Source organism: Antechinus flavipes, chromosome 4 (genome assembly GCF_016432865.1).
Source record: "Antechinus flavipes isolate AdamAnt ecotype Samford, QLD, Australia chromosome 4, AdamAnt_v2, whole genome shotgun sequence".
Taxonomy (NCBI): domain Eukaryota; kingdom Metazoa; phylum Chordata; class Mammalia; order Dasyuromorphia; family Dasyuridae; genus Antechinus; species Antechinus flavipes.
In genome coordinates this window covers 285,603,277-285,664,224 of record NC_067401.1, presented here as the reverse complement: position 1 = coordinate 285,664,224, position 60,948 = coordinate 285,603,277, and the positions used below count along the sequence as shown (strand labels likewise).

The following is a 60,948-nucleotide window of genomic DNA, read 5'->3' as shown; positions in this document are numbered from 1 at the left end:
CCCAGTGTTCTTTCTTTGGGTGTAGCTGCTTCTGTCCATCTTTGATCAATTGAAACCGAATTAGCTCTCTTTATCGAAGAGAACCACTTCCATCAGAATACATCCTCAAACAGTATTGTTGTTGAGGTATATAATGATCTCCTGGTTCTGCTCATTTCACTTAACATCAGTTCATGTAAGTCTCGCCAGTCCTCTCTGTATTCATCCTGCTGGTCATTCCTTACAGAACAATAATATTCCATAACGTTCATATACCACAATTTATTCAACCATTCTCCAATTGATGGGCATCCATTCATTTTCCAGCTTCTAGCCACTACAAACAGGGCTGCCACAAACATTTTGGCACATACAGGTCCCTTTCCCTTCTTTAGTATCTCTTTGGGGTATAAGCCCAGTAGAAACACTGCTGGATCAAAGGGTATGCACAGTTTGATAGCTTTTTGAGCATAGTTCCAAATTGCTCTCCAGAATGGCTGGATGTGTTCACAATTCCACCAACAATGTATTAGTGTCCCTATTTTCCCACATCCCCTCCAACATTCCACATTATCTTTCCCTGTCACTCTAGCCAATCTGACAGGTGTGTAGTGGTATCTCAGAGTTGCCTTAATTTGCATTTCTCTGATTAAATATCAACATTCTACAGGAAGATGGAACTATTGATAGGATTGAAAGGAGGAAGAAGAGGAAAAGAAAGAAATTGAAGGCTTTTTTAAATGCATAGAAAAGAAAAGAAAGAAGACCAGAAGGAAATACAGACAAACAAGACCATATTGAAAATTAAATGTTTTTATTATATCCTTAAAAGGAAAAGTAATCTATACATAATAGATATTTGTGGTTTTACTTGGGTTAAGTTCAAAATAGAAAAATTTTTTTTTATAAAGTATCTCTCTGGTGAACATAATAACAATTACAAGATACTGTTGCTTTTTAGGTTTTTGTAAATGTATACTTGTGAGTCTATGTGAAATCATTTTTCTAAAATATGGAGGAAAAAAATAGCTGTTCTATGCTTGATTTAAAGTGTACTTGGGAGACTTCTCTTCCTTTTGGTGAGACACTACACAGGATCCAAATCTCAGCTCAGGGTTTAGGTGTATAGCTAGTTCAAGAGTTCAAAAGATCCTGATTCCTTTTTTAAAGGGCCAGGCTTCTGTAGGACTGTACTTATTCTAAATAGGTGCATGGCCTTAGGGTATAATAGGACTAAGTTAAAATGATAATGTATTTACTATATATTTTGTCTATATATGGGTAGTCATTCTTTCTCCAATGGGAATATAAGTTTCTTGTCTTTGTATTCCTAGAACCAACACAATACTGGCTCATAGTAGGCACCTAATAATTCCTTAAAAATTGATTCATTGACAGGTTGATTTGATAGGTTCCCCCCTTCCCTCCTCCTTCCCCCCTCCCCCCCAATTAGCTCTTCTTTCAGCCTCCAACTTGAATTCAGCTATGGACTTCATCTAATGTGTTTTTTCCAGAGTCAAGTATTATGCGACTCACCATTCATGGAGTACACTATGGTTACTAAGTCTGTTCTTGCAATGATAATAAGATTAAGTGATTGTTAGAGATAAAGTCTGAGACCAGTGTCTTCCACATCATATAATCACTCCAAAGTTCTTGTGACTGTCCCTGTATTGCTTTTTCTGATCACCTTGTGAGTACTTGCCCTGTGTGAGTTCACCATAAAATAGTCTTTTTGGCATTGCTCCTTCTCAGTCTGCTTTAATATCCCAGATGGCTCTGCCATGGGCCGTCTTCTCTTCCTCCTATATATTACTTCATTTGGTGATCTCAGCTCCATGGATTCAATTATCTCTATGTAGATTCTCTAGACTACTCACCCATCTCTAACCTCTGATGACTTCCAGTTCAGTATCTCCAAATGCCAATAGATATTTCATACTAGATGTCCTATATACATTTTAAACTCATTAAGTCCAAAACTGAATTCAGTATCCTTTCCCCCAAATCTCCCAAATTTATTTTTATTACAATTGTGGGCACCACCACCCTTGCATTTCCTCCAGGCCCACAGCTTAGGTGTCATTTTTGACTCCTATCTTTCACTCCCCCATATTCAATATGTTGCTAAGGCTTGCTGATTTCACTTTAGAGCTTCTCTCCATATATACTTCCCATATATACTCTCTTTTCTCCTCACCACTCTGGTATGGGACCTTATCACTTTTTGCCTGCCTTATTGAAATAGTAGGATAATGCAGGTTGGTCTGTCTGCCACAAGCATTTCCCCACTTGACTCCGTTCTCTGTTCAACTGCCAAGTGATTTTCCTAAAGCATCATGTCCTGCCCCTCCTTCCCATAAACTCCAGTGGTTTCTTATCACTTCCAGGATCAAATATAAAATCCTGTTTGGCATTCAAATCCAGTTTCCCCTCCTACATGTCCATTCTTCTTACACTTTACACTATGCCATCAACTCTCAACCCAACCCAATAAATTCTCAAGATTCAAAGCATTTTCTCAGGCTGTCACCCTTAAGTGGAATATCTTTCCTCCTCATCTCTACCTCCCAGCTTCCCTGGCTTCTTTTAGGTCCCAGCTTAAGTTACACCTTCTAGTGGAAGTTTTTTTCTATCTCTCCTAATTCTAATGCCTTCTATTGATTATTTCCTATTTATTCTATACATAGTTTGTACATAGTTGTTTACACTTGTCCTTGGAGGGCAGGAGCTCTCTTTTGCTTTTTTTTTTTTTTTTTTGGTAACTCCAGTGCATGTTGTTTTGTTCAATTGTATCCAGTTCTTCTGGACCCCATTTGGGGTGGATTGTCATTTCCTTCTCAAGCTTATTTTACAGAAACTAAGGCAAACACAGTTAAATGATTTTTTGTTTGCAGTTGATTGTGCACTCAACACAGCCTTCAAAGCTGAGATGCAACAAAGTATGGATCAATTCTCTGGCACTTGTACTCATTTTGACCTAACAATTAACACCAAGAAAACACAGGTACTCCATCAGCCAGCACCACACCATCCATTTGTGGATCCATTGGTTGTCCTGTTCAGAAGATATGTGGAGCCTTATGTTCAAGCAAGTGTTTGAGGTTGTATTTGAACACAAATCATCCTGACTCCATGATTAACATTCTATCTACTCTGCCATCTCTAGCCCATAGTAGATGCTTAATAAATGTTTATTGGCTAACTAACTTAAGCAAAGATTGGTTGACCATTATTTGGGTACTGTACAGGGAATTATTGTCCAAATATAGTTTGGACTAGGTAGTCTCTGATGTCTTCTCTGAAGAAGTCTGAAATTCTCTGATCCTGTAATAGAGAAAATGTTGGACATGGTAGTATGGTAAAGATAGCTGAATCTTCAGGACATCTAAATTTGATTCCTGTTTGGCACTAGTTGTGTGACAAAATTACTTAATCTGTTTCTTCATTTGTAATGCTTCTAGACTGTTTATTTACATTGTTGTGAGAAAAAGTGCTTTGTGTGTGTATATATATATATATATATATATTGGAGGCTGAGCAGATATCCATTCTCAGACTTATCTAGATAGTTGAAGTGACCCATTAAATGACATGACACTATTATCTTTGTCTTGGTATAAAATAGTAAACTAGAAGCAAACAGGCGATTTCTTCAAGGTCATAGATAGGAAAAAAATATTGAACATGCTTATCTTTGAGATTGTGAAAGAACCACTTGACCGTTTCTTCTAAGGAGGTGGGGAAGAGTATAATGTTCCAGGTCCTTTTAGGAATATAGCCTCATTTGATCCTCGTTACAACCCGGGAAAGCAGGTACTGCTATTATCTCCATTTTATACTTAAGGAAACTGAGGCAAAAGTTAAGTCATTTGCCCAGTCACAAAGCCAGTAAGCGTCTAAAAATGAATTTGAACTCAGATCTTCCTGACTGAGCATTCTATCTACTGTAGAATTTAGCTGCTTTCTTGTGATGCTTGAAATATTAAAGAAACCAAAGGATGACCAGGATGACCTTTGTCAGTGTTTCATTAGAACAACGGGGCGGGGTGAAATCGTCAGCTTTGGCTGCACATTCCTTTGCTTTTGCTTTGAGTTTTGTCCTCAGACCATTGCAATTTTCAATAGAGTTAGTTCACTTAACCCTTCCCCCGCCACGTCTCCCTTTCTCGTGACTCTCATTTCCGGTATTCTAGCCACCTCAGCCCCAACATCGCTGACACAGGAGAAACAGGATGAGGAGCCCATCCCATTTTTTCCCCATTTTCTCTACGGGCGGGGCCTGGAACAATCTTGGCCCAAACTCCTCCATTGTGTGTACTCTTCTCCTTGTGCACTGTGGGAATTGTAGTCTTACCTGGCCCCCGCTATTCCTCCACAAGCACGTTGCTTCTAGCACTGGGCGAAGGAGCCGGCAAGACTACAAGTTCCATGGTGCCTTTCGCGTTTCCCTTTCCCCGCTTGGAAGACACTCCCGCCCCTTCGTGCAGCTCCTTCCTCCCTCCTTCCTTCCCTCCCTATTCTCCGGGGCCTCCCTACTGCTATTCTGCGGGTGCTTGCGTTTTCCCGCACTCGAATCAGCTATTTTCCCCTCGGGACACTGGAGGGCTTCGCACTGCAGGGTGACCGCGCGACCCAGCCTCCCCGAAGTTCCCGAGGGTAGGGAGAGCGAGCCAGTTAGGGTAGAACGCGCGCGCGCGCGTGCGTGAGTGCGTGCCGGTGTGCGGGAACGCGCGAGCTCCAGCTCGGTTTCCCCCGGGTGGGCGGCGGCGGCGGCGGCGGCGGAGGAGGAGGTGGAGGTTGAAGAAGAAGCAGCAGCGGCGGCGGCGGCTGGAGGAGGAGGAGGAGGAGGAGGGAGCAGCGGCGAAATGGCGGAGACCGTAGCAGACACCCGGCGGCTGATCACCAAACCGCAGAATCTGAATGACGCCTACGGGCCGCCCAGCAACTTCCTCGAGATAGACGTGAGCAACCCGCAGACTGTGGGGGTCGGCCGAGGCCGCTTCACCACCTATGAAATCAGGGTCAAGGTGAGGCCTTTTCCGTCCTCGGTCCTCCCTGCCCCACCCCTTGGCCTGAACGGACGCCCCCCTCTTGTTACGCTCCTCTACCCCCTACTGGGCCCTTAGCCCGCAATGGGGCGTGGCGGTGCGGGAGTGAAGGAGCCTGGAGCGGTTCCTCTGTCCTTTCCTCCTTCCACCCCTGACCTGGGTCGTTGACTTTAGGCTCCCGTGGATTGGGGGGTAGCGGTGTCCCCGAAGGGGCATGTTTGGTGTGGGATGGCGGGAGGAGAAAGGGGAATGTCATAGCGTCTACATCGGTGTGAGACCCCCGCGTTGGAGGGAGGAAGGGCTCTGGCTCACTCCACCCCTGGAGCGTCCTATCTAAGCGATGACTTTTAAGTTTTGAAGGTAGGGTGGGGGAAGGGGGAGAAACGTCTTTTAAATCCACAGCTTCTAAGGACTGGGGGGAGATGGGAAAAGAGCGGTGTTTAATTTGAAGCCACCTCCGCTTTCTTTTCCTGGAGACCTGTTTCCCAGTAGTTGTCAAACTGGCTGCTCCAGGCCCTTCTCTGGCAGTTGGTGTATTTGCTGTACACGCCTGTCAGGGCCTTGAGGTGTTCACACCATCTTAATCTAGCAAACCGAAGGAAGCAATTTCATATTTAAGAAAGAGAAAGAGGAAGGCTCACCAATTGGTGCTGCGATTTGGATTTGAGTTGAAGATCGAAGGAATGAAGTGACTGGGACCTTTTAATTCTTGGCCACCATGATGTCTAGGAGCTTAGATTAAGAGTTACATATCCCACAATCCAGGAACTGAAACTGTGTTAAGGAAAATCTCCTTATTTAGGTAATATATACAGACATTTTCATTTCAAGATATGTACTTCACTGAATGAAAGAATCAGCTGAAATAGAAAAACATAATTTACTGACTACTATTTCTTGGAGATAAGTAATTCAGATGATTTAAAAGATGTTAATTGAGAATATGCTTCACTCTCTAGTTCAGGGTTAAAGGATTTATCCATGTATTAAAATAAATATCTTTTAAAATTTATTGCATACGACTAATCCAGCTGTTAAAACAGAAATTAGTTGATTGATAGAACACAGTTTTGACTTGGATGAACTAAAATTTGCATAAACAAGTTAGTATTAGGTTATAATATTAAAAAGTTTTAAGAAGATGGCTTCTGCTACCTTTGAACTTCATACTCCCATTTTAATGTTTTTTATTAATGTGAAATTTTTACCCAGAAAAAACAATTTTCTTTTAAAATGAAACCCACAGTGCAGTTTTTTTTAGTTGCCTTGTTCTATTTGCAAAATAAGTAGAAGTAGTTTTATTGAACTTCTGGAATCTCACCATCACTGTACCTAAGTAACATTTTCCTCAAATAGAAGGTACCATACTGCGTGTTGACATAGGCTTAAAAAGTTTTATTGATGTTTTTTATTTACATCAGTCATTTCTAGGGAGGATACTTCCTTTTCCCTTTCCAAAATAAATCCTTTCTTATAACTAAAAAAAAAAAAAACCCAAAACAAAACAAAAAAAAAAAAACATTCAGAGTAATGTTGTAACATATTTAGCCCTGGTCATTGTGTTCCCTCCCCCACTTTTGTCCTGAAAGTATATTTCATTACTTGTTATCTAGCCCTTATTTTAGCAATCTTTTCATTTACTCATTATGTATGTTATTTTTGTTCTTATTTTGCTCTGCATCAGTTCATAAAAATCTTCCTGTTTTTCCAGATTTTTTTTTTTTACCATGTATAATCATTATGTTTGTATACCGAAGTTCTTTCAAACCAATGGTTTGAAATCGATGGGTTGCTACTTTGTTTCCAATTTACTATAACAAAAGTTCTTTTATAAGGATTGTCTTATATATTGAACCCTTGTTTTTGTCTTTGATTTCATACATGACAGTTAATTTAACATTATGTGGCAGTTTATTTAACAGTTATCCCAGCTATCTTTATTCATCAAGGAGTTTGTCCTTTTCTGATAAAGCAGATCTCAGCATTCTTATTTCTGAGCTTCTACAGCTAATATATTCTGCTTCCCCGATGAATCAGAATGAACTACTTCTACTTCCTCTTTTCTAACACGGATGCTTCTCTTCAAAGTATTTGCTGTCTTTTTGTACTAAGTGGAATCTTAATTTTTTTTTTTTAATTGTTGGGTTCTTTTTTCAATTCTGTAGGGAACCCAACTTTATATTGTCCTTTATAATTTCTTTTCCTATTTACCTTTTTATGTTTCTCTTGAGTCTTGTATTTCTATTCAAATCTGGTCTTTTCATCATGAATACTTGAAAGTCCTTTTTTGAACATCTTTTCTTCCTCTCTCCCCCTCCCCCCCAGGATGATACTCAGTTTTGCTGGGTAGGTGATTTTGGGTTGTTATTCTAGCTCCTTTGCCCTCTGCAACATCATATTCCAAGCCCTCCAATCCTTTAATGTAGAAGTTGCTAAATCTTGTATTCTAGTTTTGACTTAAATAGTTAAAATGAATTGTTTCTTTCTGGCTGCTTGCAGTATTTTCTCCTTGGCCTGAAAGTTCTGGAATTTGGCTATAATATATTGCTTGAAGTTTTCATTTTGGGATCTCTTTCAGGAGTCGATTGGTAGATTCTTTCAATTTCTCTTTTACTATCTGGTTCTAGAATATCATGGCATCTTTCTTTGACAATTTCTTAAAAGATGATGTTTAGACATTTTTTTTTTTTTTTGATTATGGCTTTCAGGTAATCCAGTAATCTTTAAATTATCTTTCATGAATCTAGTTTCCAGGTCACTTGTTTTTCTAGTATTTTTTCATTCATATATTTTTGTTTTGTTTGGTCTTAAAGTTAATAGCTTCCATTTACTCAATTCTGATTTTTAAGGAATTATTTTTTTAGTGTGCTTTTGTACCTCCTTTTCCATTTAGCCAATTCTGCTTTTTTTTTTTAGGCTCATTCTTCTCCTCAATGACTTTTTGTACCTCTTTTACCATTTTTCCTTGTCTGTTTTTTAAGGTGTTATTTTATTCAGTATTTTTTTTTGTTTCTTTTTTACTGAACTGTCAACTTTTTTCATGATTTTCTCCCACTTTTTCTTCTACCTCTTTTCATTGATTTTCAAAATCCTTTTTGAGCTCTCCATGGCCATGACCCAAGACTAATTCACATTTTTTTAATAGGAATTTTGATTTTGTTATTTTCCGAGGTGTGTTTTGATCTTCTTTGTCTCCATAATATATTTTATGGTCAAAATTTTTTTGCTGCTTATTGATCATTTTTTCCAGTCTTCTTTTTGACTTTGAACCCTTTGCTAAAGTGGGACTCTACTTTCAGGGTGGACAGTGCACTGTCCCAAGCTTCAGGGGTTTTGTACAGCTGTTTTCAGAGATACTTCTAGTAAGTTTTTATTTCTTCCAAAGTCGTGTGATGTAAGGGGCGGGGGGAGTGGGGGGAGGAAGTATGTTCATTATTCTCCTGGACTGTGCTCTGGTCTTCAAGTCATCACAAGCATTTTTTTCTGCCCTGGAACTGACCCAGGTCCAACTATAGTCAAGGCAATAGAGTCTTGCATCTATTGTCAGCAGAGAACCTTGTAATCTCCTTCTGGTAACTTGTTTGACCTCCTTACCATCTGTGGGTTCCAGCTCTGGAAAGAAGCACTGCTAACTGCCACTGCTACAGGTTCCCAAGACCTGCTCCTGGTTTTCTGGGGGCCTGATCTTCAGATAGTGCTGGATTGTGTTCCACTTTCACCTAAGTGGGACAGACCTTTCTAAGTCTTTGCCTCCTGGAAAGTTATTTCTCCCTGGATTTTTGTGGGGTTTGCTGCTCCGGGAATTCTTTTATGGCATGATCTAAAGGTGTTCAGAGAGGGAAAGCTCACAGCCTTTTCTTTACCATTTTGGCTCCACCATCTAAGCCAGCTTTTTAAAAAGCCTTTACTTTAAATGAGACTTGTTATTAAGTGTAACATGTGGACATTTTATAGTATTTCTAAAAAATACTTTTATCAAAGTGATTACAAATGGAATTGGTCACAAAAATTCTACTTCTGGTCATTGTCAACTAATATTTATGAAGTGCTTAGATTTGTTTTTAGACAGGAGTAGGAATTAGTGTTTTCATTTCCTCGAAGGAAATGAAGTTTCACAAGTTAGGGACCCATCTCCAAAATGGAAGTTTAGGAAGGAATTCTTTTTTTTTTTTTTTTTTTTAATAACTTTTTATTGACAGAACCCGTGCCAGGGTAATTTTTTACAGCATTATCCCTTGCACTCACTTCTGTTCTGATTTTTCCCCTCTCTCCACCCCCTCCCCCAGATGGCAAGCAGTCTTTTACATGTTAAATAGGTTACAATATATCCTTGATACAATATATGTGTGCAGAACTGAATAGTTCTCTTGTTGCACAGGGAGAATTGGATTCAGAAGGTATAAATAACCCCGGGAAGAAAAGCAAAAATGCAAGCAGTTTATATTCATTTCCCAGTGTTCTTTCTTTGGGTGTAGCTGCTTCTGTCCATCCTTGATCAATTGAAACTGAATTAGCTCTCTTTATCGAAAAGATCCACTTCCATCAGAATACATCCTCATACAGTATCGTTGTTGAGGTATATAATGATCTCCTGGTTCTGCTCATTTCACTTAGCATCAGTTCATGTAAGTCTCACCAGTCCTCTCTGTATTCATCCTGCTGATCATTTCTTACAGAACAATAATGTTCCATAACGTTCATATACCACAATTTTCTCAACCATTCTCCAATTGATGGGCATCCATTCAGTTTCCAGCAGGAAGGAATTCTCTAGTTGAAGAAGGGGGTCCATGGCTGATGGATGTTCAAACAGAGAAGATATCCTAAGTTCTGAAGAAGTTTCAGGTTGAGAGTAAAGCTAAGAAATGACAGAATCTAGAATGTCAGAAGCAGTACCGAGAGAGGAATGAATAGGATCACAAAATGTTAAATTTCATAAAACTTGACTAATTTTTGGAGTACTTTTTGTCTGGGTGATAGCAGATTAAGATGCATGTTACCCATTCTCCATTAATCTTTGAGCACAGAAATAGCATTTTAAGACCATAACTAATAAGCTTGGTATCTCTGGATTTTGAAAATATCATGGTGCTAACATTTTTTAAAGTCAAAGACTTGCCCAGAGTCACTGAGGAAAAAAAAATGAAAGAAGCAGAATTTGAATCCAGATTCTTTGACTCTAAGATCAGTAATGCAAAGATTAAAATAGATGATATATATATATATGTGTGTGTGTGTATATATATATATATAAAGTTTATATGCAAACTTTAAAGTGTTATAAAAGGTCAGTTATTGTATATAGTTATGTATATTATTAAACTTGCACCCGGGATGTAAAAAACAGCTATATATGTGCATACACATACAGGCTAAAGGAAGTGGGGATTATTCTAGCCCTGAATAATAACAATTATAATATTAATTATAATTATATACATATATAATAAATGTTGTTTTTTCTTTTTCTTTTTTTCCAAAAGAAAAAAAGACACCATGGTGCTAACATTATTTAAACCTATTGGTGAAGTCTGAAGGAGAGTGGTAGGACTGATTAAAGGTTTGGGGAAGCCAAAAGAACCTAGGATTAATTAGGCTTCTGAAGGACAAGGTTGAGAAGGAAATAGAATAGCCATTCTTGTTTTGGTTCATGTAATTTTAAAGCAAAGTAGCTAGACAAGTTGAGAATTTATGTGTTGAAATTTTACCATTTTAACATTTGTTATCAAGTTAGTATCTTGAACCTAAAAAAATTTATTTGTAATTAAAAGCATCACAATGCCCCAGTTAGCATTGTTAGACTTAGTTTTAGAATATATTTGTTTCCTGAATTTTTTTAAACAAGTAAAAGAGACATGTTATTCAGTTGGACCAATTAAATTTGCTTGATTTCATTTGTTGATAAGCCTGTACATTGGGGTTAAGTGACTTGTCCAAGGTCACACAGATAGTGAATCTCAGTGTCTTGAGACTGCATTTGAACTCAAGTCCTCCTGGTTCTAGGGCTGGTGCTCTGTCTACTATGCTACCTAGGTGCCCCTCATGTACATCTTTAAAAGTCCTAATGTAGGCAAACATGAAGATTAATTACTGGGTGAAATGATTTAACTCGATTGAAAAGAAGGAAATGACATTCAATGGTTCCTCTTTTTCTTGTTCTACATAATCTCAGTGGTCATTGCATCTACCCAGTACTTATTGGATTGAAATTAGAAATCCAAAGAACCCAAAGAAAAACTTAATATTTTAATAACTTTTGGTTTTTATGTACTATCTTATGATTATGAAATATGTATTGCATTTTTAAGGGTTTGTAAAAAACTTGTGGGATAGCTAGATGGTTCAGCAGTTGGCATACCTGAAGTCAGAAAGATTTGAGTTCATTTCAAATCTGACCTCAGACAATTATTAGTTGTGTGATTCTGGGCAAGTCACTTATATCAGTTTCCTCCTCTGTAAAATTAGCGGGAGAAGGAAATGACAAGTTACTCCAGTATCTTTGCCAAGAAAACGCTAAATGGGATCATGAAGATTTGGACTAAACTAAAAAATAACTGAACAAATAAATTTCCACTGATAATGGGTTGTATTATTTCACCTTATGTGGGATCATAGAATTTGTAACTGAAAGAAACACTAGTGATAATCTAGTTCAGTACACATTTTATTCAGTAAATATTTATTAAGCACCTACTGTGTGCCAAAGACTGTGCTAAATGCTGGGATTACAAAAAGAGACAGAAGATGCTCCCAACTCTCAAGTAGCTTAGAATCTAATGGGAAAATGTAATTACCATTTTGGAGGGACATGTTACCAGTTATATCTACTCTTTCTCATATTCTGCTCCTTAACTTCTTTAGCCACTGTAACTACTATGATTATACAGCTTTGCTTTTCACCAGAAGCGGAAAAGCTGTTGATTTAGATCATTTAATCCATCATAGATGAATGAACACTTAGCACAAGTTGTGTCCAGAGTTGCATAACTAATTAGTTTATAACTAATTAGTTTTATGGCAGAAACTACCAGGTCTCATTTGAAATTCACCAAAGTCAGTGATCTTTCTATTACTATAACATGCTGCAGATCTTCATTTCTTTTTGTGTCTGAGCCCTTTAAACCAAGATGAAGACTGAAATACATTTTTAGAAGGCAAAGAATAAGTCAGGACTATTCAGAAGTAATTTTAAAAAATAGTTACTACAAGCTTCTACTTACACTGGCATAACATAACCTCACTTATGTCAAAAGAAACTTGAAATAAGTGATAGGTAAATGATAATAAAAGAACATCAAAGATTAGAACTGTCAGCATCAGACCTTAGAAAGAGAGTCTGTGACAATAAAGAGGAACAATTGAACCATCCTGTTTTCTGGGGATGTTAAATAAGCTACTGGTATGTTGGAATCCTTACTAACTGCTAACTAATTAGAGTTGATCTAATCTTACAAGAAGATGTTTTGGGCAGAACCTGAAACAAGGTACTAAGTACAACTACCCATAATCCCTCTCTGGAAGGAGCATAAATAGGCCAATGGGCCAGTCGGAGACTTCTTCAGAGTAAGAAGCTACAAGTCGAGATTTCACCGGAATGACATGAAGAGTTGGAGCTGGCTGGAGGCTGAAGAAAGCAGAGGCAGAGGCTGAAGGACCAGACCTTTGGATTTAAAGCCATTCAGAGAGAGCTCTTGGAACCAAGCAGAGAGATAGGCCTCTAAGCTAACCAGGCTATATTGAAGATAATAAAAGATCTGAACTTTTATCACCTGGCTGCATTTTGAGAAGAAAAAGCTCACAACATTTTGGCGCCCTGAACGTGGGACGAACAGACCCCTCAGTGGATTTCAGTGGAAAAGCTCCGATCCTGATTCAAGTGGAAAAGCCTCTGATCCTGATCCAGTGGAAAAGACTTCAACCCAGAAATTAGGGTGAGTGCAACAAAGAAATTTTGTTAGAAGAATTAAAGTAGAATTTCAGCTAAGATGGGACAGATATTTAGAAAACAGCCTGTTTATATTCAAGGAAAATGTTTAGAGAGCATTGTCAAAGTTATGGAAAGCCAAGGTTTAATTATAAGTTTACAGCAAATCACTGAACTTTTACAAACTGTAAAGGATATATGTCCTTGTTTCTCTCTTGATAAGGAATTAGATCTAAATGAATGGAAATTGGTTGGAGAGGATCTTTGTCAATTCTATGATAAAAATGGGCCTAACTCAATAATTAATACATATAATGTAATACAATTGGCTATAAGAAGTTATTTAAGTGATAGAATGATGAAAAGGAAAGTACAGGAGGAAGAAAAGCCAACTTTACTAGGTGAAAAGGAGGATGAATCAGATGAGAATGGAGTTAATTACAATTCTGAGTGTGATACTTCACAGCAGGAGGAATTAGGTGATTCCACATCTCATGACCCTCCCCCCGCAATTAACCCTTCATGGGTGGAACAAGGGGGAGGGAGAGAGACAGAAACACAGTCAGCTTCTCCTGTAAAGCAGAATTTGACAAGATTAGAAAAAGCATTAATTAAAGCAAAAAATGAAGGAGAAGATATATCTGATTTTATAAATGCATATCCTGTGATTGAAGAGCTCAACTCCTCAGGTCAAAAAGAGAGAAAATACACTGCTTTTAATTTGGGAAAAATTAAAGATTTGAAAAAGGGGCTACATCATCTTATGTGAAGATGTTACTAGATAATTTGTCTTATGAAATCCTAACCCCGAATGACTGGAAATCCATAACGAAAACTTGTCTAGAACCGGGACAAAATTTATTGTGGCTTTCGGAGTTTCATGAATTATGTAGGATTCAAGCCCAACGCAATAGGCAAACAGGAGCTATTGTACAAGTTGCTTTTGACCAACTAGCTGGTGAAGGTCAGTATGCAGAGAGTTCACAACAGATTTATTATCCCATAACAGTGTATGAGCAAATTTCTAAGGCTGCAATAAAAGCTTGGAATTCTCTTCCTGGACAGAAAGATGGAAATAATGTTTTCACAAAAATAGAGCAAGGTCCCAATGAAACTTTTGCAGATTTTGTGGGACGTTTACAAACAGCTGTAATAAGAACCATTGGAGACAATGCAGCAACAGAAATAATGACTAAACATTTGGCTAAGGAAAATGCCAATGAGGTTTGCAAAAGAATTATATGGGGGCTAGACAAAGATGCTCCTTTAGAGGAAATCATAAGACGCTGTGCCACAGTGGGCACAAATGCTTATTATGCCCAGACTATGATGAACATGGAAAGACAAGGTCCTTCTTGGCAGAGGAATTCTAGAGAAACTCGTCGATGTTTTCAGTGCGGAAAAATTGGACATTTGAGAGCCCAATGTAGATATAGAGATACAATGAGAAGACAGGATGAGAGAAAACCCAAAACCCCATGTCCAAAATGTAACCGAGGCTTTCATTGGGCCTCTAAATGTATATTGACCCAGAGGAAGGAGAGGCAAGGCCCAGCTCTAAAGTATCAATCAAAGGACAGGTGGGGCATGATAGCAGCTGAGGTTACACCCAGAGAGACTTTAGAAATTCAGAACTCTGATGTCATCAACCAACAGAAAAGCAATCAGGATTACAGTTGGGAAGAATACAGGCCTTTTAAGACAACAAGACAATATGCAATGCAAACAGCTCCAATGTAATTACCAGATGATGAGGAGAAATCCCAAAAGTGGTAAATAGAAGAGAATTAGATAGGTTAACTGCTTGGGGAAGAGGATCTGCTTATATTTCCACAGGTGGAAAAGGAATCAGATGGCTAACAATGAGACTGTCAAAAGAACTTTAAAATCTTTAGCTTTCAGTTCCTGAAAAACCAGCAAGAATCACTGGATTCCCTGAGATGAAAAATTGTTGATGGACTATTTCTAGGACTTATGGACATTTGTAAATTTTCAGGTCGATTTATGTTGTTACATTACTACTAGCCTGTGTTATATTACTATGTGCTTATGTATTTTAAGCAATTGCAAGAATCATTGGATTTCTTGAGATGAAAGATTGTTGATGAGACTTTTGCAGTAGTTAAATTTTCATGTTGATTCATGTTATTTGTTACATTACCACTAGCCTGCGTTATATTGCTGTGTGCTTTTGTAAATTATGTATAATGCCTCCCATATTGATGGATTTATGTATACCATGTATATCTGTTACAAAGTTCTGGCCCATATTGATGGATTTATGTGTACCCCCTCAGAAACCCCCTATGTTTTAAAACAAAAGAAAGGGGGAGATGTTGGAATCCTTACTAACTGCTAACTAATTAGAGTTGATCTAATCTTACAAGAAGATGTTTTGGGCAGAACCTGAAACAAGGTACTAAGTACAACTACCCATAATCCCTCTCTGGAAGGAGCATAAATAGGCCAATGGGCCAGTCGGAGACTTCTTCAGAGTAAGAAGCTACAAGTCGAGATTTCACCAGAATGACATGAAGAGTTGGAGCTGGCTGGAGGCTGAAGAAAGCAGAGGCAGAGGCTGAAGGACCAGACCTTTGGATTTAAAGCCATTCAGAGAGAGCTCTTGGAACCAAGCAGAGAGATAGGCCTCTAAGCTAACCAGGCTATATTGAAGATAATAAAAGATCTGAACTTTTATCACCTGGCTGCATTTTGAGAAGAAAAAGCTCACAACACTGGTATATTGATAGATCTCCTAAGAGCATAAATTATCATTCTGAAGGGAAAGGAAGGAGAATTTATGTAGCATCTATTACAAATACTATGTCATTTGATCCTCTTAACAATCTTGCAAATTAGTGATGTTATTCTCATTTTATAGTTGGGGAAACTGAGGGAAACAGGTTAAATGACTTGCCAATATATCACAGGTATATCAATTTAAACAAGTCACAGGAAAGAACATTCATTCACTGTATACACTTGTACTTTGAGATTAATAAGTAATCCTCATTCATTCTTATGCCTAGTATAAAGAAGAACTTGGTAACAAATATTGGTGCAAAATTGTATTGCTCAATCCTGTAAGTTGACAAAATCCTGATTATTATAAATGTTCAAGCAAAGGATCGATTATGTCAGTATATTACATGAAATATTAACTGTGTATGCTGGGGAATTGAACTGAAGACATCTAACTTCCAACTGAGATTCTCTGATTATATGTTCCACATCATCTAAATCAGTAGACTATCATGATTAATGTTCAGAATTGTGACACAAAACGACTAATAAAAGATGTATATTCAGTATTCTCTTTTAAAAAGCTTTACAGATATTGTCTTTAAGTCCACATTTATATGAACGGTGCCAATCAATGTGATAGGTGAGTATTAGATAGTGGTGTAAAGTAGGGGATGATCTAGAATGACAGCAGTGGATTTCTTACTTAGACCCATACTGCCCCATGTTGTTGCTTTCCATGAACAGCAATAATGTCAGTTCTGTTGATGATAATTATTTGAGGTTGGATCTGACATGAGTACTCTTTGTTGCTGGTTTTTGACCTGTGTTTCAGTCTTAAGTGCAATACCTCATTTATCTAGGATTTCATACTTCTGGGGGAAAAAAAAATTACACACTTACTTGATTAAGATTGTGTGTTAACTGAGTTGCTTTAATTAAGACTAGAGTTTTCAACTGGTAATTCACTTAATTTGATGTTCAGTCTGTCAGCATCTCAATGTGGTAAGAGAATATGAATACCAAACTAACATTTACCATTACCTGAAGTTTATAGCAAACACAACTAACCACTGTTGAAGAAAACTCCAATGCCTCTTGAAATATACCTATAATTCTTAGAATAACATGGTGAAAGGGGCTTATAGAGATTATCTGGATCAATCCCCTCAGTCTATTTATTGTATCTATAATAATTAAAGTCATTCCTTTGTGTTTAAAATGTAATCCATTCAATTGATTAATCTTGTAAAGTAATGTAGTTTTCAAATTACAGAGTTCTTTGATTCCAAGTAAAGGCTTATCTTTTTTTTTTTTTTTAAACTTGATTTTTTTGTGGGGGAGGATATGAGGTATTGGGGTTAAGTGACTTGCTCAGGGTTACACAACAAACACAACAAAGTGTCTGAGTTCAGATTTGAACTTAAGTCCTCCTGATCTCAGGACTGGTGTTCTATCCATGCTACTATCTAGCTGCCTCTTATCTTTTTTTTTTTTTTTTTTTTAAATATCAGTATCTTTCCATTCTTAAGTGGCTAAGAGTTATGGGAACAGTATAGTCTATTAAAGTAATGTTTCATTCAACAATGAAGTAAACAATGATGTCCAGTAGAAAGAACATAGGATTTGGAATTAAGAGGACCTAGTTTTGAATCCCAGCCCTTCCATTTCCAGCCTGGGACAAATTACTTTATTCATTTGTAAAGTGAAAGTTTTGTTCAGTTCTGCCCTAGTCTTTGTTACCCCATTTGGGATTTATTTGACAGAGAGTATTTGTCCATTTCCTGCTCAAACTCATTTTATAGATGCGGAACTGAGGCAGAATTAAGGGACTTGGCCAACATCACACAAATGTGTCTGAGAACTGAGCCAGTGTCTGAGGCCAGATTTGAAGGAATATGAATAAGTCCCCGTGACTCCAGACCTGCCATTCTAGCCACTGTGCCACCTTGTTGCTACTTTTTATTTTTTGTAGCTATAAATGGAATCATTTCACACACACACACACACACACACAGTTGTTTTGTATGTGATCTACATATATAAAGTATTATGTGAATTATATGCAGTGCATAAATGGACTTGTATTTATAGCTAAGTCCATTTATGCACTGCATGTAATCCACATGTGAAATATGTAATAGTCATATCTTTCCAAACTGTGTACTTATTGAAGACATGGACCATATGTTTTTGAATCCTGAACCAGCTGATTTACAAGTAAGTGATGATGAAATACTGTTGACTGCCCTTTTTCTTCAATGTTTTTTTAATTGGTCATTTAAATATAGTTGGTAGCAGAATGCCTAGCTGTGAATGCACTAAAGTATTTTTAAATTTGCCATGTAAATCTTATTAGCATTTCTTGATTATATTTGTATTTGAGGTTATAATCAATGGCTAATCTGTGTGTGTGTGTGTGTGTGTGTGTGTGTGTGTGTGTGTGTGTTTTAAAGTACTGTCTTACTCATGCCTATTTTCTTACTTTTATAAAATCTTTGAAGAATATTTTACACATGTATCAAGGGCATCTTTGAATCTTTGAGAACATGAATTTTTTTTCAAATTGCATCCTACAACAAACCACATTTTTTGCAACCATACAAGTGATTGAAAGGTGCAAAGAATATGAAATATATGAAATTTTACTTGTTTGGTTTTTGGTAAAGAAAAACAAATTTAATATGTACTCCAGTGTGTGTGTGTGTGTGTATATATATATATATCTTATAAATTTTGTGATGTGCTAACATGTAGTATATAAAAGATATATAATTTAAAGAATGAGACAAAAATGAAATAAAAACTTAAATATTTTGAAATTAATAGTACCAAAATATCTTTTTACTTTCATTTTTAAAAAAAATTGGTAATATTTTTAATGAGTATAGTGTGATTAGATATTTTTATTTTTGGAAAATCTTGGTATGTGTCTTGAGGATGGGGCAAACATAAATAATGGTTGTTGGTTACTGTTTCCTTTGATCATCATATAGTCAAGCATTCAAATTGTGTTCACATTTTTCATTTTTATTTTTTTAATTGAAAAATCCAAATATAGTGATCAAGTAATAGGTCATAATACATAATGACATTTCAGTAAGAGTGATGCTTCTGTAAAATATTCACCATATGGCAAAAACAACAGGAAAAAGTGGAATTGTTTTCAATTTCAACTTAATAGAAAATTTTTTGCTATAAATGTATTCAAATCTTTTTCTGAACATTGTTCTTTTTTAATCAAGGATATTATACTATAATTTACTTTTTCATGTTTGGGTATTTTAGTTGTATTTTTGTATATGTGAAAAATATGAAGACAGAATCTGGAAAGGTAGGCAGGAGCTAGATTAGGAAGAACTTTTAATATCAGAGTAAGTTTGATTCTTTTTTTTTTTTTTGACAGAAATCAAATAGAAGTTTAATTTCTTAATTTCTTTCTTTTTTTTTTTTTTAATAACTTTTTATTGACAGAACCCATGTCAGGGCAATTTTTTTACAGCATTATCCTTTGCACTTACTTCTGTTCCGATTTTTCCCCTCCCTCCTTCCACCCCCTCCCTCAGATGGCAAGCAGTCCTTTACATGTTAAATAGGTTTTATATCCTAGATACAATATATGTGTGCAGAACTGAACAGTTTTCTTGTTGCACAGGGAGAATTGGATTCAGAAGGTATAAATAACCTGGGAAGAAAAACAAAAATGCAAGCAGTTTATATTCATCTCCCAGTGTTCTTTCTTTGGATGTAGCTGCTTCTGTTCATCCTTGATCAATTGAAACTGAATTAGCTCTTTTTATCGAAGAGAACCACTTCATCAGAATACATCCTCAAACAGTATGGTTGTTGAGGTATATAATGATCTTCTGGTTCTGCTCATTTCACTTAGCATCAGTTCATGTAAGTCTCGCCAGTCCTCTCTGTATTCATCCTGCTGGTCATTCCTTACAGAACAATAATATTCCATAATGTTCATAGACCACAATTTACTCAACCATTCTCCAGTTGATGGGCAGCCATTCATTTTCCAGCTTCTAGTCACTACAAACAGGGCTACCACAAACATTTTGGCACATACAGGTCCCTTTCCTTTCTTTAGTATCTCTTTGGGGTATAAGCCCAGTAATAGCACTGCTGGATCAAAGGGTATGCACAGTTTGATAACTTTTTGAGCATAATTCCAAATTGCTCTCCAGAATGGCTGGATGTGTTCACAATTCCACCAACAATGTATTAGTGTCCCTGTTTTCCCACATCCCCTCCAACATTCCACATTATCTTTCCCTGTCATTCTAGCCAATCTGACAGGTGTGTAGTGGTATCTCAGCGTTGTCTTAATTTGCATTTGTAAGTTTGATTCTTGAATTATTAGAAAACATCTGAGTCTATTGGGTAGTAGAGTGACATGTTAAAACTGTTTTGGGAAAATCATTTCTTTATGTGGAGGATGACTTGGAGAAGGGAGAGATTTGAGGCAAGGAGACCAATTAGATATTGGAGTATTCCAGTAAGAGGAGTTATGTGAGTGGAAAAGTGAGACCAATTAAAGATAGATCAAGAAGATAGAAATGACAAGATTTGGCAACTGTTTGGTTATGTGATATGAGTGAATTGAGGATAACACTGAGGGTTTGAACCTGGATATTTAAAAGGATGGTAGTATGCTTGACAGCAATAGGGGAACTTGGAAGAACAATGAGATCTATGATTCAATTCACATTCCTTCCACTCCTGCTCATTCTCTTTGCCTCAGTTAATATCACCCTAAATGAAAAGAAGCTGGATAGGGCTCTATGGCCAGAGCATAGAGTCCACCTTTTTCCATATACCTGCCACAGTTATGAGGCAATATGAAGGAGGGAAGAGGTATATTTGCCAGGGGAACAGGAAGAGATGTGTTACTAGTGGCATTTGCTTTTATGAGTATTTGGAAATAGATTTAGATTATATATTCCCTTAGGACCCAATATAGAAGGGGAAAGGTTGGGAGCTTGCACTGCGGCTTGAGGCATCTGAGTGGGAAGAGTATTGGATGATATATGAAATCATAGAATGTCACAAACTCTGAAGAATCAACATTATCCTGCCATTCCTTAATTGACGTGCATCCTTTTAAGAATTCCACTTTACAACAACAAAAGCTGCCTCTGTGATTGTTTGTGTATTTAATGAATTGTTTCCTTATTCCTTGTCTTCTAGAGCTGTTAATATAGTTGCAAATCATCAAATGCAATAAATTCTGAAGAATCAATTTTGGAGATCACCCAAAGGTCAATGGAAAGATTTATTTCTTCACTAAAACAATGATATCAAAAAGATCCATTCTTAGAAATGGGCTGATTGGTAGTGAAGGTGAGGGGTAATCTGTTGTTCTGTTTTCAATTTCCATTGATTCTAATTCTTTGCCCCCTTTTTTTTCTTTCAAATCACAAAATTTATTACCTTTCTCTCCCCAATATTATCTTTCCTTTTAACCCATAGCTAGAGAGTGTTTATCTAGCTCTTCACACTTTAGGAAGTCAAGTTCACTGTGGGATTGTCAGAAAGCATTGATTAGCTTAGCACCATGAAATGAAAAACAGCAGAGGGAAGCCAAAGGTCAATTTTCATTTTTGAAAAATTTGTGAATTTGTGAACCTCTACTCTGATGACCATTGTATGTGGGTAATAATAATAATTAGTATTTGTATAATGTTTTATAGTTTACAAAGACCTTTCATCACCCCACATGAGAAGTATGTAATAACTTAAGTATAACAGGATCTTTTTTCCATTATTTTTATAGATATTTATGAGAATTTATATTTTGTTTAAAGAACATTTTTTAGCTTTGTCTCAAGCATGTTACTGTGATAGTCTGGCTCCCATTTTAAAAGTGAAGAAAACTGAAAATGAGAAGTTGCAATTTGTCTCTGCTCATGTATCTAGTGAATGGCAGATTTGGGACTTAAGTCCAGGTCTCCTGACTCTTTAAGTCCTATCCCAAATTTTCTTAAATATTCTTAAATTACTGACTAGAAAACATAATGTCAAAATAATGATACACACATAGAATCATATTGACCAGTATTGTAAAATATAGCCACTTTAATGAAAAGTTTAAGGTCTATTGCTGCTGTGAGATATACTAGGTTTTTCTTTCTTTTTTCTTTTTAAAAAATTTTTTTATTAAAGCTTTTTATTTTTCAAAACATATGCATGGACAATTCTTTAACATTAGCCCTTGGAATATTAGCCCTTGGAAAACCTTATGTTCCAATTTTCTCTCCTTTCCCCCATGCCTTCCCCTAGATAGCAAATAACCCAATATATGTTAAACATGGTAGAAATATATGTTAAATGCAATATATACATATGTATTTATACAATTATTGTGCTTCACAAGAAAAATCAGACCAGTAAAAAACAAAAAGAAGAAGAAGAAAATGCAAGCAAGCAACAATGAAAAGAGTGAAAATGCTATGTTGTACAGTACACTCAGTTCCCACATTCGTCTCACTGAGTGTAGATGGCTCTCTTCATCACTGAGCAGTTGGGACTAGTTTGAATCATCTCATTGTTGAAGACAGCCACATCCATCAAAATTGATCTTCATATAATTTTGTTGTTGCCTTGTATAATGATCTCCTGGTTCTGCTCATTTCATTTAGCATCAGTTCATGTAAGTCTCTGTAGACCTCTCTGAAATCATCCTGCTGTTTGTTTCTTACAGAACAATAATATACTATAACATTAGACACTAGTTTTTTCTTGAGAAACGGAGGGGGGGGGGTAAATTAATGGTGAATTGATGATAAAAATTATTTTCCAGCATTGAATCAAGGTTAAATTTTAACAGAGAATGTTCAGTATTATTGGCAAACCTTTGAACCTTCCAGCTTTCACTCTGAGCAAGATCATGGGAATAGTTATCTGTTTCTCTGTACTTCATATATTTAGGGGGGAAAATGCATACTAGACTTAGCCAGTTTGTGATCTTAAGTATCAAAGTCTACAGTGATAATTTTGGACAGGGCCTGTGTTTGAAGAAATCAGGATATCTGATTCACATGATCTTTTTTCCTTTATAGACATGACTTTGCATTTTGTTTCAAGAAGATCTTTGAGTCACATCTTAATTTTTGGAATGTTGCTGTGATGATCTGGTTCTAAAAGAAACTCAAAGAAAAGAATGTAGCACCATACTCAAATCTGATTATAGGGTTTTATTGATAGCAACACATACATATCACTGGTGTTAATATTTGCATACAAAAAGGATAGAATGTTATATGAGCTAATTGGCTTTGCTGGCCACTCATTTTCTCAGCTATATTTTCTGGTCAGTGAGCGGCAAAAAGCATACATAGTGATTCTAGAGAAAAGAATCCCTCCAGAATTACAAGATTACAGGCTAGCTTTGTGTAGCCTTGGGTTGGTAGGAAGAAGTGTGCAGGAGAGCCTAGGGAGTCAAAGCTTTTTCAACTGCACAGATCTAAGATGCATAGATTGTATCTTTTAAGTATGAATTAATCTAAATAAGAGTGGACTGGAGTTGGTAGAATTCCTTTGGTGTGAGGCACTGGACTCAAAAATTCATCAGTCATTTTAGTTGTCCCACCTTCCTGTGGGGGAATATCTCCAATTGGATCAAATTTCAAGTCATATAAGCTAGTTTAAAATTAAGTATTACTCATTTGAATTTTTTTTTTTTTTGATCTACTTGAGTGGTATAGGAGTAGATACAGATGAATGATACCTTAAAAAGTGACAAGCAGAGAATCAGCATGTATTAGGCTAATTATTAAGTCACTTAAGAGACCATATTTTCTTATTTTTCTTCAATTATGTGTAAATAAAATTTTTAATTTTTTTTTGTAATTTTGAATTTCATTTTCTCCCATCTCCTTCTACTCTCCCTCCTTGAGAAGGCAATGAATTTAATATAGATTATACATGTGAAGTCATGCAAAACATTTTCTATATTAACCATGTTGCAAAAAAAAAAAAAACAAGAAAAATAAAGTAAAACAAGTGTGCTTTGATCTGCATTAGGACCCCATTAGTTCTTTCTCTAGAGGTGGAGAAGCATTTTTATCATAAGTCCTTTGAAATTGTCTTAATAGTGCTTAGAAAAGCTAAGTCATTCACAGTTGATCATTATACAATATTGCCATTTTTGTGCACAAAGTTCTCTTGGTTCTGCTCACTTTGAATTAGTTCATCTAAGTTTTTCCAGATTTTTTCTGGTCATCCTGCTTGTCATTTTTCATATTACAATAATACTCCATCATAATCATAGATACCACAACTTAGTTATTCCTTATCTGATTTAGTCCTGATTGAAGTCTCCCCAGTGTTACTGAACTTCTCTCGGTTTTTCTGTCTTACAAATTAACTAGATTTGGAATTGGAAAGACTTAAATTAAAATCTCATGTTAGGTATTTGTTAGCTATGTGAGGCTAGTTATTGAACTTTGTCCTTTATCTGTTTTTCAAAATGAGATATTTTCTTCTATTTTTTCATTTCACTTTTATTGTTTCTTGATGTCTCATGGAGTCAATGCCTTCCACTTGTCCAATTCTAGGTTTTAAAGGAATGCTTTTCTTCAGAAAATTTTCTTCTTTTCCCATTTGATTAGTTGCACTTTGTAAGGAATTTTTTTTTTTTTTAAATTGGATTTTTATGCCTCTTATCATTTGACCTACTGTGGGTTATTTTTAGTTGCTATTTTTTTTTTTTTTGTGCCTCTTTTACCAAGCTATTAACTTCCTTTTCCATAATTTTTTTTTTCATCAGTCTCATTTCTTTTCCCAGTTTTTCTTTTGCCTCTCTTATTCGAGTTTTTAAAATCTTTTTTGAGCTCTTCTAGGAATTCTTATTGGGTTTGTTTCCAGTTCACTTTTTCCCCCCTTTGAAGCTTTATTTAAGTTGTTTTTAACATCCTTGTCTTCTGTCTTAATCTTCCCTATCATTGTAGTAACGTGTTATGTTTAGAATCTTCTTTTTTCTAAATTTATTTGGTATTTAATTTTTCTCCAGTTACATGTAAAAATTTTTAACATTCATTTTTAAAATTTTGAAACTTTGCCTCCCAATCCCATTTTTTATCCTCCTTTCCTACTCTCCACCCCTATTGAGAATGTAAGCAGTTCAATATAGATTATATATATGTAGTCATCCAAAACTTTTATATAATAGTCATGTTGTGAAAGAAAACATAGACCAAAAAAACCACTCAAGAAAAATAAAGTTTAAAAAAAACCGTATGCTTCAGTCTGACCTCAGACACCATCAATTCTTTTTCTGGGTATGGATAGATTTTTTAGCATAAGTCCTTAAGCGTTTTCTTAGATCATTATATTGCTGAAAATAAGTGTGCCATTCACAGCTGGTCATCTTACGATAGTGCTATTATTTTATACTCTGCATATCACTTTGCATCATCTCATGAAAGTCTTTCCAGATTTTTCTGAGAGCACTGTTAGGGCTTTTGTTGTTGCTTGCTTATTTTTCCAGCCTGTTTGTTGACTTCTGACTTGTTGATGATAGGCTTTGCTTTTAGGGTGGAGGGGGCACTGTCCCAATTTCAGGTTTTTCTTGCTACTATTTTCAGAACTGGTTCTATAAGGGCTATAAGTTTTTGATGCTTCCAAGGTGGCATGGTCTAACGAGAGGTGTACTCATTGCTCTTCTGGCCTCTGCTCTAGGCAAGTGCCAGTATTCTCTTTTGCCCTGGAACTGTAATTCGAGACTGACATGGTCCTTACCCGCTGCTATCAAAATGACCTCTTTCTGATCTCTTTCTGACTTCTTGCCAACCCCCGTACTATTCTCTGTGAACTGAGACTTCCTAAAATTGCTGCTATCACTTTTGCCATGATCTCTAAGATCTACTGCTGACATTGTCATGCTTGACCTGAGCTGTGTCAGTGGGGGTAGAGAGAGGAGGAATAGATCTGACCATTGTCATGTTATATTTATTTGTTAAGTGTACGTCCACTGTCTCTCCCCCACTCCCACCCCCCCTTTTTTTTTATAAGGGGATCCTTGCACTATGTCTTAAGACAAAGAGCTTTATAGTTCACAAATGTCTCTGGTTATACTAGATGGCTACTGGTTTGTTAGCTGGTTATGGACACTAGTTTTTATTGGTTGTCCCCTTTCCCATTGTCTTTGGGGTCCTGGGGTTTTGTGCATTTCTGAGTTGGAAAAAATCATTTAGTAATGTCTTATTGGGATTCTTGAACATTTGATCTAGTGTGAATTTCAGCGTTTTACTGGAGTACATGTACATGTAGGAGGTACTCTGCCCTCTCATTCAGGCTTCCATAGATTTCTTTTCCTGTCAGCAAAACCAAGACCAGCTTAGAGTTTTTAAAGAACAGTTTTCTTGAAGAAATTAAAAGAAAATACTGTATGTGCTTGAAGTTGTATATGTGTGTAAAATAAAATAGACATACACTGATTTGTATAGTGTATAATGCAGCCAACCTGTAGCCACATTTGAGAATATAGTATATTTGAGAATATTAAACTCTTAGTTTTTTCCCTTGCCTTTGGTGTGAGGATCATATTGGATATATACTTGGATTCAAAGTGCAATTCATTTCTTCTCCAAACCTGTTTCAATTCTCTCTGAAAATGGCCCAAGGTTATTATCTCTGCCTTTAGACTGTACAGCTCTTATTTTTATTGATATCTTTTTAAATGTCTCTTGAGTTACCTAATATATCCAAATATATACTGAATATGTTTTTCTTTTGCTCCCTATGCACCATTATGTTCTTTGTAACAAAATAATTTTAAATTACTTTTAAGAACTAAAGAAAAAAAGAAAGTTTTTTATGGCTTATAATGGCTAACTGTTATACAAGATTAAAATGTGAAACGAAATTTAACTTTTAAACTCAGGTCATTATCAATCACATCACTGAACTCTGACAATTGATTTTCTGCCGTTCACTACTGGATAAAATTGGTGATATGGAGAGAGTAGAGAAATTTTATAACAAGATCAAAGAAAGAAAAGTAAACATTCATACTTGTTTCATATCCAGCAGGTTTAGGCTCAAGTCACACATAGCTTACCACCATATGATCTTTGTAGTATTTGAAGTGGGCTTATTAGCTGAGGGAAAGAATACTGGCTTTATTTGAATTTCTTTGAGAAGAAAAGAAATGAGGATTCTCAAAAACTTCATCTGTGTGTAATACACATCTAATAGTTTTTTCCATAGGACATTTCAGTAAACAGACATAAGGGAAGATAAATTTAGTGTGTCTGTTCTGAAATGTTAAGAACAATTAAAATAAGTTCTTAGATCTAATTTATTTTAAAAGTTATAAAGTTTGGACTAAGACTGAGAGACTTTTAAAAATGGCTTTGCTGCATGTTACTTTTCAAATTTCATTCTTTGTTTTTCTTTTATGAGATAGTTGGAGACTTGCCCTGGGTCATAGTCTCTCAGGCTGAATTTGAGCTCAAGTCCTTCTGATTCCAGAGCAGGTTACTGCTTAGCTGCCCCACATTCTATGTTTGATAAGAAAAAAAAAATAAATCCAATTCTGATTCCTTATGCCTTTCTAGAACACAGTGATTTTTACTTACTTAAAGCTATCATATTTTGGCACTTAGTTATATGTTTTAAACTATCTGCTCCTTATTTCTTGTGTGGGTTGCCTGAATTAGAATATAAGCTTTATAGCAGAGATCATGTTTTACATCACTTTTGCATGTCAAAATATTAACATATATATAGCAGTCATTCTATAAATACTTGTTAAATTAAGTCTCAATTTAAACTATTTATTGACTAGTGCAGTTTCTTAGTGAAGTTTACAAACAAGAAACAAAAATATACTTGGGAAAAAGGTTTGAATGAGAAATGAGAGGGAGGGGCTAGAATGGCTCCAGTTCTTTAACCTAGTTTGTTCCTTCATTTCTCATTTAATAGAGGTAAGTACTTAAGAGAAGCTGAAGGGGGGGGAAAATTGGAAGTAAAGAATTAGAAAATGCTGAAAATAGAGCAAGAACACATTATTTTCATCTTAAGTTCATATTAAAAGAAAGGTTGATTGCACCTTTTGATAAGCTTTTAAAAATTGTTTTGATTTATTGTCTATTAAAAATACAAATACATCTTTAATACTTAAAAGGTACTACTAGGTGCTTTTAAACTATGTTTTTAGTAGTTCTTGGGCAAAGTAAAAATAGCAGAATTTACTTTTTTCATATAATTATTTGGAATCTAGTATCATCAGGCTAACAGATCTAATCTTTTCTGTTGTGGCATTGCTGTTAATTTGTAGATCTAAAACATGCAGACTATCATATTTAATGTGATTTATCTGGTTATTCTTAATTCAAGTTCACTCTATTAGTAAACTGCATTGGATTTTCCTTTCTCATCACTTTGGGTATTAAGAATTTGAGGCTAGTATGTGTTTACAGTATTCTATTGGAATTGTCTTGGGCTGACTTGGTTTATTACAGATTTAGGTTGTCTCATTTCAACTGAACTCTCATGACTTCTTAGTTTTACTGTTCTCTAATAGATTGTTGCACAGTGGCTGTTCTAGATGTCTACTCTCAACCAGACTCTCACAGTATTTTTTCTCCTCACTGTTCATCAAAGGACCTCAAATTTTACATTGCCAGAAAAAAAGTCATTTGCCACGAGCTCCCTCATCCCTTTTTTCTTGTTATCTAATGTCCTCCACTACCCTTTTCTGTATTTCAGTCTCTGATGAAAAGATAACACTTGTTTATTAAAGCTTTTTATTTTCAAATCATATGCATGAATAATTTTTCAACAGTGACCCTTGCAAAACCTTGTGTTCCAGATTTTCTCTCTACTCTCTCCCTTAGATGGCAAGTAATCCAATATATGTTAAACATATGTTAAATCCAATATATGTACATATATTTATACAATTAAAAGATAGCTCTTCTAGTCAGTGTGCCAGCCACTGTGCTTTAACAGCAGATTTGGGACTTTGTGGGAAGAACAAAGATCCAACTGGGTTCTTCACAAAGTAGAATCTCCAGGGGGAACTTGCTAGGGGTAAAGAAGGTTGGGCTTTAGGGATGTTACATGTTGAGGGGGCAGAGAGTCCAGGATGAGGAGGCTCCAGGAGCGGAGAGAAATTCTAAATTGAGACTACTTCATTTGGAAGTCTAGGATCAAAAATCATCAGCTCCTTTGGATATAGTTACTGTCTCTATTTGGAAGGCCCCCAAATACAAGGAATGCATCCAGACCTTTTTTCTTGCTCTTGAACTTCAGTCCTGCTGTTGCATATTTTGAACTGATCATCCATAAACATCTCAAAGTCAATGTATTCAAAATAATATATTCAAAATAACTCAATGTATTCAAAATTCAAAACTCTTCCTCAAACCTCCCTTATCTCCAATCACCATTATTTCATTTGAGGAACTATCCTTTTACTCTTCTAACCTTAGGATCATTTTCAATTTTTCATTCCTCCTTACATCACATTATCTAATAATCTGCCAAATCCTGTTGATTCTGCTTTCATTCTTACTCAGAGCTACTTGAACTAATTCAATATCATCCCTACCTCATGTCACTTCACACTCTAATCAATTTTCCACATAATTGCCAATGAGATTTCTTAAAGTGCCAGTTTGACCACGTTTCCTTCTTCATCATCTGACACTAACATCTCCTTTCTATTATGTCTAGGATCAAAGATAAACTTCATTTGGCATTTAGTGCATCACAACTCACTGCCTTTCCAATCTTCTTAGATGGTATCTCCATCTACATACGCAAAATCCAGCCAGACTGGCCTGCTTGCTGTTGCTCATATGGTATTCTCTCTCTTCTCTCTTTGTTTTTATATAGCACTCTCATTTTTGGATTGTTCTGCTTCCTCAGCCTAGACTCTCTCTGGTTTTCTTTGAGATGTAGCCTAAATGCTACCTTCTAAAGCCCTTTTTGTTCTATGTCCCTCACCTTCTCTCTCCCCAAGGTCTTGTTCCCTCTTCTCCAAGATTATCTTTGTGTACCTACTTTGTGTAGTCTTGTTATATATGTAATGCGTCTGTGTTTCAGTTTTTGCAATGTTAGAATGGAAGCTCCCTTAGGTAGGGGCAGTTTTGCATTTGTCTTTGTATCAGTACTTAACATAATGATTGGCACATAATAGGCACTTCATAAATTCTCCTGGTTTGATTGGTTGGCCCTGCTGAGCTAGGTTTTGGGGTACAAATACAAGGAATGAAAAAGTTATTACAGTCAAGGAACTTGGATTCTAATATGACAAAAATAAAACAGTTCCTGATAAATAATAATGAAGACTATTCATTTAAGTTCTCCTAAGAAGTTCTTTGTTAATAGAAATGAACAGATTATTTTTGTTTAATTGAGTTTTACTATTTTGAACAAATAAGGGGATTGACCTTAATGGCCTTGGTGGTCTCTTCTAGTTATAATTCTGTGATCTTCTGATAGATGTGAACTTTTTAATTCACTGCTGGTTTACCAATTAGCAAATTAAATCATAATGTATATTAGTGGCTTAAGGTTCATAAAGCATTTTCTACACAGCCTGGATAAGTAACAGCAACGTATAGAAGAAGTCAACTAAAAATTGAATTAACTACAATTAATTGTCTACATGTAGCCTTAGACATTTTTGACTAGCCATTTAAATTCTTTCAAATTCCAAGTATGGATACTTTGAAAGCTTTTTATGTGAAGCTACCAACAGATTTCCCTTTAATCATAATTTATTTTTCTGTTTTCTTGAAGGAATTGCATTTGTCTGAGATTATTACTAAGTTCCATTTCATTAGAGAGCTGCTCATCAAAAACCCTAAGTGACCTTGTACATGGGAACATCACTGGCATCTTGTTGCTAGTTCCTAGAAAGATGTGATGTGGATAACTTAGTAACAGAACTAGTTGAGATAATTTCCTCTGCAGTAGTTGAAAATTATACTGTAAGAGACACTTTTAAAAAATAACGGAGAATTGTAACACTGGAAGGCTGGGTACTTGGAAAAAAGTGAACTGAATACCTTGGCTTAGTGACAATCTACATTTCAAAAGGGTCTCAGGACTAAAAGCTTTTTCTTTACTAAATGACTTATCCCCAGATATATTTTAAGTTCATCTAGGTTATAAACTATATCTACAATTATTCATGCCATTCCAGATTGGGTAAAACTAGTATCAAAAGTTCTGAAGGGAGAAGTAATGGCTGGAGCACTTCTCAGCTTATCCTTTATCTTAAGATGCAGATATGGGAAGAAATGCAACCATTTAATGAGAACTTTAGTGGGGCATCCATTTACATCTCTGAGGATTGACTGAATAGAGCATGGCCTGTTAGTATACTTTTGATGTAGTTGCCAGTCTCTTTTTAGATGTACACGTGACACTATCTGAAGAAATATTAGAAACAGCTAGTAAACATTTTTCTGATATCTTTTGTTAAGCTTTATTCAGATGATTACATAAAGAGGTTTGGTCTTTCTGCTCAAGTTGTTGGTGATAATCCAGCCACATATATTATATCTGTAAGCTATTGACTTTAATAAGTCACTTTCTCTAAACTGTATTTAGTGTCTCAGAGTCCAAGTGAAAGGCAGCTTTCTCCATTTGGACATGAAGGGAATATCTGTCTTACATCTATACTGTGATATCCAAATTCTACTCTGGGACTGGGTTGGGATTAATATTAATAATTAATAGTTAAAAAAACAAAACAAAATCTGGTTTCTCTTTTGGAGGGGGGGGTATTCGTAAACTTCTTGAGCTCAAGACCCCCCCCAAAAAAAAAAATATATGTTAACAGTTATTGAGGACATCTCTCCAAAGGCTTTTGTTTAGGTTGCTTAAATCTATCAATATTTACTGTTTTAGGAATTAAAATCTTAGTAATATTATAAAAAGTTTTGATCACATATTTTCTCAAAAAGTTTCAAGGACTCTCAGATTCCCTGACAGTACTTTTAGAACAGATATTTTAGATAATTACCTCAAGCATCTTGAATAATAGACGTCAATATGTTTACAAACATTTTATCATTAAGAGTATATTTCGAATTTTTTTAATGCCATTTCTCCAGTCTAGAAGATTTTCAGTATAAGGACTAAACATGGATAGCATGAACTTAAAAGTTTAGAAATTTTTTTTTCTATTTTAGTCCAAATATATAACCCTCTTGGATAGGAGGGAGAGTAAATATTTCTAAAGACTGGATATTTTGCATAATACAACCTGCATGATCTGCTTCATATTGACCCTAATGCAGAAGCTACCACCCTTACCCCCTTCTTAACTTTTTCCTATTGGCTGGGGAATCCAGGCTTACATTCTAATTTAAATATTTACAGAAACAAAGAATACTAATCAATAACACACTCTTTACTGATTAGGTACTTAAATGCTAATGAAAAGCGGGGAAGCCACAAGAGAGGGAAATTTAAGTTTATCTAAGATAATCAAACACCTGCAGCTTTTAGCTATAACTTAATTTAATATTGCAAGTTAGGGCATAAGTCAAGGCTACATTTCCATAAGAGATCTTCACTCAGTTAACTATAACACTCAGGTGTTAGAGAGACATACTTCATAGGTAATTCTTTGTCAAGAAATAAAAAAGCCCAGCTCATATAGGTAGGTTCCTGTAGAAGAAGGTCCATATAGAATTACATGGACAAGAGAATAGATGAATAAGAAGGGTGCATTTTCTTCATAGAGTTGAAAGAATATGCCCAATAGATGAGGTGTAACATCTAGTGAAGTATATAGTTAGTGCTTTCCATACATTCCTTTATTTGATCTTAATATCCATGTAGAGTAGATTTTATTCTGTTCATGTCCACATGAACAGTACAGTGTTATCCCCATATTATGGATGAAGGAATTGAGGCTAATAGAAATTTACTGACTTGTCCATAATCTTGTATTTCGTATGCATAATCTGGATTTGAAATCGTTTTCCTTACTCTTAAATCTACCACTCTATACTCTAAATTGTATTGCTAACATCAAAGATTTGAGAATTTAAAATTTTAATGATGAATAAAGTATTGATGAGGTACTGGGTAACTAACTAGATGGGATTGGCAGAGAAAGCCTGAAGTATTGATAAGATTACTCCCAGGGGCAAGCAGGAAAGGGCACTGATGAGATCAGTTCAACCTTCTAGTCCCACCTCCTATGAAGGTCTTGTGTAACCTTACCTTGCTGTTTCTAATCAGAAAGTCAAATTAAATTTCTCATGTAAATTTGCCCATGGCCTATACCATCTTTGCTGAATTTCTCTTGGATTAGCTTGCCATTGTGGTCTGCCTTGTTGTGTTGTCTTTCCTCCCATTTCTACTCTATGCCTCATGGTGTCTTTTTCCTTGTTATAGCTAACTAATTCTTTTAGGGTGCTAAACTCCTCTGTAGATTTAGGCTGCCCAGTCAATGGTGTTTTCCCATCTCATGGCATGTTCCTTTTCTCCTGATTAATTATGAGTTCCACTGAAGAACTTGTCTTTTCCATTGTTATTGTTAAAACCCCTTTCCTTGCTAACTATAAACTATATGCTCTCCCAAATTTATTTCATATTTACAATTCCTAGTACCTCTTCATTTTACCTCTTCATTTTGTCTATAACTTCTTCTCATAAATAATGTAATTTTGATAAGGAAAAAGCCCTTTTGAGTTCTTCACATGTGAATTGCTACCAAATCCCATCATTTGGTACCAAACCTCATCATTTGCTGTGCCTACACCAATCTCATCATTTGGTACAAATTGCTCTCCTCAATCTCATTAGTTATGTTTAACAATAAATGGTCTATAAGTTCAACAAGGCATTGATATTCTAATCAGTGATGACTTTTCTCAACTTGGACCTCACACATCACTTTATTTTCTACTTCTTTGACATACTATTAATTCCATGTATTGTAATCTGTATTTGTGTATTGTTTGTGTATCCCTATTTTAGACTGAGCTCCAAGAGGATTCTTGATTATTTTAGGAAGAATGTAAAATGTACAGTATAAAACTGAAAAGCAGTTTTATGAACTAGCATCATATCCTTAATTTAAATTGTGATTCCATAAAATAATAACTAGCATTTATATAATGCTTTAGTGTTTGTAAGCATATGTTGCCTCATTTAATCCTGTAACTACTCTGAGGTAGACAAATTAGGAAATTGAGACAGGTTTAAATAACTTGTTCAGGCTCATAGCTAAAGAAGTATTAGGCAGGATTTGAGCTCTGATCTTACTAATACCAAGTCCAGTACTATCCATTGCATAAAACAATTTTTATTTCTTGACTTGTATTCCTAGAGTTGCTTTGGGTATTAAATTTAGAGTTATATGACTTGTTCAAGGTCACACTGAGACTTGTGTTATCCACAAGTCCTGGTATCCATATATATTTCCTTTGACAATGGTAATGTTCTGTCAATTTTTGTTTTTATATCATTTCCTATTTTTTCCATCAATAGCTTGTTTAATCTTTGTTCTTAACAGATTAATGGTCTGCCTTTATAAATCTTGCTATTGTCTGTTAACATTTTTTTTAAAAGGAAATTATATTTCCCATATTTGGAGTTTGCTATATTTTCTGCTGACTTTTTCCCCCTGAAAAAAATGTTAGTGATTTATAGATGTGAGGCAAATGATATAGTCTACAATTCTGTAATTTCTTTTACTACTAAATCATGTATTCCAGTATACTTTTTTGGATTCTTCCCCTTTGCCTATCTTTATGCTGAAGTTAATTTAATTTGGATGATCATACAAAGTTCTTCATAAGAATTTCTTTTATTTCTTCATTTTCTGAAACACATATTAGCAGATAAGCAAAATAACTATCTTGAAGAATGGAAACAAGATGGTCAGATATTCCACAGAATGATATCCCTCCAAGGTGAATCTGTGAATCACTCTTCCATTTAATTGCAGTAGCCTTTTTCTTCCAGTTTTATTTACTGCAAGAATATATGTCCATTTAAAGTACTGTGGTAGCTAATATTTATAGATATTTTTAAAATGACGGAATTAGTGGCACCTTTCACATCTCCTTTTTTCCCCTCCTCTCTGCCATCATTGCAGAAGTGGAAAGGGAGTGGCCCAAGACTGAGAGCCTTGTATGTTTTGCCATGACCAGATCACTGAAAAGCTTCTTTGGATTTGACAAATCTGGTTCTTGGAAAGCTAACCTAGGCAGTTGCTGGTATCATATTTGAACCCTAATCCAACATGGTAAAAACTTGCCTAAGTTTATCTTCTTGCAGTCTCAACCAGGATAACTTCCATTCCACATTAAGGCAAAAGTAAGACTCTCTAGAGGAGTCTCCATTAACTTAGGAAAATTAGGGAACTCTTAAAATGGAAAAAAGAACTCGTTAAGTGTGAAAACTTAATTTTTGGACCTCGTGTTAATGTTTAACAATATTAGTGATGATAGCTGTACAATCTTATTGTATTTTAGCAGATAATTTGGAGCTTTTTCCTCTTTCCTAATACTTTATAAATAATTGAGTGACCACAAAAGTTTGTAATTAGATGTGGTCGTTTAATAGTAAGGTTTCAGTGATTCCTTTTGTGTTAATCTTGTTCAGTAAGACTTTTAAAATTACCTAATATCCTAACAAAATTTTACTTCTCTAAATCTTGTGTGTTTATAGAAATGTAGTGGATAAAGTAACTCATTCTTGTTAAAATTTGAAGTGTTATATCCAAACACTGTTAGGGTAACAAAAAAGAAAAAGCTAAGGCAGGAAGAAATGTATTTTAAAATACTTGAGAACTAGCCTTTATTATAGACTCTTTGATTTTATTTTTTTGGAAAAAAGAAAATCTTAGGGGAAGTTTTCTTACCTACTTTCAAAATGGTGAAAATTCCATATCAGAATGAGTCAGATATAATCATGATTGTGTGTCAAAAGTTCAAAAGGGAAAATGGAAGGTAAAATGAGCTGAATTGGCATCCTTACCCCAACATTGTACCTGTAAGCTTGATATGTTGTTTCAGAGATTAACTTTATAGACTTCCGTGCCCAGAAGTATGAAAATTCTTAGGGAACTCTTTTCACAGGCTTGATCTTAAGGTATTGAATAAAAGAGAGCAGTTAATCCCTTTTGTAAGGTAATTTGAGAGGAGGGAATTCAAAATGTAAAATCTCACCTGCAGAAAACACTCAGTATTGTAAAGGCCTTTCTGTCTTTAGACACTTACAAAGACTTAATATTTTAATGCGGAAGGTTGAACTCAGTTAAAAAGCCAATAGGTGAAATTAGAGAGAAATAATCCAGTGCTTTATTTCTGGGAATCATCATCCTGCTCTCTGGGGGACCTAATTTTATTCCCTGTTGGGGATAAGAATACTCCTCTGGACAAAAAGCCAGCATCTTTGAATATAAGCTTGACTTTTAGCATAATAAGAGTCTTGTTAGGTGCAATTTTGCTCTTAGTCATTAATACAATGAACAAATGTTGTGGTTACCTGGGAAAGAAAACTCAAGTGCTTTTAAACCTCATGTGAGATTTGGTTTCATGCATGAAGCATATACAACAGCATCTGTGTAGGACTCCAAGTGGTAAGGTATACAGGGTAGAAGCTAATACACTTTGGAAAAAGTTGAGAACACTACAAAATGAGTTTAAGATCTTGAGGACAAAGGTCTTTTTACCAAGCACTGGCTTGGTTGGTAAACACATACTGGCTTCCAGCAGCATTTTTATTAAGCATATAACTAGAATTTTAGTAGGCTTTTAGGAACAAGTTCTATTTTAATGATTCTTGGTTTTGGTTTGACCTTTTGATTCATATTTAATCTCTAAAATCCTTCAAGTGACACTTGATTTGTACCTTCTATCTTTAATACAACTGGTGATTCTAAAAATATTAAACTTATTTAATCTTAATACTATATTTGTCCTAAGAAAGAAAATAGTCCTTTTTAGGTTGCATTGGGCATAATGTAGAGGATTTTCCTCATCTTTGAATACTTAAATTTTTTTGTTATAAAATAAAACAGTATATAAATAGTAAATAACTGATATTCCACATAAAAAACGACCACCAATCCATTGGTTTCTAATTTATATCTTCCCTAGAAGAAAGGAACCAATAGATTGTCTCTAACCTTAAAAGGTAACAGATCTTGAAGGGCATTCATTTGAACTGTCAGAAATTGTGAAAGGCTTCTGTGTGAGATTGCAAATACTACAAGTCCCTAAATGTTTTCTTGCATTCCTATGTAACCTCAGAGCATTAGGGATCATGTTTTCAGTTTTACTTAGACACTTAACTTGCTTACAGCCTGTAAGAACCTGGGTCTGTGAACTTGATCTAATTTGGATGACTGCTTTAATTTCCTGCTAGTGGGAAGACTAAGATAAATGTTCTTGTTTTCAAATTTTTATTCAAATTCTTATTTTCACATTTTTTCACAGCATTTTAGTGATACTGGAAAGACAGTAATGCTTCTCTTCCCCCCCCCCCCCCAACTCTTCCTTTATTATATCAGACATATGGTCTCATATTTGTAATTTAACAAGATAATTGTTTTTAAAAGATTTTTTAAATTGCACATAAACCTTAGCTGAGGGTAGTAAGTAGAATTAGATTGTAATCAATTATTGCCTCCTATACCAGTTATTTTTGTGATAGTTTACTACTTCCTGAAATGTAGGAAAGTACTTAAAATGCACATAGAAGATCTTGTACAGCATGACTAGCCACAGTCAAGAACAGAGACAACTGTCTGTACAATTGTTTAAACTTTGTGTTCTTTAAGTAATATTCTCCTTAACAATTACTATAAAATCTATTACTTTTGTCTTTTCAAAGACAACATACTATCTCTTTAGGCTATCTAACAATTTCCTTCCTAAATCAAGTTGACTTGGCATTTTATACAACTATGTTAATTTGACAGCTAGACATATTTTTCTTCCTTTAAAAAAAAAAGTTAGTTTTTTTTCCAAACATATCACACGAACCTTTAACTTTTTTGTCTTTCAGACAAATCTTCCTATTTTCAAGTTGAAGGAGTCTTCTGTGAGAAGAAGATACAGTGATTTTGAATGGCTTCGAAGCGAATTAGAAAGAGAAAGCAAGGTGAGAATTGGGGTAGAACAGCATTCTTATACCTCTAAACAAAATATTAAAAGTACCAGGCAAATAGTTTTGATTTGTGTTTTCGAGGATGTATCAACATCTTAATAGAAAATGAGGAGCTAAAAAGAATGATTTTTTAAAATGTTTTTGGTTTCATTTTTATTCAGCAATATCTACAAAAATATATGAGATTCCCAGCATGCATGCTGGGCCTACTTAGGGAGAGACATATCTTTGGATCATCTTATACATGTTGATTCCTTTCCCAAAGAGGTATTTCTAGGCCTATTATCATCATAATACCCTATGTAAAATGTAAGCTGCTGCTGCTATTACCTCTATCACAGTTTCTGATTTTCTTCACTAGAGAAATATGGGATAAATCTAAATCTAATAACTTTTAAGATCAACTTTTCAAATTCTTGCATTGAAAAAAATCTTTCTCCAAACAGAAGTAATGTTTTATTCAGATTCTTTTATATCAGTGTTTCACCCAGAATCCTTAGTTTAAAATGTTGTTTAAATATGTATTATTAAAAGTCTAGAGTCTTCTAATGGCTCTATAATCTTGAATTTTAATATTCCCACCATTGATAGCAATCTCAACCCAATCATATCCCTCTCACTCCATTACATTATTATCTTGATTATAACATAGTTTTTGCCAAGTTGAGAATAACGATAACAACAGTATATGACTGTCTTAAATCTTGAACTAAATTTTACATTGAATTGTGTCTTGACTGTATTAAAAATATTCTGTACCCTAAAATTACAAGTGATGGTATGTTGAACCTGTTATTTGAACAAAATTAGTAATGCAGGCTTTCCTATATTACTTTCAGATTTATATCTTGACTTTTCACTGAAGCTATGGGTCTTTATTTGCAATTGCCTAATAGATATCTACATTCAGTTGTCCTAGCATTTCAAATTCAGCATGTTCAAAACTGAATTAGTTTTCTTCCATGCCTTCCTCCTACTTTCTCAAAGAAAAACCTAATTAGCTTCTCTGTTTCTGTTAATGTCACCACCATCCACCATCCTTGAAGTCATCCAGGTGAAAAACCTCAAAGTCACCTTTGATTATTCTCTTCCTTACCATCTTCTTCTCAAGCTAATTGCCAGGTCCTTTTGATTCTGTCTTCATCATATCTTTTGCTTTCATCTTCCCCTTTTCTTTGTCATTTCCTAATGGGTCCTGGTTTAGTCTCTAAAATTTTCAATTCACCTATTAGAATAGCATTCTAACATATTAATTAGTATAGTAGGAAGATCGTTAAGTTTAAAATTGAGAGGATCTGGGTTCAAGTCCTATCCCTGCTACTTATTAAGTTTTGTGATTTTGAAGAAATATTTCATATCTTTTCAATTTTAGTTTTGTTACTTATATAACAATTGTTAGTAAAACTCATCAATTTTAAATTTATGTAATTGGGTCTAGTCTCCCTTCTTCTAACTTCTACATTGTTTGAATGTGCAGACATAAAGAGGAGCACTTTTCCTTCATAAGATAAACCCCTCTATGTGCACAAATAATCCTGTTCAATTTTTTCTTCTCCAGCAGATTGCCCTCTCTATTTGTTCTATTTCTCACTAATCTTCAATTGCTCTTTGTCTACTGGCTGCTTCCTTACTGCTTACAAACATGCTTTTGTTGCTCCCATCTTCAAAAAACTCACTTGACTCAAAAAAGCTGTTACTTGATCCATCTTTTCCAGTTAGCTATAGTCCTATATCTCTTTTACTTTTGTGTCTAACCTTCTTGAGAAGACTATCTACAATAGAAGCCTTCACTTCCTTTCCTTTCTTATTAACTCTTTGCAGTCTGGCTTCCTTATCATTTAATAGAAATTGTTCTCTTCAAAGTTCCTAATGATGCTAAATCTAATGAATGGCTTTTTCTCAATCCTCATCTTTAATTTCTTTCTTGCAACTTTGGATACCACTAATCATCCTTTTTTCCTTCATAACTCTCTTCTCTGTAGGTTTTTGATGCTGCTCCATCCTTCTTGTCTGATTGCTCCTTCTCTGCCTCCTTTACTAGATTTTCATTCATGTCAGGCTTTTTTCTTCTCCCTCTATACTTGTTCATTTAGTGATTTCATTAGCTCTGATGGTTTCAGTTATCATCTCTATGTAAATGCTCTTCAGGTCTACTTTAACCTCTCTCCTAATCTCCAGATTTCACCTCCAACTGCCTATTAAACATCTCAAAATGGGATGTTCCCTAGACATTTTAAATTCAGCATTTTCACAACTGAATTTATCTTTCTAATGAAACTCTTCCCCTCTTCTCTTGTCAAGGATACATTCAGGCTGGAAACCTAGTTGTCTCTCAGTTCCTCATTCTCTCTCATCCTCTTTCCCCCATCCAATCAGCTGTTAAATCCTGCTATTTCTACCAACATAATATTTCTTGTATTGTGCCCTTCTCTTTCCTGAAACTACTAGAATAGGCCCTTATAAGCACATACCTGGACTGTTGCAATAATCTTCTGGTTGCTGTCCCTCCCCAAGTTTCTTCCCCACTCCAGTCTGCCCTCCTCTCGGCTGTCAAAGTGATTTTCCTTTAAAATACAGATCTGACCAGGTCAGTAGTATCCCATAACCTCCTTCCACATATAATAAATTCCAATTGCTCCCTGACCTCTTGCTACTACCTTCTTACAACTTCATCTCATCTAGGTAGTCTTGAGTAGCTTGCTGCTTCTGGTACTACTCCATTTCCCAACTCTTGAGTATTTTCACAGGCAGACCCTCATGTCTAAAATACCCTTCCTCATATCTGCTTCTTGGCTTCCCTGGTCTCCTTTAAATCTCAGCTAAAGTTTTACCTTCATATATAAATGTATATATGTTAACATTTTCTCAATTTAATTCAAAGAATGTGCTTTGATTCTTTGAAATTCTTTTGTTTACCTTCTACTTACCTAAAGGATCATTCTTTTTTACGTTGGTATGTTTTTCATAGAAAAATCCAGATCCTGGAAACTTTAAGCTAAGAGAAACACCCCATCATATTGCAGATGAGAAAACTGAGGTGACCTGTTCATCCTACAAATAAGTAATACTGTTAAAGAGGAGACTTTAGCCTCTTACTACTGTGTGTTTTTGTTTATTTTTTAATTTCAAATTCCAAGTAAGGAAAATATTTTCAGCAAGGCATAGTCCAAATTTAATTTCTTTACCTTATAATATCTTCATCTTACGTTATCTTTTATAGCATTTCCTCTTTGGCCAGGCTTTGTTCTCTCCCCCTCTTTTTCTCTTTAATTGGTGATAAAGCATTTTTATTTTGCATTTTTCCCCCAATTCTTCCAGGCATTTACGCTTTTCCTTTTCTAGTCACCAAAAATTTTTAAGCTTTAAAAAAAAAAATTAACCCTGACATGAGTCAAGCATTTGGTAGTAGGTAGTTTGGTTAGGAGATCTTCACATTTGGAATTTCTTTAAACAGTTCTATAATTGTTCACCTCCAGAATGGAGTGAGAATAATCTTTTCCCCAATTGTTTTCCTTAGTGCAGTGAATGATCTCTGTAAACTAAGAAGATGTGACATTGCAATGAAGGCTCACCCTAGCCTGGGATGAAGTACTCTATAAATCACCACTTCTCAGCTTCAGATCAACATAAACTAAACTTTCTTTTCTTTTACCTCTTCAGGTTGTAGTCCCACCTCTTCCTGGGAAAGCATTTCTGCGTCAGCTTCCTTTTCGAGGAGATGATGGAATATTTGATGATTCTTTTATAGAGGAAAGGAAGCAAGGACTTGAACAATTTATAAACAAGTAAGTATTCACTCTTCTTTAAGTTTAAGGCAAAGTGCAGGTAACTGATACAGTATTAAGCATATACTATTTTCTTTACAGCCTCCAAATATTAGTTTTGCTTATTATATGGAATTTTGCCTTTCCTGTTGGACCTGACAGCCATTTTCTAAGCTTGTGTAACTTTTGCATAATTTAAACTTCAGAAATGTAGAATATCTAACAAGTTGAATGATGGGGATGATGTTAAATATTAACACACTTGAGTGATTGAAATGAGTATCTTTGTGTTGACCTAAGTTTTGTATTTGTTTTGCTTGGTTAATTTATGCAAATTACTACTGAAATTACAGCATTTAAAAAAAAATGCAGTTTTACTTGTGTGGATCTTTCTGATTTAAGGTATGTTCTATCATGAACAATAAAACTTACAATGCACTTGCAATCATTTTGTTTGATTGCAGATGGAGGTATTATCAAGCATGTCTTGTGTGAAGGTGCACGTTTTTCTTTAATTTTCATGGTAAAATGTATTCTTTTGAAACTGTAAGAATAGTTAGGATTGTTTGTCTCAATTTGGCCGTTTACTTTAGAAACCCTTAATATACTGCATACCAAAATTTCTAGCCATGTATTTCATTCCCATTTGAATTGTAGCTCTTTTAAGAGCAAGAGTAGTAGGAAGATTTATAAAAGAGAAAGGACTGACTATAATTGTACATTAACCTTAATAAATAGCTCTCTAGACTTATCATTAACAATGAACATTTTTTCTTTTAAATAGAAGTCTTGGGAAATGTGTTTGGGTTATGTGTATATTCAGTGATTAAAAGAATTTGAAGAGTTTTGATGAATTATCAAAAAGCCAAAAATCGAAAACAAAACAAAGCTAGAAGACTTGCACAGAGCCCAAGAACTGTCTCTGTAGTTAGTTATTGTTACTGTCTTTTGTGAACTTGCTGCCCTTCTGGGAAGGATAATGCAATTCCGTGAGTTTTTCAGTTCCATATATGAGAATGGGTCCTGTTTGAGCTCATCTCACTTTAAATCTCATATACTTTAATTAGTAGTAGTAGTAGCAACCGCAGCAGCAGAAAAGCAGTAGCAGTAACTTTAGTAGATCTCAACTTTAAATGAAGAAAGGGAAAGGGAAATGTGTCTTGATTGAATCTTTTATTTGCACTGGAGACTTTCTTTGGATTTGAGGGAAGGTATTGAATGATGCTGCTTTTTTCATGTTAAGAACTAAGGGTTTGTATAAGCCCAGACTTAGTCTGTTTTCCCCATTTTTGTGAAATTCTATAAATTGAGTCTTTTTTTTTTTTTATTCTTATTTCTAGGGTTGCTGGCCATCCATTGGCACAGAATGAACGTTGTCTTCACATGTTTTTACAAGATGAAATAATAGATAAAAGTTATACTCCATCCAAAATCAGACATGCCTGAATGCTGTAAAAAAAAAATCTATGTAAAAATAAACAAAACTATTACCATGAATATTAGTGATTCATACGCACCGGTAAAGAGGTTCTCGCTAATTTTAGCATGCTGCACAAAAACAGGCCAACAAGCCTCCAGTATACTAACACTCATTATGATGCTCAGTTTTGCTTTGTTTTGGCAGTTAAAACAAATTAATTTGCTTTAGCAAAAATCCCTCTTTCTACCTAAAAAAAAAAAAAAAAAAAGCTCTTGAGTGCCGTTTTAATTCGGTGCACACTACTTGTCCCCTTCTATTATCCGCTGTGTTCCGACTAAAGTTACTGACTTGGCCTTACTGGAATTTGCAGTTTTCTGTGTCACATCTGCTTATTGTGTCTGGTTGACTAAAATGTTTCTCACGCTCTTTTTGATATGCAGTGTCACCTGTTCTAATTTATGTGTAGAAGCATTAGGCAGTTGTTTTCCAGTACCCCATGTGTGAAAGAAACACTTGTGTGCAGAAGTATCTTCCTTCAGGCTTGTAAAACACTTTCTATGGAAGACTAATGAGGGAAATCTTTATATTCTGTATTAAAAAAAACAACAATCAAATTTATATACTAAAATCATTTGTCTAAAAATTTAAGTTGTTTTGAAATAAAAATGAAAATACATTTCTAATGTGTATTGATTGTTACTTTGCTTAAAGTCTTTCTTCCTTTATGATTTTATTACTTCATTTGTTGGGAGGTATTATTTACTAATTACATATTCTCCTTTTTGGGAAAAAAAAGTGGTGATATTAAATATGCTGCTGTTTGGCCTAATTTTTAAAAACATTGTAGTGCATTAAAAAAGCACTCCTTTCAAGATTTATTGAGTAATTTATGAAGTTCTTACTTGCAAAATACTATTGTAACCTGAAGTCTTTGTTTTAAAAACAAAAACAAAAACAACCTTTGAGTTAGGCCTGGTAGTCTTTTTTTTCACCATCTTATTCCAGCTAACTTGAATAATGTATTTGAACCACATACCATAGTTGCAGTTTTTTTCCTAAATCTGTTAAGCCATGTTCTCTCTGTAGTATGATATTTGAGCAGCAAAACTTATTAGCTGTTTTGCATAAGCTTGGGATGTGGACAAAAATGATACCTTTCTGTTGAAGACTGTTCCCTGGCCAGTTCACAGTAGGCATGAGATACCCCTGACTCATCACCAGAATTTTGGAGGAGGGCAACCTCCATCCCATTGGTCATTAGGAAGTATTTACCTGAACTGGATGATAAAGTGGATATTCTGTAAGAATGAGAGAGAGGCTAGTATATGAAATCTATAAGAAGCCACATTGACCTTAAAAGTGAAAAGGCTTATCTCCCTCAAAAAAAAAAAGGTGAGTTAAATACAGATGAATATCACTAAAGGATGCTAATTTCCTTGTAAAAGACCTTTGGGAAATCCATGAAACTGGGATGTATCCCTTGCCATATTAGAAGATTCAGCAAATAAATAAAGGAATTTCTTTGTCATTGCTACCAGACAATTTTTATTGTCTGAAGTTTGAAGCCTCAAATCTTCAACTGATGGCAACATACATTCTTGTACCACATCTATTTGCAATCAGAATGCTTTTTGGCACAAATTGTTGAATCTTATTTTAACTTATGTTTTTCACTGTTTAGATCAAAAAAACTTACTAAGGAATATCAATTGTGAATTTCTGTATAAAATATATAATAAAGTATAAAATACTATTCCTGAATAAGTTGCTTTATTAAAGCACTTATAAGGAAGAACTTCGTAAAGTGTTGATATAATTGAACTTGACTCTATAGAGATGGATCATTGTCATCTTGATTATGACTTTGGAACACTCTTACCCCTGAAAACAAATCACAAAGTCCTTCTAAATTAAATTTTTGATTTTCATGATATAATAAAAACAGAGCTGAATTTGGCATCAAAGGAACTAGGTTTACATTCTAGTTCTGTTACTTGTGACTGTAGGTAAGTTACTTTAAAAACCTCAGCTATAAAAGGATTAGATTATTAGATTAGATTATTCCCCTATTCTTTTCCATGTAAGTATGTAATACTATTAACTATCTTCCCTGGTTTCTTCTTTTGTTCATCTGAGAACCCAAGCAAAAGTACCTACAGGGGAAATGATGAAAGATTGCTTAACTCTATGCTTTTGCTAGTACTATTACCATACTTGAAATTAATGGTTCATGAATGGAGCCATTATGTGGGGGAAGAGGGAGAGTCAATAGTGATGTTATTTTTGTCATAATCTTTCTTGTGTCATGATTTCTCATATTGAAGGGTGGGTTTTTATCCACTGCATTATACCAACTCCTGTAGACCTCAGTTGTGATGGTGATGGAGAACCATGGATTAGGGTGAAGAGTAGACTGATCTCTTTAATTCTTGTCCTTCTCGCTTTCCTAATCAGATTTAAAGTGTGTAAAGAAATTGCTTAAAGGTGGACAGATGCCAACCTCCAACTCAAGTTCAAATGCTTGTGGGACTGTCTGGTGTGACATATTGGAGGATTGTGGGGTTAATGTAAATGTTTGATATTGTGAGAATTTGTGATCCCATGAGATTCGTAAAAAACCTCAAATCTTCAACTGATGGCAACATACATTCTTGTACCACATGTAGTACATTCCATGGTCTTGAATGATAGGGTTAATATGAAGAGAAGCATTATTTAAAGTGTACCTGTAATAGCTCATAAATACAAGTGACACTTGTCAAACAGAAGAAATCAACTGATAGAATAAAAAGTTCCTTCCTGGAAAGACCTTTAAATCATTCAAAGAAATATTTGAAGTTTACCCCTTCCAGAGCATGACCCATGTGGAAAGAAGTTAGAGGAAGAGGCACAAGGTAGTGAAATACAGCATATTTGTCTACAATGGAAGTCTACAGTATATGGCAACCCTTGTGCTACTTGAAATTTTTTTTAAGTGTTCATTTAAATATTAAAAAAAAATTTTTTTAAATACAATTAAACTTTCTCATTTTTTCTGTGAACAAAGTAGATTTTCTCTCCCCAACTTTCCCAATTGTGAAGAAAAAAAAAAAAAGCCTTTTTAAAACAAGTATGCAAAGAAAAGTGCAAAGTATTCAAAACCATTTGAAAAAAATGATTCCTCACTAATGAGAGAAATGTAAATCAAAACCCTGAGGTTTACCTTGGAAATGGGCCAAAATGGCACTAGTCAAGTTCAAGGGAATTGTGGGAAAATAGGTGGTATCCTGATTCCCTGTTAATGGAACTGTGAAATGGTACAATCATTTTTGGAAAGCACTTTGGAATTATGCAAATAAAGTGACCAAAATGCTCATATCTTTTGAACTAGAGATTTCATTACCCAACTTATATCACAGCAAAGTAATTTCTAAGAAAGTGTCCCCATATATTCCCAAAATATTTATAGCATCACTTTTTGTGATAGTTAAAAGTTGAAAGTAAAATAGATGAGCATCAGTTGGAGAATGATCAAAATATGGTACATAAATGTTAATGGAATACTACTGTGTAACAGGAAATGATGTGTATGATGAATTGAGAAGCATGAGAAAATCTTGAAATGATGCAGAGTGAAGCAAGCAGAGCCAAGAAAATAATATATACAGTAACTACAATACTGTAAGTGGAAGGAAAAACATCTAATAATCATAAGTAAATGTAATAGAATAATAAAGATCAAACAGTATACAGCACAGAAGGAAGTATAGAAAAGCAGTGTTGCTTGGAAAATGATGAGTTGTATTTATTTTCAAAAAAAGCAAACTGAAATGGAGATTCATGGTTTTATATTGAATCTTCTCTTTGTATTTAAATTCAAAATGAATATTTTCAAAAAGGTCAAATGGGACTAAAATATATATGAGAAGACACCCTCAATTTATCCCTATTGGAGATGGGATATATATGTGTTAGACACCACACATTTCCAAATTTTATTTTTCCTAGGGCTGAAGTTTTTTCCCTCAAAATTGTTATATAAGTTAGCTCTTTGGGGGCGGGGGGGGGGGGGGAGGGGAGCAGGAGAGAGATACATGGATAATTAAAAAAAATTTTTTTAAACCATGCATGGTTAAGCAAAGCAAATTCTTATATTGGCCAAAGCATGTCAACGTGTGTCCATTTCTCAGGACATAGGCAACATGTTTTGTCACAGGCCTGGAATTATGATTGGATATCATATGGCCCAGAGTTCTTAAGGTTTTTCAAAGTTATTAGTTTTCACAATGTTGTTACTTTATAAATTGTTCTGCCCGTTTCACATTGCTTTAATTCAGCTCTTCTCAGGTTTTACCAAAACTGGCTTTCATCATTTCTTATGACACAATATTATTGCAATATATTTATATAACATAGTCACTTTCCCCAATTAATGGGTACCATCTTGGTTTCTAGTTTTTGACTTATAAAAAGAACTGCTATAAATATTTTTGTATTTATAGATCCTTTTCCTGTTTTAAAAATGTTTATAAAGTTTTATTTATAAAGAATTTTTTCCCTATCTCCCACTTCCTACCACTTTGGAAGAAAAAGGAAAACATTCCCATGTAACAAATATGCACTGTCAAGGAAAACAAATTCCCTCATTGGCTGTGCTAAAAATAAATGAGCAAATACATTAGTGAATAAATAAATGTATGTCTCATTTTGTACCCTGAATCTATCACCTTTCTGTTAGAAGGTAGATAGATGACTTGTTTAGTCATTGACCCTCTAGATAATGGATGGTTATCCTGTTGATTGTCACTCTTATAGTTTTCAAAATTGTTTAACATGACAGTGTTGTTATTGTATAAATTGGAATATAGGCTTAGCAGTTGACCTGGCTTTGCTATCTGCATATCCAGGCAGCAGTAAGGGGTTTGGTTCACATGCTATATCATATTGGTGCAAGCTGTATTTAAAGATTACCAATGTTAATGTTTTAAAAAGAAAACTAGTATCAAGATTAACATGTCAAAAGCCATTTTAAAGTAAAACCAGGCTGCCAGTATAGTTGATAGTGGAGGATATTAGAACTTCTTTGATTTCACAGAATCATAGCATTGGAAAGGACAGGATAGATCAAGCCATAGCTGAAAAGGAATTTCCTTATTTGTGCTCATCCACTCTTGGCTTGAAGATACTTAGAAGGAAATCACTAGCTCCTGGTCTGTTTCAATGGAAGAACTCTAGTTTTATCTCTATTGATTTTTTTTTTTTATCATAAGCTTAGATTTGCCTTTTCTGAACTTCCCCTCTATAACTTCTTGTTCTGTTCTCTGATACAAATCAGAAAAAGCAAGTCACACCTCCCCTATCAAAGTTGATTTTTGGACCCAAATGTTAGAATTCATATCCCTATTCAAGTCCATTTTATTAGATTTGGCTCCGTGTTACACTCTTCTTCTTCTTCTTCTTCCTCTTCCTCTTCCTCTTCCTCTTCCTCTTCCTCTTCCTCTTCCTCTTCCTCTTCCTCTTCCTCTTCTTTCAGATATATGCATGGGTAATAATGTTACAGTCTTCTGAGAGCTTTTTGAATCCTGTTAGCTATTCTTCCCAGTTTGTGTTATCACAATAGTTAATAAACATACCATCTATGCCTTTAATTAACCAAGTTACTGATAAAATGTTAAATAGCAAAGTAACAAGAATTAACCCCCAGGACGCTTCCCTGGAACTTTTCCAAGCTGACATTGAGCCATTATTGATAATTCTTTGGATCTGACCATTCAACTAGATTCAAAATTCATCCAACTGTATAATTGTCCAGTTTATACTTTAAACTTTTCTACAAGGAAGACTTGGAAAACTACCAAATGTTTTGCTAAAATCTAGTTAACTATTTGTACATATCCCTTTGTACCAGTCTATTAACCTGTCATAAAAGTATATGATTTGTTTTTTTGATCTCTGATTTTTCTCAGTGCTCACTATCTTGTTAATGATATATTCTAGAAAATTGTGGAGAATTAAAGTTAAGTTCCCTGGCTTATAGCTTTCAAATTCCTTCCCTTACTCCCTCTCCAACTTTTTTGGTGCTTGATACATGTAAGCACATAATAAATGATTGGTTGCCTATTTTGCTACCAGTTTTCTTTTCTGCTCACCACAGATGCAAAGGAATCTTTGTATCTTTTAACCATCTGCAGTAAAAATATGATGTCTTTCTGGCTTCCACTCAAAATTTCCTCTAAACAACTTTTTTCCAAAAAGGGCAAATAAACCATAATCCAGAGAAAAGTATGTTTTTTTTTTTGTTTGTTTGTTTGTTTTTTTGAAGCTGGAAAGCTGGAAACTCACGGAATCTTAAGTTGGAAGAGACTTAAGAGGCTATTTAGTCCAACACATATCTATACCTGAGTCTCTGCTCATATAAGCAGTGAGGTAGTTGTGGGCTCACTAAGATTTTTAGGTCCAAAACTAGTTCCAAAAGTATAGCTTTAGTCCTTTAAGCAATAGAGACAAGTTTCCATACTTTAACTATAAAAAAGATATACCAGAAACACTAAATCATAGCTCTCCACTAAAAGAGGTGTTAGTTTGGTCTAGTAGCAGTTAAGACAATAGGAATCTGTCCATTGCTACTGATTAATTTGGAATCCCTGCTCGTATCACTATTTGAAAGCAAGAATTAACAGGGCATTGGCAAAAGGTCCATTTCAGTATTGTCTTTAAAAGCATCTGATGGCATTATAGAACACTTGGAAATGCCCTCTTACCTCTTTTGGTGAGTTTACCTTATATTGTGGGTTTATCTGGTACCTGGAAGTCCTGCTATAAAATGACCCAGGCCTCTGTCCTGGGCTAAGAGGAGGACATTTTGATTTGCAGATTTGGATAAGCTAGGTGAGGGAGAATGAGGATGATAACCCAGGTTTCAAAAATGGTGGTGCCCTTGAGTGCATAAGGACTTTTGGAAGAGTGATAGCTTTAGAGAGAAAGATAATGTAATGAAAACTTATACGATTGTAGCTCACTGATGCCTGCTCATCCTATTTAATTTGCTTAATTCCAACAAATGAAGGGGAGAGTATGTCTTACCAGCCCTTTTCACTTCTAGGAAAGAAGAAGAGCAGGATGTTGGAAAGTTTGACTAGGAAGGAAGTTTTACCTGTGCAGCTGCTGTGGATGTCTGAGTTAGGTTATGTGAAGTGTTGACTCTTGCATGTAGCCATGGAAAGTCAGTGAAAAGAGTGGATGAAGTGGGAGTATTGTGTAATTATGGTTGAAAAGGATGATGTGTTTCTGCAAGGTTATCACAGAAATGTGGGATACAACTTATCTTCCTACCCTATAATAATTCATCATACACTCTTTGAGTTCATGCCATGATAGCCCTGGAAGGGCACAGCCCTCACTTTGGAGATCACTGCTCTAATTCTGCTGTTCCTGAAAGGTTTTTCTGTATTTCACATACTGGTTTGTCAGGTTTTGTTTATTTTTACCAAAAGTAGAAGAGGAACGGTTAGTCTGTCCATCTATCCATCTGTCTGCCTATATACACACAGTTGTGTGTGTACACATATATGCATGTATGTATACTTGTGTAGATGAAATGTGTTTCATGAGAGTGTTGATGAATAAATAGCTGTAGGCTGGATAGCTAACAGTGGAAAGAGGATTGAGAAATATTTCTTTTAGAGTCTGGAGAATTCTCTTTTGTACAACCTTCCTAAATCCTCTCCTCAGCAATTTGCTGCCTTCCTGAATGTAGATTATAACATCAGAAAGCAACCTTCATCCCACAGTTCTGGAAAACAATTTGGAATCAGGCTAACAAAGTAACTAAAAAGTCCATATCTTTGACCCAGAGTTCCCTCTCCTAGGAATATGTTTCAAGAAAATCAAAGACAAAAAGAAAAGTCCCATATAGAACAAAATGTCTGGAGCACCACCTTTGTGATATCAAGGAGCTGGAGAGAAAGTGTGTATCTGTTGATTGATGAATAGCTAATGAATATTGTGGAATATTACTACCCTATAAGAAATGGCAAATAACAAGAATTCAGAAAAGCATGGAAAGATTTATATGAACTACAAGAGATCAAAGTAAACACATCTATGAAAACAACATGTAAATAGAATAATAACCAAACAAAATCCTAATGTGAAGTTATAATGACCAGGAAGCTACTAGAGAATTGTGAAAATCCATCTTCCTCCCTTCTGTATGGAGAAGAAAGGACTATGGATATACAATAATGCATATACATGTAAATTTATTTGATGTTTTAATAGGTTTACTGAACTCCTTTCCCTTTTACCGCCCACCCTCTTTCCTCTTGTTCAGGGAGAGAGGGATATTTGGAAAAGAAAATGATGTAAAAATGTAAAAAATAAATAATTTTTTAAAATGTGACCTAGATGGGTAATTTTTTTTTTCACTTGTAAAGCCTTTATAATATAAAAATAGAGATTTTTCTCTTTTGAAAGTTTTCTCTTTTTCTGGAGAGAAGGGAAGGCATCCCCTGAAATTTGATTGTCATCTATTTGGACCAACAAAGGAAAAAGGGATTTGTTGAATTTATGGATGTTATAATTAGGTCTTGAAACCTATTAATGAAGATAATTTTGTTTTAAGGATATAATCTTCCTCCCCCCAAGTCAATGGTTGTAGTCATAGAATTTAGTCACAGATGATGAGGTTTTAATGTGATAACCATGTGTTAAACTAGCTATAAAATTGCTTTTCCTGGTGAACTCTTTATGAGTCCCTTTAATGAATCAGAAAAAGAGACTGGATATTGGCTGAACAAATTCGATTTGTCCCTGCAGACTTAAATAGTTAAGCCCTGGAGTCAGGGAGGCTATTGAAACAGTTGAAGAAGGAATTATCAAACTGTGAAAAACCCAGCTCTTCACTTCTTGGAAAGAATAGGAAAGGAAACCTACTATCATAGGTCATAGTATTTAACATCAATTTTATTCACTCAGAAGATACTCCATCCAACAATTGGAGATTCAGTATGAGAAAATTTGAGGAAAGTGAGAGAAAAGGGACATTAAAAAGTGAGGGAAAAGGGACATTATCTCCAGCCAAAGCAAGGTTCATTGGAAGAAAGAAGTGGCTTTCAAGATTGAGATCTGGCAGCAAAAAAGAGATCTGGCTATTAATTCAAGAAAATGAGCATCAGAAATTAATAGGCCCTTTTGTGAGGATTCCTGTGTCAAATGTCTTCCCCATATCCTTGCTTCTCTCACTAACATTGTACACTAAACTTGAATCCACTCTTCGGTGAGACAAGAGAGTGGACCCCATGGTAATGGAATATTTTGTAATATCTGTTTTTATTACATATAAATGCCTTTGCTAATAGTTCATTGAGTCTCTTGTCTGGCTGTGTTAACAGCACATCAGTGGAGGTTTGTGAGTTTAGTCGTAATTCTGTCAACTGTCTCCAAACCTTGTGAGGGTATCCTCTGGAAAGTACCCTAGAAGGTAAACATTTTAAATTAATGATATAGTAGCTCCCATGTATATAGTTTTATAAAGGTTTACAAAAAGCACGTTAGATATGTTATCTAATTTGATCTTCAAAACAACCTTCTGAGGTAGATGCTATTATTATATCCATTTTACATGAAGGGAAACTGAGGCTTCAAAATGTTAAGTAACTAGCCTGGCCCACACAGTAAGTGCTTAAAGCTAAATATCTCAGGCAGAATTTGAGTTCATGTCCTTCTGGTTAGCTGCCTCCTTCTTGATAGGTAAAATTAAAAGTCAGTTCTATAGCATTTGTTTAACATATATTGGATTACTCGTCTAATCCAATATAGGGATTAGTCTCCCAACCATTAAAGAAGAACCCTCCCTCCTAAAGTACTAAATATTTGGTACCAGGTAAGGTCACTCAGAGTGGAGATACTCACTTCTAGGAAAGAAGAAGAGCAGGATGTTGGAAAGTTTGACTAGGAAGGAAGTTTTACCTGTGCAGCTGCTGTGGATGTCTGAGTTAGGTTATGTGAAGTGTTGACTCTTGCATGTAGCCATGGAAAGTCAGTGAAAAGAGGTTTGGGAAGGGGTTGGGAAAAGGGAGGGAAAAAATTTTGGAAAATGGGGTTTTGCAAGGGTGAATGTTAAATCATCTATACATATGTTTTGAAAATAAGAAGCTTTAATAAAAAAATAAAAATGCAAAAAAAAAGTCAATTATAAGTCCTATTAGAAGCTAATTTCCACTTTCTGCTTTCACTAAAAAGTTCTATTTTTTTAGAGAATTATATGAAATTGAATATTTGGTTTATTCATGTCTTGTTTATGTTTTTAAACAAGGTCACTGCCAGAGCTAACTGAGTCTCAAAAAGTAAATAATTCATTTGTTAAAAGTTTTTTTTTTCAGGTTTTTTTTTTCAAGTTTATGTTAGGGAGAAATTTTGTTCATATTGTTCATATAGAAGATGCCCCTGTTCTTCCTTTTTTTCATTACTTTTTTTTTTCCTGAGGCAATTGAGGTTAAGTGACTTGCCCAGGGTCACATAGTCAGGAAATGTTGTGTATGAGGGCCTTCTATATTACCTTTAAAACTGACTTAATCTAGGGCAGCTGGGTGACGCAGTGGATAGAGCACCAGCCCTGAAGTCAGGAGGACCTGAGTTCAAATTTGCCCTCAGACACTTAACACTTTACATAATAAAAATGAATACAAGATAGTTTGGGGATGGAGTGCACTTGGACAGCTGAGAGATAATGTAGACTGTACATATACACATATGTAACCATACGATACTTACTTTTATTTATCAGTTCTTTGTCTGGAGGTGGAAGTGGTTGAAATAGGAATAAGGACATACTAGTTATTTGTCCAACACCCTTTTATGCATGAGGCTCTTAGAGATCAGAAATAGTCTCTTTGATAGCTCCCCACAATTAAGCACCTTGTGAACCTTAAACTGAGGGATTATATTTCCAAATTAGTGTGATTTCATAACAGCTCACATATAGAGCTTTACAATTTACGTTTTGCTGTACTTGAAGTATCCTGTGAGGCAGGTAGTCACTGAAGTTAGTAGCATTCTCATCTGAAGCTAGAAAATCCTGGTTACATAGCTGAGAAGTATGAGAGCTAGATCTTAAAACCAGGTTTTCTGGATTTAAATCCAGTACTTATTCAATTACTTCTAGATGTTTCTGTGCCATAGTGGGAATCATAGATCCGTGTCATGGTAGTAGCTGGGCATAGGTATCTCCACTCTGAGTGACCTTACCTGGTACCAAATATTTAGTACTTTAGGAGGGAGGGTTCTTCTTTAATGGTTGGGAGACTAATCTCACTTGCCTTTATTGCCTGCATGTGTGTGGTTGCCATGATAACCAATTCCCTTATCAGAATGGCAACCATGAACATGATTATTATTTTAATCTAATAGAAGGCTAAAACATTTAAGAGAAATTAATTTTAATGCTGGAAAGGCTATCCCTGTTTGGCAGATGTAAACACTGCATCATTGTAATTGCTTTCTTCATGCTTTCATTTCCTTTCTAGCTAGATTATACCTTAATCCAGTTGTTTTCACATTCAGTAAATCCAAACCATGTTTAACCGGTTTATTCATGAGTGACTAAAATGAAGAAAGTTTTGTCCTTTCAACTCAAGTGGGGATTTACTCTTTGCTAGAAGGGAGGGTAGGGAGGAAGGGGGTCCTAAATCTGTAACCCAACCAGTTTCTCCTGTGTTTTTTTCTTTTTCTTTTCTTTCTTTTTTTTCTTTTTTTCTAATTTGCCCAATCTTGTAAGACAAGTCCTTTGTGGTCTTAATGCAGAGACAGACAGCAATCCATTTGCTCTCTGCTTTTATGAGCAACACCTCCTCTTTACATTCTAGTTATAGAACCATAGGATCATAAATTTAGGTCAAGAAGGGACCTTAAAGAACCATTTAATCTAATTCTCTCATTTTACAGTTGAAGAAACTGAGGTGCAGAGAAGTTAAGTAACTTCTTCTAAGATCACATGGATATTAAGTGGTTGATAGAGTTGGGATTTGAACCCAGGTCTTCTGACTTTCAAGTCAGTGCTTTTGGTTTAATGGAAGGAGAGTGGGCTTTACTGTCAGAAAGATTCAAGTCCCACTTCTAACATATATCAGTTATGTGACCATGGGCAAGTCATTTAACTTTTTAATGCCCCAGACAACACTTTAAGACTAGAAGTCACATAGAAGTTGCCTATTTGCATTGGTGTAGGAAAATTTCTCACCTGAAATTCTCTATACTCCTTGAAATCTTGGGTCTATTAAAAAAAAAATAACCAAGAAAGCCCAAATCTTGCTACTTTGATCAAGAACGTTTTCCCAGGAACAAGATATAACAGAATTTCATTTTTTTTCTTTCTGTCTCAAAAACCTAACATGGTACCTGGTACTTTATTGGCTCTTAATAAAAGCTTGTCAAAATTAAAGGAAATTTAATTTTCTCTTCCCAATCTTTGCACTCAGTATTCAAAACCATTTGCTTTTTCATCTCTTGGTCCTACTTGAACTCATGCAAGAATCAAGTGATCTAAATTGGAAAGGGCCTCTAAGATCATCTATTCTCATTCATCCATCATTCTGTGATGATCAACCAACATTTCAGGGAGTTGTATCTGCCAACCTTTTGAGGGCTGATGAGTCAAAATGTGGCATAATGTCATGACATTCTAGATTCAAGTCTATCTCGGATCGGACAAGTCACTTCTCAATGCTCCTCAGATACACACAACACTAGCTAGGACTGCTTGCAAAGGAGGAATCTGTGGTGCAGATCTGGGGTAGTTGGAGTTAACTTTGCACCCAGGTAAGTAGTCTTTGAGACTGAAAATGTTAGAGGAAAGATAAAGGTCTCAGCTGAGAATTGTCCATTCTGCGCAGTGTCTTTATCCATCTAAATCAAAACGGAAATACCAATTAGAGTCATAACTTTTAGCAGGACCTAAAGAATGGAATAAAAATAGTTTCCCTGACACTACAGTGCTTTTCCTTTCTCTGCCCTCCCATGGTAGGATATGGGAGGGGTTCTCAAGGAGTGCCAAGAGAAACTGTGGGAAACCTGGATCTTGCCCCTCCTGCATTCCAAGGAAGATCATGTCATTTGGGAATGATGCTGGAAATAAATCCCTGTTCCTCAAAGCCCTGGGGACATGGGTTCCATTGGTAAATCCATTTTTTAGTTTGAGAGTAGATGGGTGGCAGTCATTTCTGTCTTTATGGATCTTTATTTCTCTGCTTGTGGGTTTTTGTGTTTATTCTTTAGTTGCTTTGATTTTGTGTGAGTTATCTTCTTTGGAAAGGAGAAGAAGGAAGGTAGAACTTATTATGGTGCTAGAATGTGGTCTCATGTAAATCCCCTTAGCTAGGTTGTGTTAGAGTGGGAAGTTTACCCCAGATCTCCTGATATTCAAGCCTATATGCTTTCCCCTGTACTATATACCAGATACTAATTCTAATATTCTATTATATTACATACATACATACAATATTACATACATACATACAATCCATCACCCCCAGATCTTATTAACTGTACTTAGATCTGTGCAGTTGCTCTTTTTTTTGGACACAAGAGAATACCACAGACCCAGGTAGGAGGACTAAACGAAGGAGACTTTGGAAAATCTTCTGGATTTAGAGTTGGAATAGGAATTCTGCCTTTTCTACTTATTATCTTTGTGATGTTGGGTTGGTTGCCTCTCATTCTCAGTTTACTTCATTTGTAAAGTGAGAGTATTAGCCTACCATTAGATAATTTCTTCAAATACTGTGTGTTCAATGATTTAGATGAGTGTCTGGCTACTATGAAAACCTCTAAGAATAGTACTAATTCTTAGAAGTCGAAGTATTATTTAATTTATCTGTTTTTTTTTTGTTTTTTTTTTACAATATCTATGATTTCATAGGGGTTAGGGATTCCCTAGTGTGGAAGATCCTCCAGTGATTCAGAGCAGCAATTCATTAGAAGTGCTTGGGACATTGAGAAGTTAAGTGACTTATTCTTCATATTACTGTTTACTTTAGTAGTACTTTACTTTACTTTACTTTAAGGATTATATAGTAACTTACTTAATTCTCTCTTTTTTAGATTTATTTATTTTTAAATTTTTAAAGCTTTACATTTTCAAAATATAAGCATGGATAATTTGTCAACATTGCTCCTTGCATAGCCTTGTGTTTCAGATTTTCCCCTTCTTCTCCCCACCCCTTCCCCTAGATGGCAAGCAATTCAATATATGTTAAACATGTTAAAATATATGTTAAATCCAATATGTGTAAATATTTATACAATTCTCTTGCTGCACAAGAAAAATCAGATCAAAAAGGAAAGTAAATGAGTAAGAAAACAAAATGCAAGAGAACAACAAAAAGAGTGAGAATTTTATGTTGTGATCCACATTCAGTTCCCACAGGCCTCTCTCTGGGTGTAGATGGCTTTCTTTATCACAAGATCATTGGAACTGACATCAATCATCTCATTGTTGGAAAAAACATCTCATGTTCATCAGAATTGATTGTCATATAATATTGATGTTTCCATAATTTACTTGATACTCACAAAAACCCTGCTAAAGGTGCAATTATTGTTCTCATTTAGCAGATGGAGAAACTGGGCTCCAGAGAAGTTATGTGACTTACACAGCCATTAAATGTCTGAAGTAGCATTTAAACTCAGGTTTTCCTGATTCCCCAGCTAGCATTCTGTCCACAATACCTCCTAGCTACTACTCAATATTTGAAATATAGTGGCGGAATTATTAACTGGTCCAATCATTTTGGAAAGCAGTTTGGATGATGTGATGTGGGGTTTTGACTGGTTTTTTTTTTTTCCTCGTTTCCTTCTTAATTCTTTGATAAAAGGGATGGCTTTCTGGGTAGCAGGGAGGAGACAAATTTCTTTGGAAAGGTTGGTCTCATGAGCCAGAAACTGAAAAGGTTTGAGTTAAGCTTCTCCTTATCCTCCTCAAATACCCACAGCACCAGCTAGGACTGTTGCAAATGAGGAAGCTGTGGTGCAGATCTGGGGTGATTGGGGTTAACTTTGCACCAAGTAGGTGAAAAGAAAATAAGCATTTATTAAGCACCTGCTATGTTAGCCACTATGCTAAGAGTTTTTATAAATATGATTGGATCTTCTCAAAATTCTTGAGAGGTAGGTGCTATTATTATTTCCATTTTACAGTTGAAAAAACTGAGGTAGGTAAAAATGTCTTGTCCAGATAACACACCTTTTAAGTCTCTGAGACTGATTTGAACTCAGTTCTTTCTCATTGCAGGCCCAATCTTTGTTGGATTGAGCCATTTAATTACCTTTTGTTAACATTTCTTTATAGAAGTTCAAAGGTTCCTACCTAGGACTTTTAGGTGGAAGGGACTGAATCCATATCCTTTATTTAACAGTTGAATAAGTTGAAATCTCCACAATTCTTATGTCCTAGCCTTTTCCAAATACTTATAGGCCCTGAACAAACAACTTGAAAAACTTTCTAATCTCTGATCTAGAAATATGCATCCCTTAACTTTCTGGAGATGTTTAGAAGTCCTTGGTCCATAGTCCATAGTGGTCCATAGTCCACTAGACAGTCACCTGCTTTTCTTTTTCTCTTCCTCATTGTTTACATCATGCTGGTATGAGTCTCCTAAAGAAACTTTCAGTAATGAAACATTTCTCCTTCATCATGGCAGAAAGATGGAAAGTTATTTGGAAAGAATATTATATAAATTGTCAGACAAGGTCTCTCTTCTATTAAATACTCTTGATTCCAGGCTCAGTAATTCTGTAAGCTAAGTGTTGTTGCCTTTTTGTTAAAGATACAAAGTATTCCCTGTGTTGATTTGTTTTTCTCCACTGTACTTATGATTTTTAAAAATTGTTGTTTTTTAAGGTTAGACTTCTTTTGGGGGAAGGAATGAATTAATGGGAAGTGTCAGAGATGCAGGAAAAAAGAGAATAGAAAAGGAAAATATTTCATAGAGTAAAAGATTGCACAGAATAGGACCAAGTAAAAGGTTAAAATGTGACACATATTGGAACATTTCTGTTGATTGTTATATTCATAATTAAGAAGAAAAAAATTTAAGGTAAAAGGCATAATCATTTCTTCAGTACTACCTTACACCTGGTAGGTTGACTAACACGACATAAAAGGAACGTGGCAAATGCTGCAGGGAATGTGTAAAAAATAGAAACTTTAGTGTAGTGGTGATGAAGTTGTGAACTGGTCTAATTATTGTGGACCATAATTTGGAATTACAATCTATAGGCCATATAATTATAAAACCATGCATAACCTTTGACCCAGAAATATTACTACCATGTCTGTATCCCAAAGAAATCAAAGAAAAAGGAAAAGGATCAGTATGTACAAAAATAGCTACAATAATTCTTTTTGTAGTGGCAAAAAATTAGAAATTGAGGGGATGCCTCTTAATTGGGGAAGGACAGAAGTTATAATATGTGATCAGGATGGAATGTTATTGTGCTATAAGAAATTAGGAAGGGGATGGTTTTAGAAAAACCTGAGAAGACATATATGAACTGATGCAAAGTGAATTGATCACAACCAGAGGAATATTGTACACAGTAATAGCAATATCATAACAATGATCAATTAAGAAAGACAACTACTCTCATCAAGACAATTATCTACAATTTTAAAGGACTTATAATGAAAAATGCTAACCACTTCCAGAAAGATAACTGATGCACTCAATACACATATTTTCTTCTTTTTTTTTTTCTTTTGCAACATGGCTAATGTGTTTTGCATGACTTCACATGTATAATGGGCATTATTGTTCTTCCCTTCTCAATTTGGGGGGAGGGATGGGAAAGAGGGAGATAAAATTTGAAACTGAAAATGAAATTTTTAAAAAATAAACATATTTAGGAGCAGCTAGATGCCAAAGTGGATAGAGGGCTGGTTCAGAAGTCAGGAATACCTGAGTTCAAACTTAGCTTTAGACAGTTAACACTTACTAGCTGTGTAAAAAGTCATTTAACTCAATTGCCTCACACACACACACACACACACACACACACACACACACACACAAAAAAAAAAAAAAGAAGGAAGGAAGGAAGGAAATGTTACACAGGGTCACACAGCTATTAAATGTCTGAGGTTGGATTGGAATTCAGTTTTTTTTCACTTCAAAGTTAGAAGAAAGAAAGAAAGAAAGGAAGAAAGAAGGAAAGAAAAAAGAAAGAAAGAAGGAAGGAAGAAAGAAAGAAAGAAAGAAAGAAAGAAAGAAAGAAAGAAAGAAAGAAAGAAAGAAAGAAAGAAAGAAAGAAAGAAAGAAAGAAAGAAGGAAGGAAGAAAGAAAGAAAGAAAGAAGGAAAGAAAGAAAGAAAGAAAGAAAGAAAGAAAGAAAGGAGGAAAGAAAGAAAGAAAGAAAGGAGGAAAGAAAGAAAGAAAGAAAGAAAGAAAGAAAGAAAAGAAAGAAAGAAAGAAAGAAAGAAGGAAGAAAGAAAGAAAGGAGGAAAGAAAGAAAGAAGGAAAGAAAGAAAGAAAGAAAGAAAGAAAGAAAGAAAAGAAAGAAAGAAAAAAGAAAGAAAGAAGAAAGAAAGAAGGAAGAAAGAAAGGAAGAAAGAAAGAAGGAAGAAAGGAAGGAAGGAAGAAAGGAAGGAAGGAAGAAAGAAAAAAGGAAAGGAAGAAAGAAAGAAAAAAGGAAAGGAAGGAAGAAAAAAGAAAGAAAGAAAAGGATGGAAGGAAAAACGGAAGGAAGAAATAATTTCCTCAAGTAGCAAAATCCAGCTCCAAGTAAAGGAATAAACAAATGGAAGAAGTATATATCAAAGGAAAATCTAATGACTTTTATTTCATGTGTCCTCTTATAAAAAGACCTGAACTTTTGCAAGATAAAGTTAAAGGAACATCTCCTTTATCTTTTTATGGCAATCAAAGGCTATTGTTGCCATTTTGCATGTAAAAACAAAGAAACAAACAAGACACAATTAAAAAGTATCCCT

General features: G+C 35.1%; 1 protein-coding gene across 1 annotated transcript; it reads left to right on the top strand.

Moving 5' to 3' along the window:
• Positions 1-4,442: 4,442 nt before the first annotated feature.
• Positions 4,443-43,663, top strand: SNX3 (sorting nexin 3). Its single transcript, XM_051997493.1, has 4 exons — positions 4,443-5,009; positions 37,702-37,797; positions 41,464-41,588; positions 42,908-43,663. The coding sequence occupies exons 1-4, from the start codon at positions 4,848-4,850 to the stop codon at positions 43,011-43,013; spliced, it is 489 nt and encodes a 162-aa protein (XP_051853453.1). The 5' UTR covers positions 4,443-4,847; the 3' UTR covers positions 43,014-43,663.
• The last annotated feature ends 17,285 nt before the right edge of the window (positions 43,664-60,948 follow it).

Bases quoted from the DNA above. Each gene is read 5' to 3' on its own strand.
- SNX3 (XM_051997493.1), top strand. From the start codon at position 4,848: ATGGCGGAGACCGTAGCAGACACCCGGCGGCTGATCACCAAACCGCAG. The intron at 37,798-41,463 runs GTGAGAATTGGG...TTACCTCTTCAG, and splicing joins AATTAGAAAGAGAAAGCAAG to GTTGTAGTCCCACCTCTTCC. The intron at 41,589-42,907 runs GTAAGTATTCAC...TCTTATTTCTAG, and splicing joins CTTGAACAATTTATAAACAA to GGTTGCTGGCCATCCATTGG.